The following is a 71,930-nucleotide window of genomic DNA, read 5'->3' as shown; positions in this document are numbered from 1 at the left end:
CAGAAGTTTTGATTCGTTTCTGCCCAACCTCTAAACGAAATCAGCAAAGGTAAGTAGTCCCATGCCTCCTTGTTCCTTTTTTTTTTTTTTTTTTAATATTTGGTCTAAAACAAATATTTATAAAATTAATTCCATAAATTTATATAAATTGATATAATGCGTTGAATTTTAATTTTTAAAATTTTTACTTTAAAAATCGATTATTTGATAAGAAAATTGACTAATTTTGAGAAAAAATAATATTTTTGTCGTAAATATCTAACAATACACAAGCGATTTTCTAATAGTGTTTATTGTGAAGTATATATCCAATCACGTCAATAAATAAATTAAGTTTTATGATACTTTTTTTTGTTGAAGCAACTCTTCTATTTTCTTTTTTGTATTTTTGTGTGTTTGTTTTGGTGTTAGTTGAAAACGTACGGTTCAATCTTGGACATGAGCTCGTTTGTTTTTAGAGTGGTCGTTTGTATTTGGGGGTGTTATAATCATATAATCTTTTTATAAAAATAAATTTATAAATCGACATAATTTTATATGATATATTAAATTTATTTTATAATAAAAATATTTTATAATTTAATATATTATATCGAATTACTTAAATTTATTTATTTAATTTTATAGAATCATGTTATGATGGCTAAAACATTTTTTATTTATTTATTTTAACTTTTGTTTGTACTTTTACCTTTAGAAATTTATAACTAACATAAAATATATCAAAATATTCATTTTTTTTAATAACTACGACGAAATATTATACAATAAATGATATATTTAGGTACGCACCATTTTTTAAACTCTATCTGACCTTTAGTTGGAGACTTGGAGTAGCTGCTAGCTGGGAAGTCATATATGCATGGCTGAGGTGATTGCAGAAGAGTCATGAGCTGATCAGGAATTGGTAGGTGTGGTTTTGGCAGATGCAGACGTGAAATAATATCAGAAATTCAGAATGATGGAGCTGCTGATTGCTCAGGGCCATGTTATTATTTGGGATCGATGGATCCTGACACTTAATGGAGACGACCATGATCTGCTTCTAGGCTGCTATTTTTGTTTGTTGTACAGTGTACCGCTGGTGTGTACCTTAGTGTATTGGAGAATTTTTTTAAAAATATAAATAATATTATATATAGTTATTTTTACGTATTTTATTAATAAATTAGTTACATTAATTTTTTTAATACATAACCAATCACATTAATAAAATGTATAAAATATTACACAAAAATAACTATACATAATATTTTTGTTTTCGTTTTATCTCTTACCGTCTCCACCAATTGAAAACGGCCAACTCACTTTCCCTGCTTAAAAATATAAAACCTAACCCTATCACCAGCTTTCCCATCCTTAATTAGAAAACAACACATCACTGTTAAATTTTGGAAACTTCAGTGTATTTTTGTTGTTTATCAATTGTGGGATCCAATCCCAACCAATTTTAACTTTTTATGTTTGCTTTGTTGAATTGAATTTTATGCAGTCGCTGATAAAGAAAAACACAAAAGGAATTCATGAACGACAAGGCACATAATCGATCACCCGAAAAAGGGTACCTACTCCATATGGAGAAAAGGCTAGGTCGGATATTGATAGTTACCTCAAGAATTTGATATTATCTCCGACACCCGGCCCCAAGCATAGTCCAAATTAATATCGATGGAATGGATAATGACAGTGTTGTTTGTTTTCATAAATGAGATGAGATGATATGAGTTGAGATAAATTGAGATTACAGTTAAAAATTGAATAAAATATTATTAGAATATATTGTTTTAATATTATTTTTATATTGAAATTTGAAAAAATTGAATTATTTATTTTATTTAATGTGAAAATTTAAAAATATTGTAATAATTAGATGAGATGGAATGAAAATTTTTATGAAAGTGAACGAGGTGGTAATGATTTGAGAAATTAGCTCTTAGTGTAAATATACGATTAACATATTTTTATTTAAAATTGCAATTGTTATTAGAAGAAAAGGTTGGATTAAAATTTGAAATGCTCATGGACATCTTTTCTTTTTGGTGTGGTTTGGAGAGTAAGTTGAGATGAAATGAGTTTATGATATAAAAGTTAAAAGTTAAATGAAATACTATTAGAATATTATTTTTTAATATTATTATTATTTTAAAATTTAAAAATATTGACTTATTTATTATATTTTGTATGAGAATGTAAAAAAATTATAATGATAAGATGAGATGAAACACTTCTATATATAAATAGGGCTATGCGCTATTCTACTTTTATGATAATAATATCTTATTAAGTTTTTTGGCAAAAGATAGTAAGCCTTGGCCATATTTTTCTTTTATGGGATTCGTATGTGGATCTAGTACTATTCTTTTTATATATTACTATGTTTTTCTTTGTTATGTTAATTTTCTACTTAAGATTGAAAAATGCCCAATATTTTGCCCAAAAACTTATGAGTCACATGCATCCCAATAGTAGCTATGCCTTTGATCTCCATCTCTATTTGAGAAGTGCAACTTGTTAAGAATATAATACAAATAATTAAATTTATTTCTTTCTATCAGTTTAAGCTTTTTAGACACTTGATAATTTTACATGATCACTGCATCAGAGCAAAGGTCCTAACTCTAAGTTTGAAACCTGACTATGCACTCTATCTCATTTAATCAAATATTTCACATGTTGAGTTATCTATTAAAGGAAAGTTTGACCCAAATGTAAGCGGGAGTGTTAAGAATTTAATACAAATAATTGAACTATTTGTTAGGTATTCAACCGGTCTCATATGCCTACGCATATTAATCATGCCACTTTGAAAGACTTTCAAGCCTCTCCTCTGTCAAACTTGCCTATCGCACTCTAACATCAACTACGCATATTTCTCCTGATCATTCGCTAGGCCGAAGGGAATGTGCCAAAACTAAATACTTATAATATATGTGTATATATATATACATGATACAAACACAAAAATTTTATAATTTTTCTACATTTTTTAATAAGATATTATTATTATTTTAATTAAAACCCATCAAATTCAAATAAATTAATTAAGAATAAAATTATTTTATTGAAGAGTAATATATATAACAAAAATTGTAAAATAGTTGTGTTTATGTGTAAAATAACAAGGTTTGTTCTGTTAACAGACTTATTAGTGATAGGGTGTACTAGAGTTGTTTTGTTTTTATTTGTGTTTAAAGGAATGTACATAGAAATATGAATATATTGGAATTGATCAACATATATATATACATATATAATATTTCCTCTCATATTACTCTGGCTGAAATGGAGATAAGTAGATTTAATGAAGTGTTTTGGATATATATATATATATAGTTTTGGCTGCTGCAAACAAATTTTCATTTGCAAATAATCATTTTCAGCAATTAAAATTGATGGCAAATGATCATTTCTAGCTATTAAAATTGGCCAAAAATGATTATTTGTGACCATTTTTATTTGGCACAAATTAAATAACCATTTGAAATTAGCTCACTCAACAAAGATTCGTTCAAATAGTATTAATTTTGGCGTTTGAATTACTGTAGAGATGAAATTGTCCCAAACAAATCTGTTCGAACATTATTTTTTAGTGTTCAAACGACTAATAGAGATGAAGTTTTTATCATCGCAAAATAGTCCGTTTGAACGCTATTTTTGGAATTCGAACGACTAATAGGGATGAAAATTTCCTCATCCAAAAAAAATATCCATTTGAACACTTTTAAATTTTGTCGTAAAAACAAAAAAAAGAAAAAAAAAACCATGTTTGGATGTACCCAAAAGCTTTTTGCAACAAATTTCTTGGAATGAACTTGTGATGAAAATATTTAATCTCAAAATGTTTTTTGAGATAAACTTGAAATCTTTTGGGATGAAGATTTTTGTCCCTAAAAAGTAATTTGTTATAGCGCCTTCTAGTGATCATCATGATCTCTGTATATATTCTCGTAATCTAAGATCAAGTTTATTTCGAACAGCATAATCTATTAATTTCATGAACATTTTCTCCTTTATTGATGATAGCTCGATCCAACTGAAAAGAAGAAGAAGAAAGATACGCATATATAATGGATCATGTATGATTCTTAATTAATGACAAGCTGATGATCAAAGACATGCAAGTGATTCTGCTGTTAAAAAAATAGAAAGGAAAGAAAGATAATGGATCGGCAAATAAATTATAAGGTGGAACATAGTACCAAAACCTGAGTGAATGATACCTAAAATTAATATTAAATATATATATATACACGTTCACTGCCCAAAGTCTTGACCTTCTTGAAGCTCACGCACAGATTTAGTCAATGAATCGATCAATATGATCGATTTAATTATCTTTATATTATAAGATGTTTTGGCCTATAATATTGAACTTTGAAACATGCATGGAATATCATATCATTTTCCAGCATATTATATATATATATATATATATAGTGCTGTACGTACGTACCACGAACATAAAGAATTTTGATTTATTTGGATATATTATTGATCACCATTGAATACCGCAGCAAGATCCCAAATTCAGAATATAGATTATTTTTTTTACATTGATCGAACAAAAATTAAAATAACATGGAAAATAATCATTTATTGCAACCAACCAAGAAGGAAAAGACAGAGAGAAGAAATAAAAGACAAGGAAGTTTTAGCTTTTTCACAGCAATATTTAAATTACATGCAGAGATAATCAAAGCTGAGCGAGAATATTACTCATTCCATGGCGTGGACTGCAAACGGCCTCCAAAGGCTTAGCCTTTGCCAAAACAAATCCTGGATCCAAGTTCATGTCCACCATGATCTCCTTCTCAACTCTTTCCCAGTTAAAGCACTGAATAAGTGCACCCATTGCCAATGAATTTATTCGGAGTGCCAAGCCTGCACCGGGGCATTGCCTCCTCCCTGTCCCAAACGGGATGAATTTGAAAGCGTGGTCTCTTTGATCTCCATTTATTTCATCAAATCTTCCTGGCTTGAACTTGTCGGGCTCCTCCCACAGTTTGGGATCCCTATGCACAGCCCATGCATTTGCTAACAGCATCGTCCCTCTCGGTATTTTATATCCCCCCACAGTGCAGTCTTCTGCAGAAAAATGGGGTGATAAAAGTGGCGTTGGGGGATAGAGTCTGAGTGTTTCGTTGATGACAGAACGAAGATAAGGAAGCTTGGATAGATCAGAATCATTTAGCAAGCGCTCATGTCCAACTTTCTCGTCAATCTCTGCTTTAAGCTTCTGCAATACCTCCGGATGATTCAGCAGAAGTGCCATTGCCCATTCCATAGTTGTTGCTGTTGTCTCCGTTCCCGCAGCAAACATCATCTGAAACATTAATAAATAATCCAGTGATGTTTGAAAGTAGATCGAGTACTTTAACGGTCGCACCACAAAGCTATGCTAACATCTTTAGTAAAGAAAATTCTTAACGATAAATCAGAGGAATAACGTGAATGAGAGCTTCAGATCATCAAGCTGCGCAGCTTCTTCTCCATATATAGGTCCATTTTAATTCAGGGTCAAAGAAGGATACGCGTACAATTCAGAGAAGAAGGGTAACTGTAACTACCGTACTTTGGTTGCAATTGACCATTTAATAGAGCATGGTTAGTTTGACCTATAATGTATATATCATCCCCAGTCACTTGCTGAAACATGTCATATCTATAACAGTTGCGACAGGGATAACGTAATCTAAGAACAAGAAAAACATTTCTCTTGCTAATAAGACTTGCTTGCCATATATGTACTTGCTAGGCACGTGTTATTGATTGAAATAATGCAACCCTTTCCTTAAATAGGATAATCCTTTTACTGAGTTTAAATTAATTATAAGAAAGACTTATACAGTCATAGGGATGCAACACTTTAAAAAATGTAGAGAAAATGTGTGACATGCATTAAAAATACTTTTTGGCAGACTATATTTCTAAAAAGACTGACGAGACTTGAACATTTTATAATTGTATGTAATATTAATTTTTATATATTATTTTCATTACTAAAACTTGCCGGGAATTTGTTTTGAAAAGCTAGTACGATTCAAAAGTACCCATCCTGAAGAGAAAATATATTAAAATGTTTTAGAATTTTATTCGAATTGACATAAACTTCAAAAGATCTGTTTTATTCACATCTATATCTTTTTCTATTCTGGGTCCAGCTTGGAAAGAAATTTAGGATCTAACTTATCGTGAATATATAACATTAGGCAATAATTAATGGAAAAGACTTATAGCACTATTCACTTACCAAAATGATGCTTTTCATGACATCATCTGAATAGAATTCAGGCTCTGATTTATGAAGAGATGATAGAGCTTCAATCAGAGTCCTCTTCTTTCCCATGTCCTTTACGGTAGCGGTATTCAAAGAATTGGTTTGATTCTTTCGCTTAATCTCTTCTATCAGAGGCCCGAAAAATCCCTCCCTCTTCCTGTGCAACTTCATCATTCTCTTCTCCAACCCTTTGAAACCAATCCACCTCAAAACTGGAATGAAATCACATATATTCATTCCCAAGTTTGCAAAGAAAGTTTCCTTCATATCTTTGAGATGTTTATTTCCCATATCCGTGCCAGCAGCCTCCTCTCCAACACATTGCTTGTCATTGACCATCCTCATGATTACATTGAACATCAGAAGTGAGAAAACATACCTGCAGTCGACTTTCTGGGGTTCCCTATTCGAGACCTTGAACAGTCTACGGACAAGGGAGTAAACTTCTTCTTGTCTGACGATGGAAGACTTTTGAAGGCTATTCTGAGAGAAAATCTCGATGCTCACAATCCGTCGGAGGTTTCGCCACAAGTGACCGTAGGGAGCCCAGGCTGGAGCATTTAAGTTGTAAGTCAAAATATCACCAGCCATGGTGTGGGGACGATTTGCAAATATGATATCGTTCTTGGTGAAGCATTCTTCGACAGCAGAAGAAGAAGAAATGACAATGCAAGACCGGGAACCAAATTTAAGAGAAAGGACAGGACCGTACTGCAAAGACAGGGTCTGTAACGTTTGGTAGAGGGGCGGTTTAAGGAGGTGCAGGTGGCCGATTACGGGCAGAGAAAATGGACTGGGTGGTGCATTTCGGTTGTGCTTGTACACAAGCTTGATGATAACAATGGAGATCAGGAAGAAAGCAATAAGGTAAGACATTAGGTTTTCCATGGCGAATTAGCAACAGTTCGATGATGATCAGTTGTAGTTCATGGCGCTGGGTTCTCCCTTGAACCCGTAGTACTCTACTTGTGAAATAAATATTGCTTCTTGTTACCCAAAAAGAACAGCTTAGCAAGAAATTGGTTTAAAAATCTGTCGCGTGTACTTGAGTCAGGATGGAGAAAGAGAGATGTTTGTTAGGTGATTGTGCAAATTTCCTATAATTAATTTGAAAAATTAATAAATATAAAATAAAATAAATTAATTTTTTAATAATAAACTCAACTCTTTTTCAAAACGACAGTAGAATGTTTACACACTCCACAATTCAAGTATGTAGCATTAATTTGGGAGAAATACAGGTTATTTTAACCAAAGTAAACAAAATGTGATTGTCACTTGTTTGATAGATGGATAGTGTGTTGTCATTCTTATTATAAATATGAAAAATCTAATTGTAAGTATAATTATGCATTAATAAGTGTATCAATTTATTGTGAATGGTCAAAAAGTAGATTTTATTGAAAATAATACTAATTTAAATTTTAAGTATAAATAAATCAGTATTAGTATGCAGATTAATACGGAACTTTGTTTATATATAGTAAAACTCTTATAAATAAGTTAGGTGATATTTCTTCTAATTTGATTTCAAAGAAAATTTTGCCCTCACCTGCGAGTCCCACGTACGCATTAATCTAAAAGAAACAAAAAATTAAAAAAAAAAAGATATTAGTTTTTATTTTATATCGTATTGTTCTCAGTCATGTTAATATTGTACTAAGATTAAGATATGTAGAAAATTATAACAATCATTTAAAATATGTGGTAATAAATATGATAAGATTAAACAAAAAAATATTACTCTTTATAAAAATAAATAAATTATATTATCCTCAGTGCTCAGCTTGAATGATTGAGATTTGTGCCTTTTCGTAGGTGAGATGTTTGGTGACCGGTGATTCAAAAGAAAAGTAGGTGCACGAGCTTACCCAACAAACTGTCTTGGTGTCGAAGTAGTACCGGCCAGTCTCTGCAAATTCGATTGATTACATAGATATAATGACATAAAAATTAAAAATTAAATAAAATATAATTTTTTATTTTGAAATTGAAGCAATTTTAACAAATTATAAAAAGATTGAAAGAAAGAGTCTTTGAATCTTTCCTATACGAAGTGAACTTTACAAGCAGAGGTGTACAATATTATTTATACAGAAAGAGTAACGTGAAATAAAAGTGCAGTAACTAACTAAAATGAGTAACTAAGTAACTAACTTGTTCTCTATCAATTACAATAAGCCAGCTCATATTAATATTTGTGATAGTCCCTCGGCCTCGAGATGATAGTATATGTTATCAACATTCATTTTAGACAACAAGGAGTGAAAAATAGTAGACCCAAGATGTTTAGCAAGTAAATCAGCAAGCTCATGACTTGAAGAAACATGTAATGTTCGAAGGACTCCATCTTAGATTTTTTCTCTAATCAAATGATAGTTCAATTCAATATGCTTAGTTCTCTCGTGAAATAAAGGGTTGGCTGCAATATGGATGAGAGCATACTTGATGCAGATCTGAAAGCAAAGATTGGAGCCACGTCAATTCACGAACAACATATGTCATGGACCTATATTCAGCCTCTGGAAAAGAACTTGATATTGTCTTTTGCCTTTTGGATTTCTAAGAGATGAGTCAATCACCAAGAAATATGTAAGAACCAGATGTGGATCTCCTTGTATCAAGGCAACTAGCCCAATTTGAATTAGCAAAGGCCTTGAGGTGGATTGAAGAAGAAGCTGAATAGAAAATACCATGCCCTGATGCCATTTTAATGTACTTTAGGATTCTGAGGGCTGCTTGCATATGTGGAACTCTAGGAGAATCAAGAAATTGACTCAAATGGTGTATTGAATATGTAATATGGTCTTGAGTTAGTGAGATAGAGTAATCTACCAATAAATCTCCTGTAAGAAGAAACATCTTCAAGTAACTCACCAGCATTCTTTGATAACTTGCAGTGAGTATCTATTGGAAAATTAACAGGCTTACGTTCTTTGATAACTCACCATCACAATGGGATCTATGTGTTTTTGGTGAGAAGTGCTTTATTCCCCCAGAGGAGCAGCCATCTACCACTGGGGGTCCTTCACACACTCTTGTAGCTGGCTCAACTGAGGAGTTCTCAGGCAGGTAGGTCGAGCGGCCACCTCCCGTGATTAGCCCAATGGAGCCATCCTCGTGTCCACCCACCTCGAAACTAGGGGAGCTCGGGTAGATGCCTCGGAATGGGTGGCTAAGTCCTTAAGGGGCTTCTTCTCCAAGGTTCCTCCTTTTCCTTTGACCTATCTTTTTCCTTTTTCCCATTTTTTTTTTCTTTCCCCTAACCATTTTGGGATTTATTGTGGTGGGCTGTAGGGAGCAAATCTGTTGGCCGACTTCATAGTGAGTAGCCAAGAGGCGACTGAATAGGAGAAATTGGGCCTCTATTCCTTGGCACAGGTGGTCCTCTACTACGTGCACTAAGAGAGGGAGGAGAGAGGGTGTTTGGAGGTGGAGCTGGCGAAAGTGAATGAGCAAGCCGAGTTGGCCCGAGATGAATCCTTGGCCACTTTGGTAGCGACCACCTTGCCCAAGAGTTGGTTGACAAGTTGACCGCTTTGGTAACGGCTCTCGAGGAGTCACTAGCTTAGCTTTAGGAGGAGAATGTGAAGCTGAGGGGCTGTCGGAACTCTGATGCACAATAGCTCAAGCTACTGGAGGAAGAGTGCAGTCCCTTTTGGCTACACTATAAGGGCTAGAGGACTCATTGTAGGTAGCCTAGGCCACAACCTATTAGGAGAGGAGGAGGGCTAAGGAGGAATCAAAGGAGTTGAAAGGAGCCCAACGAAGGGTAACCACCTAGGACGTGATTATTGCTAACTTGCAAAGTGACCTAACCCAGGTGCGGGATATCATTTCTTGCCTAAGTTGGCAGTTGGTATCGGCCTTCTTTGTCCTCGACCAAGCTTGGGGGGGGGGGGGATTATGTCATTTTGAGCCCTCAAGCGAGCTTGTGGCCGCTTGAGGCACATTTAAGAGCCCTCAACATTAGCTTCCTCCCGATTCCAATGCCCTTCAGCATGACTGTGAATTAGGCCAAGATATGATCCCTGATGCCTTCCCTCCTAATGTTAAGGCTCCCATGATGTTCTTGAGGCCGACCCCGCCATGCTTAAAGCTGACCATGATGCTCCAAAGGTCGGCCTCATCTAACCTGAGGAGGATCTTGATACCCTTCCTACCTGATTTTTTATGTCCTTTATTAACATCTTGATGTAATAATAATTTTTTGTTGTAGAAGCTCTGATTATTAATAAACAAGTGTTTTTTTTCACTGTTATGCTGCATGTTTTGCTTTATGGTTTTTCCTTTTTTACTTCTTCGTTGATTGGTTTGATGGAACAAAGACTGAGGCATTCCCATGGGGACATAGTACTTGCCATTCCTTGCCAGCCCCTTTATAAGCTAGTTCCCTTCATTTTCTTCGGCTTGTGCTTTGCTATATATATCCTTAGCAGAAGGAAGCGATAAGGGTACTAAGATTGAATGTTGGAGCAGGGATGCCACCAATATTTGCAGTACCAGGGGTGGCCGAGTCTCTTCTGCCCAATTCAACTTTCAAACTCCAAGTAGGTCCACTCAGCTGAATCCAATTCAATTTGCAACCAATAAGAGCAACATGTTATAATTTGCAAATATTAATGGTATAAGAGTAAGAACTAGAGTGTGTTTCTTTCCCCACTTATAGCAACGACTGAGTCTCTTGCAGCAACAGCTAAGATGTCAGCACAAGACACAACACCAGAGCACAGTTTCTCCACTTCAGATTTGATGCTGCCTATATTACTTCAAATCCCCTTAGTGAGTTAGCATTGGGACAGGCCAGCTACTTTCTCTCCTCCGGATCTGTCCAACAGAGCAGATGCATCACATCCCTGTTACAGAATTAATCATGTTAAATTCATTATTTTCCATATCGAGTTTATGCTTTTAAAATATGGATTTCTTTAATTTGTGCTAACACTTTTATCATTTTATATGTCTTATATATATAGAGCATGCATGTGAAAATGATAAAATTAATTAGCGAGGATCGAGCTTACTGGCACTACAAGAAAAATCATCTATTGCAACGATTTTTATATTGTTGGAAATAAAATCGCTGCAATAAGTCATTAATTTCAACAATTTTAATCTCATTGTGAAATTTTAACATCAAAGTTTTAAAGTTACTCTTTTACAGCGACTTTCTCACCTTTTAAGATGATTTTTTTCGTCGTAAACTTTAAAAACTTAAAAACAATCCTTTTGCAACACTTTTTTATTTTTTACGATGAATAAATTCACTGTAATAATTACAAAAATTATTGCAGCGTTACTAATACGATGAAATTGGTGTTTTATCACTCGGGCGCCTAAACGAAAATGCCTTCCCCTCCCAACTAAAATTCGATTTTAGCCTGTAATCCTCGATACATATTTCTTCCCCAACTTTTGCTTCTCTATTTTCATCAAACCTGCAAACTAAGCCACCCATTTCTAACCAGCATCCTACGAAGACCACTTCCTCCCTAACCCAGTGCCACCTCGCGTCGCCTCTCTCTGCCCAGTGCCACCCCGCCCCGGGCCGCCTTCCTTTGCCCAACGCCACCCTACAACACTGTCTCTCTGTGCAGTGCCACCCCATGACACTCCTTGGTCATGCCGCCCCTCCACGAAGCAAGTACATATCAGTGCAAATCTGTATATGCAGGATCTTCAAGGTCAGCTCCTTCTATTCAACTCCATTATTTTTGTGGTGTTAATTACTCTGTTGGATTCCTTTTTGTTATGTTAATTAAACCCTAACCTAGACCCTTCCTTTCTGTCCACTTCGCACTCTTCTTTTCCTTCCCCCTACTTTGCTCGCACAATAAGCTGTTTGGCTGAAGGTTTTCCAGGTTATTTCCTTTGGTTGGCATTATGCCTCCCAATCTTGCAATTTGCTGCTTGTTTTGGTTTTGTTTGAACTTCTTGTACATGGATATGTTCTGAATTTATAAAATAAGTGATGTTGTGTTGTTATATTTTTGGTCAGAAAATGGCATTGTGTTTTAAAAAAACTTCACCAAGAAGATTAAATTTGGATTATTTAGGTCTTCAAGCACTAGTTCAATTTCTATTTGAATATATGCTTGTGCAGGCTTTAGATGTTGAGTACATGCTGATTCTACAACTCTAGATGAAATTTGTGGTTTTGAAACTTTGACTATAAGTAGAAATTTATGTACAGAACTGAAAATGAATCTTTGGCCTTGCATTGAGTTTTTTTTTTTTTTTCAATTTTTTAATTTATTTTTTTATTATTGCATTTAAACTTAACTAATCAGTGTTCTTGACTTGTAATGTGAATGGATATTTGTGTATCAAGATTAGGGTTGGTTGGTTTTTTTTTTTTTTTTTTTTTTTTTTTTTTCCAAGTAGCTTGGTTGGCTATTTTTTAACTGAAAAGGGGGATCGTTGTACGTCCAAAATCCAAACCTAGATGTTTTTCCTTTGTAGGATGAGAAGCGTATTATATAAATGAAGGGTGAATACTTCTTCCTACCAAATTTTGATTGCCATCTCTCGGTCGGCTTGCTATTTTATACTTATACAATATGCATAACATGCTTGCTCCACTTTTGAAGCACTTGGTATCTCTAATTGAGCATTAGATAGGATACTGATTCGTTTTGAGGTTTGTCAAATTATAAATCCTATACAATATTCATTGCCAACTCTGTAGTAGATTCCAAACTCCCATGTTTCATTGATTAAGACTCTGTTTTGATATATACATGTTTCCCTCAAAATAATGGGATAGTATACTAAGTTTTATACATGCTTTGCAATTCATTCCATGGTGGGGCAATACCTGTCCCATACCATCTTTCTAGGCCTTGCTTACCCAGCTAGTTCGATCTCAAGATTGTTCAACCCAACTTCTTGACGACCTTTTAGATTATTATGTTACAGTACCATTTATGATTATTTTATAGGCATCATTAGCGACATTCGGTCCCACGAATTTTAATTTACATTAACGTGTCTACCTGAAACTGATCAAGGGCAACACGACCAAGTAAAAATCTTAACCAATGCATGATGACAAAAATAAATATGACCAATGTTGCATAGAAGTTATCCGAGGATAGTTGTGCCGAAACCATTCCCATAAGAAGTTAAAATAAAAGGCAGAATTTAGTGGCAGTAGGAATAATATTGGAGGTGGCCGCCGTAGAATGATTGAAAGCCATGAGTTGATGATCTAGTGATTTCGTCTGAAAAAAGAAGATCAATATCATGAGAGTAGAAGAAGCACTTAGGCTTTTCGTTGGAGTGAGACTAAAGGCACAAGAGCAGGGGCGGAACTACTAAGGGCTTTGCCCCCCAAAATTTTTAAAATCATAGGAAAATTACAATTTTGAAGGTGTTTTTATAGAGAAAACTATATGAAAATTAATATTTGACCCCCCAAAATTATTTTTTTGTAACTTGCCCCCCCAAACCAGATTTTCTGGTTCTGCCCCTGCACAAGAGGTATCATACGGGTGCTCTAACAAGACCATGAATGCAGTCTCCATTTTTCTCATGCACTGAGAGTCAACGTTTAGAACAAACAGAGTTAAAAATAGATATACACAATGAAGATGTCCATGTAATATATATATATATATATTAATTAAGATAGATGGAGGTGATCTCAGATGGAGGTGATCTCACTAGCTAGCGGTGCATTTTCGTGTCTGTTTAAGTTAGTTAATATGTGGAGATGTTTGTTAATTAATCGGCGTGTTGAAAGGTTAAAAACTTGCTGTATTTTGCCAGACACTGTTGAATAATCACTTTTAAGTTTTATAAGACCTTACCTGGAAGCTGCTGGCCGGGTTCATGTTCAGATCACTCCGTGGACGATTTGTCCATTTTTGCTAAAATATTTTAGGATGCGAGAAAAAGTAATAATAAATACCCATACAATATATAGTAGCCAAGGAAAAAAAAGAAAAGAAAAGAATACAATATGTAGCTAGTAACATTATATATGATCAAATTCTACAAGAAAACTTTAGACCACACACTTTCACCTAATGATCAACGTGTGATTGATCATTTTTTTCTATTTAAACACACACGTATTTAAGCATGCATTAAGATAGAAGGATAGAAGGATAGAAATAATAAATTATATATTAATTAGGCGAAGGTATATTTGAATATTTTTTTCCGTAGAAAGTCTACATGGATGGCGTTGCGCGTATAAGTAAAAGGAAACATTCTATCAACTTAATTATAAAACAAAATCTATATATTTAGTTACGGTTAAAAGTGACCTTAAAATGACTAAATATTGTATTATAAAACATATCCCATATATATATATATATATATATAATATTAAAGTTGGGAATTGGTGTAAGGGATGGGATCAAGGGTACGCCAATAGAATGAAACTGTAAAAATACTAATTATTGTTGGGCTTTGTGATTCGAGAATGTTAGACAGAAAGTTCGTTTAATGTTCGCATGACACTTAGTATTACTGAATCAAGATCCCCCCATCATAGCAAACTTTCACAATTTCAATAATCTCTATAATTTCAGCAATCCCACACATTTAGCTAGTTGACCGTTACACAATATATTTGTACAGCAATTTATTTTTCTTTCCATGTATAGATTACCCTAGTCAAGTTTTACATGTACGTGTATGACATCAATGAAAATTTGAGGAAATTATTTCCACAATTTGTTTCTTAACATGGTATCAGGCTAATATTAACCTTGATATACCTTTGCACAGCTTCCATGGCTTCTTTTTCTGATGATTCCTCCTCTCTTTCTTCTCCATACCTCCTTCATCCCTCCAACTCTCCCAACCTCATACTTGTTTCCGGTCATCTCACCAGAGATAATTTTCCAAAATGGCAACATGCTCTTCACCGATTACTCAATGCTAAAAACAAACTTTCTTTTGTTGATGGCACCCTTAAATCACGAGCCAACACCTCCCCTGAATATGGTCAATGGAATAGAAACAAAGAAATGGTCTTCACATGGATTCAAAACACCATAACCCCTTTCCTTGCAAACTCTCTGGACTACCATGATGACCCTTGAGATGTATGGCTCAATCTTGAGTCTCGATTTTGCCATGGCAATAATGCCTGTCTCTTCCATCTCAAATGAGAAATCTCATACATTCACCAAAATCAGCTTTGCATCCCAGATTACTACAATAGCATTAAACAATTATGGGATGAACTTGGCAACCTTCAATCCCCTACCAATGCAAACACCTTAGAGAAGAGGGCTAAAGACGAGCATGTGTTGCAGTTTCTATTGGGACTCAATGACTCATTCGCTACACTTCACACCCAAATGCTTGCCACCGACCCCTTTCCTCCTCTCAATAAAGTCTTCTCCATCCTCTTCCAAGAAGAAAAACAACGTCTCATTCATGTTACCCGTTTGCCCTCTAAAAGTCTTACTCTTGCTGCTCGGGCTTCTCATCCCGAAGGACCACCTCTCAAATGCACCGAGTGTGGCAAAGAAGGCCACACTTGTCCTGTTTGCTTGCTCATCATCGGGTATCCTCCTGGTCAAAAACCTTCTCTTCTTGGGAAGCCTCCTGCTGCTACTAATCTTGTAGGTGCTAGTTCAAGTGCTGTACCAAAGTGCAGTACCGGCCTCTCTCTAGAAAACTACCGGCATCTTATGACTCTCCTTTGACCTTCTTCTTCAGCTAAACAATTTGAGGGTAAATCCACCATGCTGAACTTCATCTTTGACCCACAACAACATTGGATTATCGATAGTGGTGCGACCTCTTTATCGCTCATCTCACTACTCACTTATCTTGTGTTACTATCTTTTCATCTTCTCATTGTTTTTTTAGGACCATCAGTTGAAGAGGTTGATTGGAGCGGGTGAAGCTTGCAATGGACTTTACTTCTTTCGGCCCAAAAAATGCACTGCTTTCTCTATTTCGAATATTGATAATAAGACCCTATGGCATTGTCTTCTAAGTCATCCTTCAACCTTTACTATTCCTACTATTTTTGATAGTCCATCTACTCTTTCTCATTGTGATACTTTTGCTCGTTCTAAGCACACCCGTTTTCAAGTTCATGTGAATAAAAGTTTACTTCCTTTTTATCAACTACTTTGTGATATTTGGGGTGGTTATCATACCGCCTCTATTTGTGGAGCTCATTATATTTTTACTATTATTGACGATATTTCTCACACCACATGGATTTATTTAATGCATTTTAAATCGAAAACTTTTAGTCATTTAATGCATTTCTTTGCTCTTGTAAAAAATCAATATCAATCCATAGTTAAAATTATTTGCACAAATAATGGCGAAGAATGTTTTTCAAAAAATCTTCAATTTTATTTTCATGCTCACGGCATCATTCATAAACGTACATGTGTTGAAACTCCTCAACAAAATGGTGTTATGAAGCATAAACATCAGCACCTACTAAATTTGCTTAGAGTCTTTGTTTTTAGGCACATTTATCCCTTAAATTTTTGAGAGAATGTGTTCTTACTGCTGCCTATCTCATCAATAGGACACCTTGTCAGTCTCTCCAAAATCAAACTCCCTTTCAAATTCTTCTAAATATTGCACCCACATACAACCATCTATGTGTATTTGATTATCTTTGTTATTCTGAAACTCTTACTATTCATCACAACAAATTTTCTCCTCGAGCATCCCGCTGCATCTTTATTGGTTATCGTAGCAACCATAAAGCTTACAAATTATACAACCTTGATACTAATACAATTTTTTATTCGCGTGATGTCACTTTCCATAAAGACCAATTTCCTTTCCAACAAATCGTCACTCCACCTCCTAACCATTCCACGCTTTCATCTTTACCCATTCCAGAACCTACTTTCTCTCCTACTCCCATAATGGCCATACATACAGATCCGACACCCACTTCCCCTTATACTTCCTCTCCTCCTCCTACTTCCCTTATCCCCTCTTGTCCCCACCATACTATCACTCGTCCTGCATAACTTCTAGATTATGTTTGTCCCACCATCCCCACATAGTTCACTGCTTCTTTAACCGCTGCATAATCCTCAGGTACTTCTCATCCTTTATATGCTTTTCTTTCTTACTCTCATTTTTCACATGCTCATCATTCATTCTTAACTGCCATTACTGCATCTATTGAGCCTATTTGTTACTCTGAAGCTAATTGCCATCCTCACTAGTGTGAAGCTATGCCCTCTGAACTCCGTGCCCTTGAGGAAAACTCTTATTAGAAATTCAAACCTCCCCCTCCCAAAAAAAAAAAAAAACTCATTAGTTGTAAATGGGTTTTCAAGACCAAACTCCATGCAGACGACACCATTGAGCACTACAAGGCATGACTTGTAGCTAAAGGCTACACTCAGGTGGAAGGTATAGACTATCATGAAACTTTTGCTCCAGTAGCCAAGATGACAATAGTCTACTGTGTTCTAACTGTTGCTGCCACCAAGAATTGGATCATTCACCAAATGGATGTTCACAATGCTTTCTTGCATGGTGAACTTGACGAGGAGGTTTACATGTAGCCCCTACCCGGCTACTATATCAAGGGGGAGACAGGCGTTTGTCATCCTCGGAAGTCACTCTATGGCCTCAAGCAAGCATCCCGGAATTGGTTTTTTAAACTAACATCTATTCTTCTTAATGCAGGTTTTGTTCAATCTCGAGCAGATCACTCTCTATTTACCTTGCTTATTACTACTAGTCTCACTATTATCCTGGTATATGTTAATGACATCTTGGTCATCGGTAATGATCTCTCTCAAGTCACTTTCTTCAAGACTATTATTTCTACTCACTTCAAAACTAAAGATCTTGGACCCCTCATATATTTCCTTGGTCTTGAAGTCACTCGATTACCTTTAGACATTTTTCTTAATTAGCAAAAATATGCCTATCCTTGCCGAATCCTTGCTGATGGTGGTCAGCTTGGTTCTTGCCCTACTTCTTTTCCCATGGAACAGAACCTAATGCTCAATGACATTGATGGTGATTTACTTCTTGATCTTGCTCTATACTGACGATTAGTTGGACGTCTTATTTATCTCACAATTACCCGACCTAATATAGTCTTTGCAGTAAATATCCTCAACCAATTCATGCATGCTCCAAGAATTCCTCACAAGATCGCTGCCACTCACGTCCTCCACTACATTAAAGGCATTCCCAACCCAAGGCATCTTTTTTTCCTCTTCAAATGACCTTCATGTTCGTGCTTACACAGATTCTGATTGGGCCAGCTACCCCACTTCTAGACGATCTACCACTAGGGGCTGTCAAATTATGTTAACGGGTCACATTCGTGTCATGTCAAAGCATGTATATTATACTATATAGCTCAACCATAACCCGACCTGTTAATCTTATCGTGTCAAAATCTCACACCCTAACACTACCCATTAACATAACGGGTCGGGTCGGGTCGTGTCAACCCGTTTTGACCTATTACTGAATATTATGAAATAAATTAACACGATACAATACAACTCATTTCAAACTGTTTATGTAAATGGTTTGAATAAGTTTGAAATTAACTAGTTTTACCTAATTAAATTTAGCATAATTTTATATAAATTTTAAAATCATAATATTTATAAAAACTATAAAGCTAACTACAAGTCCAAAATTACAATCCAAACAATAAAAAATCGAAATTGAAATTCTAAAAATTTTACTTTTAGGTATAAGGGTATAATTATAATTTTGACTTTTTTAACGTGTCATAATGGGTTATAACGTGTCATAACAGATTGACTCGTTATCAACCCGTTAATCAATCGTATTTTAACGGGTCAACCCGTTTTGACCCTAACCCATTACGACTAAACCCTAACCCGCTATTGTCGTGTCGTGTTTGTATTGGGTTAACGGGTCGTGTAACATATTGCCATCTCAGACTACCACTAGTTTTTTCATCACTCTTGGCTCTAGTCCTATTTCATGGCCCACCAAGAAACAGACTACAGTTGCCCACTCCTCCATAGAAACCGAATACCGTGCCATGGCTATCACCACTTGTGAACTCATATGGTTACAACAACTTCTTTGTGATCTCAAGATCTCACACAAAAGTCCCATGACTCTCTACTGTGACAAACCATCCACTCTCTACATTGCTCACAATCCTATTTTCCATGAACGCACCAAACATATAGAGATTAATTATCACATTGTAAGTGATAAACTTCGTTGTAGTCTTCTCCCCACCACTCACTTACCATCTTCCAAGCAACTCGCTGACATCTTCACCAAAGTGTTAGGTAATGATCTTTTTCACCATCTATCTCACAAGTTGGGCATTACGGATCTCCATGCACCAACTTGAGGGGGAGAATTACCCAATCAAGACCCCCGATCACAACAAGCTTCCACAATTTCAACAATCTCCACAATTTCAGCAATTCCACTCATTTAGCTAATTGACCGTTACACAATATATTTGTACAACAATTTTTTTTTGTTCCATTTATAGATTACCCTAGTCAAGTTCTATATGTACATGTAAGACATCAATGAAAATATGAGGCAATTGTTTCCACAATCTATTTCTTAACACTTAGCTCGAGCGAAGTTTAGATAGAGAGTTTGCTCGACAGGTCGCTTAAGCGAACATCGAATTGAGAGTTTGCTTCGACACTCCACTCAAATAAATAATGCATAAAAGTAAAAATTACGGTTTTCACCATATGACACTATAAATATGTACTTAATGAAAAATATAAAAGGTTCTGAATAGTGAATTTTGCGCCAAAGTGCTTTTTTGTGATTTCTCAGTACAATAAAATTATCTGTAACTATGTGGATGTAGGCACATTATTGAATCATGTTAATTTTGTGTCGTGCGATTGATTTACTTGCATTTTCTTTTGCTTTGTTTGTCGTCGTTTTCACAACAATTATTTCCAGTGATTTAAACGTATCTAGCTACTGAGTGACAATTATGTAGCCATGCACTTTTGTGATCTCTATATGCATATATGGTTCCCATTGCTTGTTGTGAAAACACCACATCCACACCCACATACAACAATAATGAGATAAATAGTGAAATAAATGCGAAAATACAAGAATCAAGCATGCACACGACACAATATTTAACATGGTTTGACAACGTGCCTACATCCATAGAGTTGCAGGAGATTTTATTTCATAAGAGATTACAATGAGTTAGAAGAGTTCCCTCTACTCACACTGTCTCAACTCTCTCTATCAAGAGCTTTTTCTCTCTCAAGAGTGCTCTATACCATTTGCATCTCATTGGTCTCTCAATCTAATGCACTTATGAGCATAAACATAACACACACACACACACATATATATATTAAAAACGGCACTAGAAACCCTAATTTGGCAAACCGGTGTTCTTCACACAAGTGGGTGTCGAGTGAGTTACTGGCAAACATTTTGTCCAAACTTCACACAAGCCAACCGTTGAGCACGCGTCAAGCGAACTCATTGCCTGAGCTTCTCTTGAGTGAACATGAGTGTGGTTGCTTCGATTGCATAAGGACATGGCCGGGATGGCCTTTCGGGCACTTAAGAGGTCGGGTGGTCCCTAACCTTTCCTGTCCATTAGCCTTGCCATAGGGCTAGGCTCGACATGAGTCTCTGGAAGAGGTTGAGCAGTGCCTTTTGGCCGAATCCTTAAATAGCATTGAATAGTCAAGGGACTAATCCCGTGCTTCGCTGTGAGTCAAGTTAGGCCACTTTAAGGCTGGACTGACCTGTTAGTTTTTAACGGAAAGGTGTGCGGGGGATGCTTGTCCATACTGCAAATAGTCAAATTAATTAGTGTGAACAACTCCTGAGATTTGCTGACTTGAGTAAAGCCACTATTGTGCGGCTTAGGCTCACAACATTTTAACGTGGGAGATGGCACCCTGTGGTTGTGTTGGGCGGTCAAAGGGTGGAACCCATACCCTGCCGAGGATGGGGTAGGGACGACTCAGGCCATGCCCTCCCCTTTTGTCCCCTCATGGAGGTACTCTATCAGGCAGCTAAAAAGCTAATTCACACTTTGTCATGACGGGGGGGCCGAGTAGCTCGTTTAAGTGGATTTCACCCTCTGTTATATCAAGCCATGAAGAGACCAAGCCTGCACTTTGTCATGAGGTAGGCGAGGCCACCCTAAGGCTGGACTGGTCTGTTGGGCCTCGATGAGGAGGTAGGTAGGAGTTGTGTGCTCGACCTATGGGAGTCAACTTGGTTAGTTTAAATAACTTATGGAATTTTGGATACTTGAGTTGCTTTGCTGAGGAGTAACGAAGATCGGGGGGCTTGTGTTGTTAGAGATAGCATTCTAGAGTTGTGTCAGATAGTCGATGGACTAAGTCGCACTCCATCGAGGGAGAGGTAGGGATACCTTAATCCATGCTCTCTCCTTTTGGCCCCCAGTAGGTAATCTATCAAACAACTGAAGCGGGTTCGCACTTCATCGCGATAGGGACGAGGTAAGCTGTTTGGGCAGCCAAGAGGCTGGACCCGCTCTTCTCTGTAAGGAGGTCAGGCCTTGCAGGTTGGTCCTACCTATTGACCCTTACGAGGAGGTAGGTTATTTGGGCATTTTATGACTGGACTTGCTCTCATTCATTGGCATCGCATGAAAAGTAAATGAGGGTCAAACTGGCGTTGATTTCACTCTTCATTGTGGCAGAGATCGGGGTAAGTTGTGGGCAGCCAAAGGGCCAAACCCGCTTTCCCTTGTGGAAGGGACAAGATGGCCTTTGGCTCATCTCACTCTTTGGAGCTCTGTGGAGAGGTAAGTTATTGGGCAGTTTGGGATAAGACCTACTCTTGCTCCTGCCTGTTGATGTTTATGAGGAAGGTAAGTTGTCGGGCAGTTGAGAACTGGCCTGCAATTCGCCACGAGAGGGATCAAGTAGCTTTAGGTCCCTTTTGTATCCCGCAGGGAAGGTAAACGTTAGATAGTTGAATACCTGGTTTGCACTTTGCTGTTATGGGGACGGGGTAATTCATTTGAACAGTTGAGAGGCCGGGCTCACTCTTCTCTGTGGGGGAGGCTGGGTCACTAGGGGGCTAAACGTGCCTGTTGACCCTCTTGGGGAGGTAGGTTGTTGGGGCAGTTTTATAACTGTTTCTACTCTCATCCATTGGCATCACAAGGAAGGTAAGTGAGGGATATGTCAGTGCTAATCCCACTCTTCATCGTGGCAAAGTTCAAGTAAGTTATCGGGTGGCTCAAGCGCCTAACCTGCTCTCCCTTTTGGGAGGGAGAAGATGGCCTTAAGACTCATCTAACCGTTTGGTGCCCAGTGGGGAGGTAAGTACTGGGCAGTTTGGGACTTGACCGGCTCCCGCCTTTTGACGCTCACGAGAAAAGTAAGTTGTTAGGCAATCGAAAGTTGACCCACACTCCTCTGCGGGAAGGACAGAGCAGTACTTAGGCGTAATCTATCCCCTTGGTGTCCCACATAGAGGTAAGTTGTTGTTGGGGATTTATGTCGAAGTAGACATACATTAATGGAGATATCGAATTTACACATTGTGTTTTCAAAAAGTTTGTGCTTTCATTAATAAAGTTTATACAACAAACAAAAATAAATTACAAATTTACAAGACTCTTGGGAGTGCAACGATCTGCTCTCTTTGTTCTTTACTATATGTGCCCTCCATTCCTCCCTCATCCTGGTAGGGGAAGTCGTCGATGAAGACTAGTCGTGGCTTCATGTGATGCACATATCTAACTTTTTTCTGCTGACCTCCTTACTCAAGGCTTAATGTTCTCAATGGGTTAGGGGGACATGCCATGTGTACCGTGTCAGGTCTTGCCTTTAACTCCTGCATGTAGCATTCCCGCGCCAAAACCTATTATTCCTGGATCTCCCCTACTCCCTAAAAGGTTGAAAATTTCATCTTCAAGTGGTAGGTGGAGGTGATCGCTTTCAAGCTGTTGAGGCTTGGTCAGCCAATTATGGCGTTGTAAGATGATGGGGCCATTACTACCAAGAAGTCGACCATGACAGAGGCCGTGCAGGGAGCAATGCTCAAGACACTCCGAGGAAAGAGGATGATGTTTGTTGGGGATTCCCTCAACCGGGGTCAATATGTTTCACTTGTACAATGTACAACGCGAATTCAAGAGCAAACCATCCTGAAAAATTCAATTAAATTTTATTTTGCATTGAAATTTTAGAAGTCAGAACAATAATTCAAGGGTTCCCTCCATTTCTCTCCAAAAAGAACCATCACAACAAATTTGCTAAATGAATTTATAATTTCCTAACAAGAGTTTGAAATGTAGCACCTGGTCAATTTTCCAAACAGAAATAGTATAGCTGCAATTTGACACCTTTGCATCAACAAAACTCTACAACTCTCTCCGCACAAACCTCAGCTTCCCCTTCAAATCTTGGGCAACCCAAGATTTCTCACCAACATTCTAAATTATACCGGGTGACAACACGGGTCGCAGAACCCCAAAAATCTAGAGAACATAATAGTGAAGGATGTGTTGGACCAACGACTTCCATTTCCAACAACTCAAGTTGAAAATGAACTTATAATAGTTATACAGCTTGCCATGAAATGCTTATATTTGTGTGATATTTAATTAAATGTCTATCCCCGATCAAGTTGGCCGACGATGCACATGAATTCTCAAGTGTTATCGATCGATGTTGCAAATTCCTAGAGTCGTCCAGATGTGCATTGCCAACATGGAAGCTGAGAATTGAAGGTTATAGACTATCCAGATAATAGTTAATGAGAATAAGTATTTCTAAAATCATGTGTTAGTCTAAGATAATTATTAGAGATTTTTTTCTCATCCCAAGTATTTATGTGTAACCTTAGTTGTCAGTTGTATGACTGTTAACGTATTTTTTTTTTTTAATCATCTCATGTCCTTCAATTTAATTCCAACTATATTAATTGACCGAAGTGTCTTTTGGGAGTATAAATAGTTTTTGCAACTTGAAGGTTTGTTTGTTCTCAGTAAATCTTTTTAATAGAAACCTATGTGATTTGAAACTTTTGGAGTTGACGACCTTAATTTTGCAAAAGTGGGGGCTTGAGACATCTAATATACATGATGGCACCCTTTTTGATGTATGCCATAGCCCAAGAAAAGACACCGACACACACATGGATCAAGTTTAGAGCGCTGGTTCTTGTGGAGGTGTCCATATGCTACACATCCAAAGACTGGAGGAGGAAGCATCAATACCGTCAGTAGTGACACATGCATTGAAAGATATTGGAGTGGAGTCTTAAAGGACAAAACCTTGTAGGGCATTTGGTTGAGAAGATGAACGATAGTGGATACAACATCAGTCCAAAAACGTTGAGGCATATGAACACCAAAAAGTAGAGCAAGTACAGTCTTAAGAATGTGTCTATTTTTTCTCTCTACGACACCATTCTGTTGGGGTGTCTGTGAACATGAAGTTTCATGAATTAAACCATGTTGATTAAGATAAGCTTTAAGGTGCTTATTGACATATTCACCACCATTGTTGGAACGGAGAACTTTCATGGTGGCTTCATACTAGGTGCAAACCATAGCATGGAATGTTTCAAAGATACTGAGAACCTTATCTTTATGTTTCATTAAGTAGAGCCACATCATACGAGTACAATCATCCACAAAAATAACAAATCAACAAAAGCCAGATCACATATTCCTACTAGGTGAGGGTCCCCATACATTAGAGTGTATTAAAGTAAATGGAGTGTCACTTTTATTCATGCTTAATGGATAAGTAGCGCGGTGGCTCTTAGCCAAAATACAAGTGTCACATTTCAAATCAGAATTCTGGAAATTTATTAATAAGTCAGGAAAAACATGCTTCAAATAGGGAAAAGATGGATGTCCCAAGCGACGATGCCATAACCAAATTTGTCTCTCTTTAGTAGTATGAAAATGGTGCATGTGATGTGCCTTGCCCATGTTGAGGTCATCACATAATATAGTCTCCCGCTCTTAATACCACACCCAATTATCTCCTAGTGAGAATTTCCTAAATAAGACAAAAATTTGGATAAATAAGTACGACACACCTTAGGTCGGTAGTAAGTTGGCTTACAGACAACAATTTATGTGATAGTGATGGAACAAGTAAAGTATTGGATAAATGCAAAGATGGAGATAAAGCCACAGAGCCCACTCCAGTGAATGGTGAAATAACACCATTTGCATTTGCGATGCTGGTGCGGCGTGGAAGAGATGTGATGCAGGGGGATCCGAGACAGATGATGCTGAGCTGTCAGATTGCACATTGATGGCACTGAGATACCATGAGTTGGCAGATCAGCACAAAGGCGGGAATTGATTGTGATATGTTCCTCATTGGGGCCGTTTTGAGTGCGTTTTAGTCTTTTGGCCATAACTTTGGCTACGGGTATCAGAATCGCACATAAGACCCCAATTCGGAAAGCTCTTTTCGACGCACACACTGTCCACATTGAGTATGGCTCTATATGCCTTTTTTTTTTTACCTCAAATTCTGCTATTTTTCCCTTCGAATCACTAGTTTTAGTTATTTTTTTCTATTTAAGGTAATATTTCGCTTGTCAATTAGGAAGTCATTTTAAACCCGATTTGGGCCAGATTTTTTGCAAATTGCTTATTTTATTTCGAATTTCAATTTGGAGTGATTTTTGAGATTTTTTTATTTTTGGCAAAATTCGGATAAACACGATTTTTGGCTATAATAGTCCGGCTTGTGGACTGATTTTGATCATTGCTTGATTTGATAATATTTAGTTAAACCCTAAAGACTTTTCTCTCTGGTTTTGGGCAATTTTTCTCTTGTGAATCATCTGTTGGAACTAGCCTGCAGGATAATCGCTATTCTGTTCGGCGTCAGTTGGCATCAGAGCTTCAACATCTTCCTGGAAAATTTCACCAGTTTCAATGGCTGGTGGTCATGGTGGTCATGGGCAGGTTCCGAATGAGGAAGCCCAACGCCGTGATTGTAGCATTCAGGATGCGATGATTGAGGATTTGCAGAGGCAAGTCGCAGAATTAACTTAGCGCCTGGCGGCGCAGGATTTCAAGGATTGTGAGGCCTCTGATCACGATTCTAATTCCACTTTCGAAAACCCATATCACAATCGTGCTCTATTCCAGGAGCACTGTGGTCGGGTGGAGCGTCATGGAGACCTCGGTTTTCGGGTCGATCTGCCCGAGTTTTCTGGTACATTACAGGCCGAGGGATTCGTGGATTGGATTAACGAAGTGGAGCGTATTTTTGATTATAAGGAAGTCCCCGACCATGTGAAAGTGAAATTAATCGCCATCAAACTCAAGGGCAGAGCATCTGCATGGTGGGAGCAGTTGTGACGTTCACGAGACAGGCAGAGCAAGGCCAAGATCACTGATTGGGAGAAGAAGAAGAAGAAGATGAAGGGTCACTTCCTTCCCTTCGGCTAAACGCAAACCTTGTTTCAGCGACTTCATGCATTGAGGCAAGGCGCGCGATCAGTCGATGATTACACGGAGGAGTTTTACCAATTGGTTGCCCGAAACGATTTATCTGAGACTGAGGAGCAGATGGTGGCGCGGTATTTGGGGGGTTTGTGCCAACCCTTGTAAGATGTCCTCAGCCTTCATTTACTGTGGAATGTTTCGGAGGCCTACTAGCGTGCACTTGCTGTTGAAAAATAGCAAAACAGGAGACCAATGATTAGGAGCGATCAAAATAGTTGGCCAATTCGCCCTCAGGATTCCCGTCCTGTCCAGCAGCCACCGCAGAGTAATTCTAACCCTACTATTAGATGTTTTCGTTGTGGTGAACAGGGGCATAGGGTGACTGATTGCAGGAAGCCTGCTAATCGAAAGGGCAAAAATTTTTTGATTGAGGAAAACGTGGTAGACGAGACTGAGGAGATTGGCGAGCCCGTGTATGATGATGATGAGATTGATGATGTGCTGTATGGAGATGGTCATGAGACTCTGGTCGTTTGCAAGAGTCTACTGACTCTCAAGGGCGAATCAGGAGACGATTGGTTGAGAACCAATATTTTTCACACGACCTGCACAGTTGCAGATAAAGTCTGCAAAATGATCATTGACAGCGGCAGTTGTGAGAATGTATTGTCCGAGGAGGTTGTCCAGAAATTGCAGTTGAAGACGGACCGCATCCTAAGCCATACAAGTTGTCATGGCTAAATAAAGGAAGTGAGGTAACAGTTGATAGGCGATGCCTCGTGTCTTTTTCAATTGGTAGAAAATATTTCGATAATGCTTGGTGTGATGTTGTGTCTATGGACGCGTGTCATGTATTGTTGGGTCGACCTTGGCAGTATGATCGCAGTGTCATTCATGATGGACGGAAGAATACTTATTCCCTTAACATCAAGGGAAAAAAGATTGTGTTGGTGCCCCGGCGGGAAGGACTCACTCCTACCCCTATAGCCAATAATACTAACCTGCTTTCTATGTCCAGGTTTTTAGATGAGATTGAGCATGAAGGCGTGGTCTATGCTTTACTACATTGCGAGAATAGTGCAGTAGACGTGGATACAGATTTACCAGTAGAGGTGCAGCGACTACTAGCAGAATTTTCTGACTTGATGCCAGAGGATCTTCCTCCTGGGCTATTGCCTATAAGGGATATTCAGCATCAAATTGACCTTATTCTTGGGTCAAATATTCCAAATCGACTAGCATATCGCCTCAGTCCCAAGGAGGCTGAAGAGTTGCAGCGACAAGTGGTAGAGTTGTTGGAGAGGGCTATATCCGAGAGAATATGAGCCCATGTGCAGTCCCTGCCTTGCTAGTGCCAAAGAAAGATGGTTCTTGGCGTGTGTGTGTTGACAGTCGAGCGATCAACAGAATTACAATGAAATACCGGTTTCCAATTCCCTGTCTGGATGACATGTTGGATCAGCTATCCGGTTCTAAGGTCTTCTCAAAAATTAACCTTAAAAGCAGATACCACCAGATCAGAATAAGGCCTGGAGATGAGTGGAAGACGGCGTTTAAGACCCCACAAGGGTTGTATGAGTGGATGGTCATGCCTTTTGGGCTATCCAATGCGCCCAGCACGTTCATGAGATTTATACATCAAGTCTTGCGGCCTTTTATAGGGAAATTCGTTGTAGTTTACTTCGATGATATCCTCATTTATAGTCCGACATGGGCTTTACACTTCGATCACCTTCGTACTATTTTTGAGATGCTGAAAACGAAGTGCCTGTTTGTCAATCAGAAGAAGTGTTCTTTCTTCACTACTTCTGTCACTTTTCTTGGTTTTGTTGTGTCTACTGATGGTGTTCATGCAGATCAGTCAAAGATAAATGCAGTCTTGGAGTGGCCCAGACCAAGGACTTTACATGACATCCGAAGTTTCCATGGATTTGCATCTTTCTACAACCGGTTCATTAGAAATTTCAGCACTCTGATTGCCCCTATCACAAAGTGCCTCAAGGGGTGTGATTTCCAGTGGTCTGAGGAGGCAGAGGCCAGTTTTCAACTGGTCAAGCAGAAGATGACCGAGGCTTTAGTTTTGGCACTCCCTGATTTTGACAAAGTGTTCGAGGTAAATTGTGATGCATTTGGCATTCGCATTGGTGGTGTTCTGAGTCAGGCAGCTCATCCGGTTGCTTTTTTTAGCTAGAAGCTATCGAGATCAAAGAAAAATTATTCCACTTATGACCTGGAGTTCTATGCCATAGTTTAGTCCGTGAAGCATTGGCGTCACTACCTAGTACAGAAGGAATTTATTCTATTTACCAATCTTGAGGCCCTGAAGTACATCAATGGGCAACACAAGCTGAGTAGACGGCATGCCAAGTGGGTGGCATACTTGCAAGAGTTCACCTTTACGCTGAGGCACCAAGCAGGGAGTCTGAACCGCGTTGCAGATGTCTTGAGCCATCGTACCTTACTCCTCACCACCATGAGTACCAACGTTGCAGGCTTTGAGACGTTCACATATATGTATGCAGCTGATCCTTCCTTTGGAAGGATATTTTCATGAGGTAACTGATGATCACCATCATGATTTTATTTTGCATAATGGGTATCTGTTTCGTGGATTACAGTTGTGCATTCCAGACTGTTCATTGAGGCAGCAAATTATAAGTGAGCTTCATAATGAGGGACACTTTGGCCGAGATAAGACCTTGGCCCTTATCTCTTCTGACTTTTATTGGCCCAAGTTGACTAGTGATGTGGCCCATTATGTGGACCGTTGTTATGTGTGCCAGCGGTCTAAGGGAGTCCTCACTAATGCGGGTTTGTACACTCCCTTACCTATTCCTGAAGCTCATTGGTTCGATGTCAGCATGGATTTTGTGTCGGGCTTACCCTGCACCCAAAGGGCCTCGGATTCTATCTTTGTTGTGGTTGATAGGTTTTCCAAGATGGCCCATTTTGTAGCTTGTAGGAAGACTATGTATACTGTTCGGATTGCCCATCTTTATTTCAGGGAGATTGTGCGTTTACATGGTGTTCCTCGATCCATCACTTCAGATCGTGATACCAAGTTCATCAATCATTTCTAGAAGAGCCTGTGAGGGAAACTGGGAACACAGTTGAATTTTAGCAGCGCCTACCACCCCCAGACGGATGGCCAGACCGAGCTGATGAACAGGAGTTTGGGCAACCTTTTGAGATGTTTGGTAGGAACTAAGCCGAAGCACTGGGATTTGGCATTGCCTCAAGCAGAATTTGCCTACAACAGATCGAAAAACAGAACCACAGGCTTAAGCCCATTTGAGATTGTCTATGGTCAATACCCATCCGGGGTACTGGACTTAGCCCCTATTCCACGTATAGGACGTTTCAGTCCTAAAGCAGATGAGATGGCAGAGCATCTTCGGGGTATCCATGAGCAGGTGAAACAGACCATTCATGAGAGCAATACCAAGTACAAGACTCGGGTTGACAGTCATCGTCGTCAGGTACTTTTTGATGTTGGTGATTTTGTTTGGGCTGCATTAACTCGTGATCGTTTTCCTATTGGTAAGTATAATAAGCTTAAGGATCGGAAGATTGGACCTTGTGAGGTCGTGCGGAAGATCATGATAATGCTTACAGGTTGCGCCTTCCCAGTCACTTGAAGACTTCTGATGTCTTTAATGTGAAGTACCTAAGTCCTTGTTTTGTGGATTCTAATGACACTACTCTAAACTCGAGGACGAGTTCTTTCCAACCCGAGCCGACTGATGCAGGGGGATCCGAGATAGATGATGTTGAGCTGTCAGATTGCACTTTGATGGTGCTGAGATACTATGAGTTGGCAGATCAGTGCAAAGGCAGGAATTGATTGTGATATGTTCCTCATTGTGGTCATTTTGAGTGCGTTTCAGTCTTTTGGCCATAACTTTGGCTACGGGTATCAGAATCGCATATAAGACCCCAATTCGGAAAGCTCTTTTCAGCACACACGCTGTCCACATTGAGTATGGCTCCATGTGCCTTTTTTTCAACCTCAAATTCTGCTGTTTTCTCCTTCGAATCGCTAGTTTTAGTTATTTTTTCTATTTATGGTAATATTTTGTTTGTCAGTTAGGAAGTCATTTTAAATTCGATTTGGGCCCCATTTTTTTACAGATTTCTTATTTTATTTTAAATTTCAATTTGGAGTGATTTTCGAGATTTTGCTATTTTTGGCAAAATTCGGATAAACATGATTTTTGGCTATAATAGTCCGGTTTGTGGACTGATTTTGATCATTGCTTGATTTGATAATATTCAATTAAATCCTAGAGACTTTTCTCTCTGGTTTTGAGCGATTTTTCTCTTGTGAATCATTTGTTGGAACTAGCCTGCAGGATAATCGCTATTCTGTTCGGCGTCAAGATGTTTGAGAAAAATTCGAGGTATCAAAGGTGATATGATTGGTGGCCATTGAGTCAAGAAGCCATGCACTGCAATGCGCATCACTGTGGGGGGTAAGGAGGGCAAGACTAGAAATACTTGAGTTCAAGTCGGAGGAGCATCGATGGATGTTAAGACTGGTTGTATGAGAGAGAGGTGAGGCTCAGCAGCAGCGACCGTGGCTTTGCCTAGACTGCCAGTCGTGCCAGTTCCATCACGATGTTTACAGGCTTGTAGATCATGCCACCAATCTGGGTATCCATGCAACTGAAAACAATTTTCATGTGTGTGTTTCTGGTTGCCACAATGAGAATATTTCTTTGCATCAGTTGGGGTTCAGGTCTTGGTTGATTTACCAGGGGCAAAGTTGGCTAACGTGAGACCTTTGGAGGCCAAGACAGCCCCTTGGATCCCATCAATGTCGTGGTTAATCATGACCTGCTGTCGTATAGCCTCCCGTCTAACATGCGCATATGCTTGCTCGATCAAAGGAAACGGTTTCATGTGTAAAAAATCGGCACGTATTTTGTCTAGCCGATCGTCAAGACCATCTAGAAACACATATACCCAATCTTCTTGGGTAATCCGATTATAATGTTGAATATCAGCAGAGCACTCCATGAGATTTGGCCAGCGAAAATCAATTTCACGCCATAACCCTTGCAACTCGGTGTAATATTTTTCAAGGGAGCCAGAGGCTTGCTTCAAGCGAGTTACACGACATCGAAGTTCATATACTTGTAATGCATCACTCCCATCAAAGAAGGTAGTTGCAATGGAGTCTCACACTACTTTTGCAGTAGGAAAGCGAATAAAATTGCCAATCAACAACCTGGGATCACAAGGCATAGTTGGAGCCTTCCAACTTGATGCCGATTGGAGTGGTAGAGGGTTCGATGGTGATGGTCGGGTCTGCATTCTGTTCAATGCCTCAGTCATCCTTGTTGTCAATTCAAGGATAGAGTCTGAGAGGTTGGACGTGTTGCAAGAGGTGTTCTGATCGTCGGAGTCCGCCATGAGCGGATGGAAAAAATCGTATTTTTAAGATGCAATACAGGAAGCCAGAATTCATATGGCTCGTGATACCATGTCAAAAACTCTGTAATCTCATATATTCATCATCTATGCTGCCGTAAGGGACTGTTCGGAATTGCGGTCGGAGGTTTAAAAAGTGCGGTAGAATGATATAAAATGCTTATATGATAAAATTTATCTGTTTGGTAGTTTTACATTAAAGTACTTCTAAATCAAGAAAAAGCAGAAAACTATGTTTCAACAAAAGTACCAAAGTGATGCTTTTTGTCAGAATACTTCAGAAAAAGTAATCCCTATTTTACCGTGCTATGTACATTACGAAATGACCCTCATCATTTTCGCACAATGACAACTTTGCCAATCTATATTTTTTATTATTCCCGTATAATTTACTCAAGACTTTGTCCATCAATATTTTTCATTCTTCTCCTATCACTTATGCATCGCTGAAGAAATTTTCTTTTTCATTATAATTATTAAAAAATCTATTAGACTATTTTTGTTATTATTTTATTATAATATTTTATTTTTATCAAGTATATGCTCTTTTATGTCATTTTTATGTCAAAAAGTGTTTTTTAAATTTATTTCCAAATAAATTAGTATGTTTAAAAGTGTTATAGACATACAGATCCCAAACAATAAATAGTTTTTTAATAATAGAGTTTATTGAGTTAAGCTCTAAACTATAAGTTTTTAAGTTAAAAATAATATTTTTTACCGCAATCTCTAACATGTACTAAGTTATATACATAAGAAGATGACGTAAAAGTAAAGACACTCCTCTTGGCTATCCAATTCCGTTTCCTAGACCCATGTTTATCTCCCTTATTCACGGGATTTTTACATATTTGAAATGCCTAAAATCTCTCCTAATTGATTACAATTACAGCTCACGCTAACATGTGGATGATTTTGATCCTTGAAGTGAAAATTTTCCTCTCTCTGGATAGAGTGGGGGTTTTTTCCTCTCGTCTCTCGTACAAGGCTTTCGACATGGCGGATGCCTTAGATGAACTTTATGCAAGTTTGTCGTTAACTGAGAAGGAGAATGAAGCAGTTTCGGTGGAGATTAACCGGCTGGAGGATGTTTTAGAGCGAGGGGCGAGCTGTTTGATTATGAAGCTTCTGATCAAGAAGCATTATAATCACGAGGCGTTTAAGCAAATGATGAGGAAAGTTTGGCGTCTGGTTAAGGGTGTTCGTTTTCGGGATCTCAATTCTGAGTTTACGTTGGTCGAGTTTGATGATATGAGAGACAAACTCAAGGTAATGCGTGAGGGTCCGTGGTCTTTCGATAAACATTTGGTTTTGTTGAAAGAATTTGATGGTAGGTTGCAGATTGGCAAGTTAGATCTGGTGCATGCCCCGTTTTGGGTCCGTTTACATGATTTACCGTTAATGGCCCGTAATGAGTACATCGGGAGATTAGTTGGGGGTGCATTGGGGGAGGTTTTAGAAGTCGATTTAGACAATGGGGAGATGGAGTGGGGAGAATTCATGAGAGTCCGGGTTCTCATAAATATTTCCAAACCGCTTTTACGTCGGAAGCGTATGATTCTGGAGGAGGGGGTGTCCTGTTGGGTACGGTTCTCTTATGAACGGCTACCGGATGTATGTTTTCACTGTGGTATTCTGGGTCATTCTCTAAAGGAGTGTGAGGATGTTGATGCAAATCAAGTCGACGCCCAAAGACTTCCTTATGGTCCATGGCTACGTGCGGGATTTCTTCCGTTCCGTAGGGGTGGAGGACGTGCGTCTACAATGGCGGCTACGGCTCAAACAGGGGCGGATAAGGGTGTTCCGGTTGAGGCTGATCCACGAATGGTTGCAAATGGAAAGGGCAGTGGTTTGCCCGTTACGGATTTAGAGGTGGCGAAAAATCCAGATTTTGAGGGGTCCGATATTTCCGCAAGCAAAGAATCTTCATCTGTCCCGACTGTTACGCCGTCTATGTTGAATGAGGAGGTTACGGTTTTGGATTCTCCAGTGAATGAAGCAGGCTCAACACAGACTGTGTTTAAAACGGCTGTTTTCAATGTCGTTCAAGCGTCTCAACTTGAAGATGGGCTCATGGACGTTTCAGTTTTGGAGGCCCCTAATATGTTTGTGGGTTTCGGATCCGGCCCATCGGGTAATGCAGACCCAAAAAGTTATGTTGTGTCTGGCTCTCGTAACAACACTCAAAAGAGAAGGGGAAAGCGACTCGATGTTAGGGCTTCTCCGAAGGTGCAATCTCAGGCGAATGAGGGTAGCTCGGTGCCGAGTGATGCGGCAGCTTCAGTTCTTCAGTCCGAACGGCTTCCAAACCATGGCAAGAAGAGGAAGGGGATCCCGATTGTGGAGATTGATGCTAAACGAGGTAAACCCTCTTCTATTTCATCTATTTCGGGGGAGATGTTTACAGAGAGAGCGGCGGTGGCTGATGATCAGCCCCGCTGAGCTCAATGAAAATCTTATCTTGGAATCTCCGTGGGCTTGGGAACCCACGGAGTATTCGTTCTCTTCGTGATTTACTCACGAGTGAAGTTCCCGAAATTTTGTTTCTTCAAGAAACGAAATTATCATCACGCCGGCTGGAGTTCTGTAAGTTAAGATTGGGCTTTCGGTGTTGTTTTGGTGTTGACAGTGTGGGTCGAAGTGGAGGTTTGGCTCTATTTTGGAAAGAAGATGTTAATCTGAGGATTATTAGTTTTTCTAGAAACCATATTCATGCCTCTATTAAAAACTGTGATGGGGTGGAGTGGTTGTTGACTGGGGTGTATGGTCATCCCAATAGTGGGCAGCGGTCTGAAGTTTGGAGGCTTTTGAAATTTTTGGGCCGTGGGGTTGATTTACCATGGATAGTTTTTGGGGATTTCAATGAAATTTTAGATCATTCTGAGAAACTGGGTGGAAACATAAGAAGTGATTTGCAGATGAGGGAGTTTCGAGAGGTCTTATCAGATTGTCACTTGAGGGATTTGGGTTATGTAGGGTCTCGTTTTACTTGGAGTAATCGTAGGGGTGAGGAGGATTTAGTGAAGGAAAGGTTAGATCGCTTTCTTGCTAATTCTTTGTGGTGTGATATGTTTCCAAATCTTCGAGTAACACATGGAGTTGCAGCCTATTCCGATCACATTCCATTATGGTTGGACACTGAAGGGGCTTTGTTTAGAAGGAGAAGTAGGAGGTTGTTTAGGTTTGAGGCTATGTGGGTGGGAGAATCTGAATGTTCTTCGATTATTGAGAGGGTTTGGGATCGGAGACATGGTCCTATTTCTTTGGATCAGATTATGGGAAGAATTTCAGTGTGTGCTACTGAATTAGGAAGATGGAATAAGGCTTCTTTTGGCCATGTGCAGAAAAATTTAGCTACTGCTAAAAGGAGGCTTCAATGCTTAGAAGAGAATGACTCTGGACCACATCGTCTAGAGGAACATAAACAAGCATGTATTGAGGTTCAAAAATGGCTTGAAAGGGATGAGTTAATGTGGAAGCAAAGATCTCGGGTAAAGTGGCTCAGAGAAGGGGATTGTAATTCCCGGTATTTTCATTCTAAGGCATCCACTAGACGAAGAAAGAATAGTATTATGCAGTTGCAAGATGAGTCTGGGATTTGGCAAAAAGGGGAACAGATGGATGTTTTAATTACTGAATATTTTCAGACTTTATTCACTGCTGCAGATCGTGTGGATATGGAGGATGTTCTTTCGGGTGTTGAGGCAAGAGTCACTGCTGAGATGAATGAGGAACTGTTAAAACCTTATGGTGCTGAGGAGGTGGAGGTAGCTTTAAAACAGATGCACCCTTCTAAGGCCCCTGGACCGGATGGTATGCCTCCTCTTTTTTTTCAGAAATATTGGGGTATGTTAGGCAACTCAATTACTAATGCTTTACTTTCAGCTTTGAATTCTGGGATGTTTCCTAGTGGCTTAAACCATACTTTCATTACTCTCAGCCCTAAAAAAGCTTCTCCTTCAAAGGTAGCAGATTTCCGTCCCATTAGTCTATGTAATGTGCTCTATAAGATTCTTTCTAAAGTCATTGCTAATAGACTTAAGAGAGTTTTGCCGGATATTATCTCTGATTCTCAAAGCGCATTTGTTCCTGGTAGACAGATTTCTGATAATGTTCTTATTGCCTATGAGTTGCTGCATTTCCTTCGTAATAAGAGAAAGGGTAGGAAGGGATTTATGTCTCTCAAACTTGATATGAGTAAAGCGTATGATAGGGTGGAATGACTGTTTTTAGAAAAAATTATGGAGTCCCTTGGTTTTGATAAAAAAACTGATTTCTTTAATTATGCAGTGTGTTAGAACAATTTCTTTCTCTGTTTTAGTCAATGGGAGTTCTAAAGGCCCTATTATTCCTTCTCGGGGCCTTAGGCAAGGAGATCCGTTATCACCATATTTATTTCTTTTGTGCACGGAAGGTCTTATTTCTTTGCTAAAAAGAAATGCTAGTAGGGAAGGGGTGGATGGAATAAGGATTTGTAGAGGTGCTCCTAGAATAAATCACCTGTTATTTGCGGATGATAGTGTCATATTTTGTAAAGCTGATGTGATTACAAATGTGAAGATCCAATCTTTGTTGAACAAGTATGAGAGAGCTTCGGGCCAATGTATTAATAAGGAAAAAACTTCTATGGTCTTTAGCAAAAATGTGAATGATGACCTGAAAAGAGATATTATGCAGTTGTGGGGTGGCAGCTATACACAGCAGTATGAGAAGTATTTAGGGTTGCCTCCCATGGTTGGGCGGTCAAAAAAACAAGCTTTTTATGATATAAGGAAGAGAATGTGGCAGAAGTTACAGGTATGGAAGGGGAATCTGTTATCTCAAGGGGGTAGGGAGGTGCTCATAAAAGCTGTAGCTATGTCTATTCCTACTTATGCCATGAGCTGTTTTTTGTTTCCTAAAACTTTGTGTCATGAGTTAGAGATGATGATGGCAAAATTTTGGTGGGGTGATCACTCTCGGGAAAAATAAAATTCATTGGTGTAGATGAGAGAAGTTGTGTGTTTCAAAATTCCAAGGTGGGATGGGCTTTAGAGACCTGCATCTATTTAATTTAGCTCTTCTGGCTAAACAAGGGTGGAGGCTTTTAAGGAATGTGGATTCTCTTTTTTACAAAGTTTATAAAGCCAAATATTTTCCGAATTCTTGCTTATTTGAAGCCAAGGCTGGTGCTAATTCATCTTATGTTTGGAAAGGAATTTGGGAAGCTCTTGACTGTTTGAGAAAAGGTTGTAGGTGGCGTGTGGGGAATGGGCAAACTGTGCGTATTTTTAAGGATCCATGGGTACCGGAGTGTCCAAATGTTTCAGCTCTAGTGGAGGTTGATGAAAACTTAAAGGTTAATTCTTTGATAGATGGCAGCACGGGTTGGTGGAATGTTCATATGGTGAGAGCTCTATTCAATCCAAATTTAGTTCAACAGATTTTAAAACTACAAGTTTCCATAGATGCTGAAGACTCCTTGTATTGGAGTAATGAAAAGAATGGAAATTTTTCTGTTAAGAGTGCTTATCGATATCTTCAGCATAATCAATATCTCTCAAATGGGCAGTCTTCTAACGGCAGATCTGAGGCTGTGTTTTGGAAGTCATTATGGCATCTGAAACTTCCTAAAAAGATGAAGGTTTTTGCATGGAGGGCATGTCAGGAGAAGCTTCCAGCTTTCCTGAATCTGAAGAAGAAACATGTATTGGATGATGCAACCTGTGGGCTATGTAATCAAGGTATGGAAGATGCTGCTCATGCTTTGTTTTTTTGTTCGGAAGTAAGGAGTGTGTGGGGTGTTTTCTATTCTCAAATGGATAATATGCAACCTGATCTGTCTTTCTGGGATCTGGCAAATTTAGCTCGTGTAAGAGGGTCTGATTCTCTGCTGGCCAGATTTATAGCTATAACATGGGGACTTTGGTATAGAAGGAATAAAAGGATTTATGAGGATATTTCTATGCATATTCATGTGTCTGTTAATAATACTCTTTCTTTGCAACAAGAATATGCACAGGTGCAATTGTTTGATGTTTCAAATCAGAAGATTACTAAGGTAGTACGATGGCATCCTCCTCCAAATGATTTTCTGAAACTGAATATTGATGGGGCCACCTTTCCTGAACATTCTGTTGCTGGGATTGGGGTGGTGTTGCGGGATCAGCATGGTGAGGTTGTCGTGGCCTGCTCTAAGGTAGAAAAAGAGGTTTCTTCTGCTGAGTTTATTGAGGCAGTTGCACTTCTCAGAGGGCTACAGCTGTGTACTCAATGGGGTGTCCCAAAGATTATGCTTGAAACCGATTGCTTGGTTTTGGTTAATGCTTTGAATGAAAATTCTGTATGTTTAACAGATTTTGATTTTATTCTTCAAGACATACGTCGGTTGATGGTGGGATTCCAAGAAGTTAAAGTTGTGCATGTCAACCGTTTAGGCAATTTGGTGGCTCATCGTTTGGCAAGACATGCTTGGTTGATTGATGATATTTGTATGTGGTGGGATTATTGTCCTTCTTTTGTTAGTCAAGCTTTATGGCTGGATAAAATTGCTATTTGTAAGGATAATTGATTTGAATGAAAGGTTATTCTGATTATCAAAAAAAAAAAAAAACATGTGGATGATTTTGATAGCCTTTTGTTTTTGTATGGGCCATGGGGGCTTGCTCTTCTAGTAGAATCAATCAAACTCTGCTAGTTGAATCAAATCGTGTTAGCAAACCCACAAACATTTTATCTTATTGACGTGGAAAGTATACAAATCTATATAATGAACAGAGTTTGATATTGATGTTTTCTTTTTAGAGTAGTGATGCTTTTCACATGGTCAGCAGGTCTGGTGCAATTATTATTGAATGTTCTGTTCCACAAAATATTTTCACTTGCACAAGCATCAATAATTTTCCGTCTGCACAGAATATTGTGATCGATCGTTTGAACTGAGTATATATAATTAAGGGAATAGGATTGAAATGATTTAGATTAGAATATGTTATTGAATTTTTGAGTATACGAGGGAAAAGAAAGGATTATTATAAAATTAAAAAATCATTTTCTAATATTATTTTTATTTAAAGTTTGTAAAAATTATATGGATTTTAAAATTTTTTTTATAAGTTTGTAAAAATTGTATTAATTTTAATGTTTGAATAATGATTAGGTAATAATTAGAGTTAACACTACAAGAAACAAAAATATATATGATGGATTATTTGCGATGATAATAACTATTTACGATAAAAATAGACTAATTTTAACAAGAAATAGTCATTTTCTTAAACATAATTGACCACAAATAAAGAGTTTATTGTAGTGTAATGGAGATGTTCCGACTAAGTGGATATTTTTTTATGTACTACTTTAAATAGGTGGACTACAAAATTTATGGAGTAGTTAAAAAAACAACAAATAGAAGGGAAACAACCAAATTCCAACCAAATTGATTGATACATGGTAGAATGTATCATGCAACTTCAGTCTAAAGCAAGATGGTTTAATTTATTACACGCAGATCAGGTTATCAAAGCTGTGAGAAGATCTTTATCATGGAATTGCAGGGACTACAGAGAGCCTCCAAAGGCTTAGCCTTTGCCAGAAGAAACCCTGCAGCAGGAGTCATGTCCACCATCTCTTTGTCTGGCCTTTCCCAGTCAAAGCATTGAATAAGTGCACCAAGGGCCAGTGAACTTAGGCGGTTGGCCATGCCAGCACCGGGGCATGACCTCCGCCCATTCCCAAATGGGAAGTACTTGAAAGCATCTCTGTCTCCGTTGAATCCATCAAATCTCTCTGGCTTGAAGCTTTTGGGATCCTCCCAGAGCTTGGGATCCCTATGCACAGTCCATGCATTGGCTAATAGCATTGTCCCTCCCGGTATCGTATAACCCCCAACAGTGCAATCTTCTGTAGAAAAATGAGGTAGTAAAAGTGGCGTTGGGGGATAGAGTCTCAGTGTCTCGTTGATGACACAACGAAGATAGGGAAGATTGGCAAGATCAGAGTCATTTAGCAAGCGCCCATGTCCAACTTGGTTGTCAATCTCTGCTTTAACCTTTTGCAATACCTCTGGATGATTTAGCAGAAGTGTCATTGCCCATTCCATCGTTGTTTCTGTTGTATCTGTTCCCGCAGCAAACATCATCTGAAGTAATAAATGCTCTGGTAACGTTAGGATTAATTTGCAGGTAAAACTCTAAGCCACGAATGTTTTGTTGATGTTAGAAGCGAGATCTAAGTACTAATTCGCCATATAACAAGAAAAATTGCTATTATGTGCGTGGTGGTTTGAATAATATTAATTGCATCTTCTCACAAAACACTATGGCATTAAATTACGTACTTACACAATCATTTGTTTAGAATAATATTAATTGCATTGTATGATAGGATGAAAGTACCATACATCTTCAATACGTGCTATAGCCACTAAGGTAAGAAAGAACATTCATAGATGAAAATCAAAGGAGTATTTGAAACTTGTTTAATTAGCTTACATATAATGCATCCTGTTTTACTAAAAAACTCACGGGAATTTTGTTTTCTGAAATAGCGATTTGAAAAGCAAATTGAAGACCAAAAAGTGATAATACAAAATGACATAAATCAAGAATAATTTGATAAATTTATATTATCACTTACCAAAACGATGCTTTTGATGATATCATCTGAATTAAATTCACTATCTGATTCATGAAGAGACAGCAGAGTTTCCATCAAAGTGCCCTTCTTAGTATTCAAAGGACTGTTTTTTATTTGCTCAATCTCTTCTATCATGTGGCACAAAAATTTATCCCTCTTCCATCGCAATCTTACCATGTTCTTCTCCAACCCTTTGTAACCAACCCACCTCAAAATTGGGATGTAATCACATATATTCATTCCCAAAAATGCAAAAAGAATCCCCTTCACGTCTTTGAGCTGTTGCTTTCCCAGATCTGTACTTGCAGCCTCTTCTCCAACACATGGCTCTCCAGTGAGCATCATCATAATTACATTGAAGGTCAGAAGTGAGAAGAAATACTTACACTGCACTTTTTGGGGTTCTGATCCATTTGAGACTTTGAACACTAGGCGAACAAGGGAGTAAACCTGTTGTTCTCGGATGTGGGAAAACTTTTGGAGGCTGTTCTTAGAGAAGACCTCGATGTTGAGGATGCGTCGGAGGTTCCTCCACAAGTTACCGTATGGAGCCCAGGCCGGAGAAGTTAAGTTGTAGGTCAAAATATCACCAGCCATGGATCGGGGACGATTTGCAAATATAATGTCGTTTTTGGTGAAGCATTCTTCGACAGCGGAAGGAGAAGATACGACGATGACAGGTCGAGAACCAAATTTAAGAGACAATATTGGACCGTACTGAAACGATAGGGTTTCAAGAGTTTCGTACAGAGGTTGTTTAAGGAGGTGAAAATGGCCGATTATTGGCAAAGAAAATGGACCAGGTGGTGAATTTGGGCTATGCTTGTATACAAGTTTGGTGAGGATGATGAAGATAATGGAGAGGAAGAAAGCACCGTAGTAGTGAAGGTTTTCCATGGCGAAGCAAGAATGATACTGTGTTTCCACATTAACTAACGAATGTGGAGGTTTTTGATAGCCTTTTGTTTTTGTACGGGGGCTTGCTCTTCTAGTAGAATCAATCAAACTCTGCTAGTAGAATCAAATCGTGCATGTTAGCAAACCGACAAACATTTTATCTTATTGACGTGGAAAGTATACAAATCTATATAATAAACAGAGTTTGATATTGATGTTTTCTCTTTAGAGTAGTGATGCTTTTCTCATGGTCAGCAGGTCTGGTGCAATCATTATTGAATGTTCTGTTCCACCAAACATTTTCACTTGCGCAAGCATCAATAAGTTTTCGTCTGCCCAGAGTATTGTGATCGTTTGAACTGAGTATATATAATTAAGGGAATAGTATTGAAACAAACCCAATTTGGCAATATGGCGGAGAAAAATAAGCCCACTTTGATTTTCATTATGAAAACTAAACTTAGTAATAGAAGGTGTGAAAGTTTTAAGAGGAGATTGAATTGTAAGGGTTGTTTTATGGTGGATTCAGCTAGAAAAGGGGAAGGAATGATCCTATTATGGAATGATAATGTGGGAATTGAGGTTGTAAGTTACTCTCAAAGGCATATTAATGCTTGGTTTAAAGATGCAGACGTGGAGGAAAAATGGCTGCTCACTTACTTCTATGGGCATCCTGAAACTGCAAAGAGGAAGGCCACTTGAGACTTGCTGAAATCTTTTAAGCCTAAGGAGCATGAAGGGTGGTGCATAGTGGGGGATTTCAATGAAATCCTTTTTAATGATGAGAGGTATGGAGGCAGAGCAAGACCTGAAGGACAAATGGAATTATTCAGGGAAGTTATACATGATGGGAATCTTTATGACTTGGTTTGGCAAGGAGACAAGTATACGTGGAGCAATTTGCATGGAGATAAAACTTACATTAAGGAAAGATTAGACAGGGTTGTTGTAAACCCTGTTTGAATAGAAGTATATAAGGAAGCAAGGGTGGAAGTGATGGTGACTAGTACATCTGACCATAAGCCTTTGCTAATTCATTTAAACAAAGACAAGTTCTTGGAAGGGGATATTCAAAAAGCTTTCAAATATGAAGCTAATTGGGCTTTGGCGGAGGAGTTTGAAATGATTTTAAAGAAAGCTTGGAAGCATGAAGTGCCGGGAAGGAATCAGTCTAGCAGAATGGTGGAGTTTTTAAATAGAAGCAAAGAACTTTTACAGAAATGGAGTAAGCAGCTGAGGAAGGTTGGAAGAAAGGAGATAGAAGAGAAAAAAAAGTATTTGCACAGATTGCAAGCTAAAGAAAACAGATATAATGTTCCTGAAGTCAAGAAAGTAAAAGAAGAGTTGAGTTTGATGTTGGAAAAAGAGGACCTGAAATTGAGACAGAGAGCTAAAACTAATTGGTACAAGCTTGGAGATAGAAATACAAAGTATTTCCGTACTTGTGCTAATCAAAGGCAAAAAAGAAATCAAATCACAGAAGTGGAAAATGAAAGCAATATAAGGGTCAGGGGTTTTAAAGAAATTGAGAAAACATTCAGAGCTTATTTTGCAAAAATGTTTTAGACAACAAGGTCATCTAAAGAAGATATGAATAAATGTGTGATGGGGATCAATACAAGGGTTACAAATGAAATGAATATGAGTATCTCAAGGGACTTTACTAGATTGGAGGTTGAAGAGGCTGTGAAGCAAATGGCACCCCTCAAATCACCTAGCCCAGACGGCTTTGGAGCATGCTTTTATCAAAATCATTGGAGTATTATAGTTGATGAAGTGTGCAAGACTGCATTATCAGTACTCAATGGTAATTTTACTCAACTATACATACCTTGCCATGATTCCTAAAATAAAAGAACCAAAAAAGGTTAGTGATTACAGACCTATAAGCCTTTGCAATGTAATCTATAAAATTGTGTAAAAAACCATCACAAACAAATTTAAAAGAGTGCTTGGTGCCATTATATCTCCTACCCAAAGTGCTTTCTTACCTGGGAGGATGATTAATGATAACATAATGATCGCATATGAAATGTTACATTCAATGAAGACAAGAAAGAGGGAGAGGGTGGGGAGCATGGCCATTAGACTTGATATGTCAAAAGCTTATGACCGTGTGGAGTGAGAGTTTTTAGAGACTGTAATGCAAAGGATGGGTTTTTGTGAAAAGTGGGTTAAACTCATTATGAAGTGTGTTAGGTCAGTATCTTATTCAATTTTGATAAATGGGAAGGCAGGTTCCAAAATTAATCCTACAAGGGGATTAAGACAGGGTGATCCTTTGTCACCCTATCTTTTCCTCATTTGTGGTGAAAGCCTTAGTAACATTTTAAATTCTTATGAGAAGCAGAGACTAACAAGGGGTGTGCAAGTGATAAGAGGGGGAACAAGTATAAATCATCTCCTATTCGCGGATGACTGCATATTGTTTGGTAGAGCAAAGCTGGAAGAGTGGGGTAGAATTCAAGAGTTGCTGAAAAAGTATGAAAGAGCTTCTGGCCAGTTCCTCAACAAGGAGAAGACATCAGTTTTTTTCAACAGCAATACCAAGGCAGAAGACAAGAGAAGAATATTAGAAGCCGGAGATTCGGTTCTGTGTGGAAGTTATGAGAAATACTTAGGTCTTCCTACTATTGTAGGGAGGTCCAAGTATCAGACTTTCAGCATTCTAAAAGAAAGAGTGTGGTAGAAGATAATTAGTTGGAAAAATAATTTCTTGTCCCTTGTTGGAAAAGAAGTGTTGATCAAGGCAGTGCTACAGTCTATCCCTACATATACCATGAACGTTTTTAAGATGCCCAAATGCCTGTGTGATGAAATCAATGGCATGTTTTCAAAATTCTAGTGGGGCAAGCAGCAAACAGAATGGGGAATACAATGGAGGAAGTGGGTTAAGATGGGACTTCAAAAAGGAAAGGGTAGACTGGGGTTCAGGGATTTGGAGAGCTTCAATCTAGCTCTCTTAGTTAAGCAAGGATGGAGGCTTATTAGGAATCCTAACTCACTTACAGTTGTGGTGTTCAAGAAAAAGTATTTCAGGCACTCAAATTTTATGGAGGCTAAGCTTGGGTCACAACCTTCCCTTATATGAAGAAGTATCTGGTGGGCTAGAGATTTGTTGCAAGAAGGCTTAAGATGGAAAGTGGGGGGTGGAAGCAAAATAAAGATCTAGGGTGACAAGTGGTTATCTACTCCTACATCATATGCTGTTCAGTCACCAATATCTAGTCTGCAGGGTGATTCTCGGGCTAAGGAGCTGATTGATAATCAAAAAAGGGAATGGGATGAAGAAAAGATTCGATCTATTTTCTCAGATGATGAGACTGAGCAGATCTTAAGCATACCTTTGAGCAAAGGCAAGGCACAAGATAAAATTATATGGGGTCCATCAAAGAAGGGTCTTTTTACAATCAACAGTGCCTATTATCTGCAATTGGAGAGATTAAAAAACAAAAAGGGTGGTTGCTCAGAGGAAGAAAAGGAAGATAAGAGATGGAGGTGTATATGGGAACTGGAAGTGCCAAGGGTAGTTAAGTTCTTCATATGGAGAGTTGGGAATGATCTACTACCTACTAAAAAGAATCTCTTCAAAAGGAAAATAGTAGTTGACCAAAGATGTCCTCTCTGTGGTGCAGAAATTGAAACTGTCATGCATGCTCTTTGGGAGTGTACAACTGCAAATGATGTGTGGTCTAATTCTCTAAGTCTGGTTAAAAAATGGAGTAGCACAGAACAAGATTTCCTACACTTGTGGGAAAAACTAATTGGAAGATTGAATAAAAACTAGTTGGAGGAGATGACAGTGTTATTTCGAAAGATATGGTTCAGAAGGAATGATTTTGTGTTTGAAAAAAGATTTTCATGCCTAACACGAGTGCTTAAAACAGCAAAAGAGTGCCTTGAGGAGTATCAGCATTCTCAAAGTTTTCAGAAGAAGGAAGGTCAGACATCAATTACTAGCATAGACAAGAAGATTTGGTAAAAACCAGCAAGTGGTTTTGTAAAGGTGAACTGGAATGCTTCACTGGATCTAAGGAAGAAAAGAATGGAAGTGGGAATCATGATCAGAGATGAAGAGGGGGAGGCTTTAGGGGCTATATGTGATCAAAGACAACATGTGCAAACTCCAGTAGTAGCAGAAGGTTATGCACTTTGGAAGGCTTTGGAGCTGTGTAATGACCTTAATATTCAGAAGGCCATTTTTGAAGGTGATGCAAAGGCTGTTATTCTAGCAGTCTTAAGTACTAGGGAAGATTTATCATTTGGTGGTTCTTTGATTGAAGATATACAGTCTGTTCTAGCAAACAGATCAGATTGGTCTATACAATTTGCTTATAGGGAAAAGAATAATGTGGCTCATAGTTTAGCAAAAGAAGCTTTAAGATTAGAAGAAAAAAAGGTTTGGATAGAAGAAGTCCCAGTTTGTATTGCAGCTTGTCTGAGCAAAGATAAACTTTGTATTGGTTAAAGTTTGTTAATGAAATATAGAGATATTACTTTCAAAAAAAAAAAAAAAGAAAGGGAATAGTATTGAAATGATTTAGATTAGGATATGTTATTGAATTTTTTAGTATAAGAGGGAAAAGAAAAGATTATTATAAAATTAAAAAACTATTTTCTAATATTATTTTTATTTAAAGTTTGTGAAAGTTATACGGATTTTTATATTTTTTTATAAGTTTGTAAAAATTATATTAATTTTAGTGTTTGAATAATGATTAGGTAATAATTATAGTTAACACTACAAGAAACAAAAATATATATGATGGATTATTTGCGACGATAATAACTATTTGTGATAAAAATAGACTAATTTTAACATGAAATAGTCATTTTCTTAAACAGAATTGACCACAAATAAAGAGTTTATTGTAGTGTAATGGAGATGTTCCGACTAAGTGGATATTTTTTTATGTACTACTCTAAATAGGTGGACTACAAAATTTATGGAGTAGTTAAAAAAACAACAAATAGAAGGGAAACAACCAAATTCCAACCAAATTGATTGATACATGGTAGAATGTATCATGGAACTTCAGTCTAAAGCAAGATAGTTTAATTTATTACACGCAGATCAGGTTATCAAAGCTGTGAGAGGATCTTTATCATGGAATTGCAGGGACTACAGAGAGCCTCCAAAGGCTTAGCCTTTGCCAGAAGAAACCCTGCAGCAGGAGTCATGTCCACCATCTCTTTGTCTGGCCTTTCCCAGTCAAAGCATTGAATAAGTGCACCAAGGGCCAGTGAACTTAGGCGGTTGGCCATGCCAGCACCGGGGCATGACCTCCGCCCATTCCCAAATGGGAAGTACTTGAAAGCATCTCTGTCTCCGTTGAATCCATCAAATCTCTCTGGCTTGAAGCTTTTGGGATCCTCCCAGAGCTTGGGATCCCTATGCACAGTCCATGCATTGGCTAATAGCATTGTCCCTTGCGGTATCGTATAACCCCCAACAGTGCAATCTTCTGTAGAAAAATGAGGTAGTAAAAGTGGCGTTGGGGGATAGAGTCTAAGTGTTTCGCTGATGACACAACGAAGATAGGGAAGATTGGCAAGATCAGAGTCATTTAGCAAGCGCCCATGTCCAACTTGGTTGTCAATCTCTGCTTTAACCTTTTGCAATACCTCTGGATGATTTAGCAGAAGTGTCATTGCCCATTCCATCGTTGTTACTGTTGTATCTGTTCCCGCGGCAAACATCATCTGAAGTAATAAATGCTCTGGTAACGTTAGGATTAATTTGCAGGTAAAACTCTAAGCCACGAATGTTTTGTTGATGTTAGAAGCTAGACCTAAGTACTAATTCGCCATTTAACAAGAAAAATTGCTATTATGTGCGTGGTGTTTTGAATAATATTAATTGCATCTTCTCACAAAACACTATGGCATTAAATTAATTACGTACTTACACAATCATTTGTTTTGAATAATATTAATTGCATTGTATGATAGGATGAAAGTACCATACATCTTCAATACGTGCTATAGCCACTAAGGTAAGAAAGAAAATTCATAGATGAAAATCAAAGGAGTATTTGAAACTTGTTTAATTAGCTTACATATAATGCATCCTGTTTTACTAAAAAACTCACGGAAATTTTGTTTTCTGAAATAGCGATTTGAAAAGCAAATTGAAGACCAAAAAGTGATAATACAAAATGACATAAATCAAGAATAATTTGATAAATTTATATTATCACTTACCAAAACGATGCTTTTGATGATATCATCTGAGTTAAATTCACTTTCTGATTCATGAAGAGACAGCAGAGTTTCTATCAAAGTCCCCTTCTTAGTATTCAAAGGACTGTTTTTTATTTGCTCAATCTCTTCTATCATGTGGCACAAAAATTTATCCCTCTTCCATCGCAATCTTACCATGTTCTTCTCCAACCCTTTGTAACCAACCCACCTCAAAATTGGGATGTAATCACATATATTCATTCCCAAAAATGCAAAAAGAATCCCCTTCACGTCTTTGAGCTGTTGCTTTCCCAGATCTGTACTTGCAGCCTCTTCTCCAACACATGGCTCTCCAGTGAGCATCATCATAATTACATTGAAGGTCAGAAGTGAGAAGAAATACTTACACTCCACTTTTTGGGGTTCTGATCCATTTGAGACTTTGAACACTAGGCGAACAAGGGAGTAAACCTGTTGTTCTCGGATGTGGGAAAACTTTTGGAGGCTGTTCTTAGAGAAGACCTCGATGTTCAGGATGCGTCGGAGGTTCCTCCACAATTGGCCGTATGGAGCCCAAGCCGGAGCAGTTAAATTGTAGGTCAAAATATCACCCTCCATGGAGCGTGGACGATTTGCAAATATAATGTCGTTCTTGGTGAAATATTCTTCGACAGCGGAAGGAGAAGATACGACAACCACAGGTTGAGAACCAAATTTAAGAGACAAGACAGGACCATACTGAAATGATAGGGTTTCTAGAGTTTGGTATAGAGGTTGTTTAAGGAGGTGGAAATGGCCGATTATTGGCAAAGAAAATGGACCAGGTGGTGAATTTGGGCTATGGCGCTTGTATACAAGTTTGGTGATGATGATGAAGATAATGGAGAGCAAGAAAGCACCGTAGTAGTGAAGGTTTTCCATGGCGAAGCTAGAATGATATTGTGCTTCCACATTAACTAACGAATGTGGAGGTTGTTGAGATCCTGGCCTTTTGTTATTGTATGAGAGTTTTCTCGGCTGGTAAAATCAGCACTATCGATAATCAAGAGTAATTTCAGAGGTTATGTGCAATAATTGAATGTTCTATTCCATCAAACATATTCACATCCACACTCTTAGTCATTTATTAATGCTATATATGCATGCATTATATGTTTCTATACACGTGTGCATGATATACAAGTGGGTTTTGTTTAATTTGCATTATCCATAAATGTGTGCACATGGTCATGTCAGGTGCAATTATTGAATATCCTGTTCCACCGCCTTAATGCAATATTGCTCCTTGGTGCAATCATTCAAGGCTTTTACTCCCCTACAATTTCTCTCAGCTTTGATTATCTGATTTGCGTGTAGTATCTTAAACTATGTTGCTTGGGACTGAAGTTCCTTTTCGTAAAGTAAGATCTCTGATCCTAAAAACGTTTACGTGCAGAATGTGTTAAAATCTGCATTTTAATTGAGCTTTGCTATATATAAGTATATTTTATACACTAATTTACGTATCGATAATTTTTTTATTTAAAGAAAAATATATAATTTTTTTTTTGAAAAAATAAGAAAATATTTTATCCCATGAAAATTATTTTAATCTTCAAATCATATCGTTTCGTTAAACATATGTCTTATATATTAATATTAGTGTACGAATTGATACACAAAATGTACTTACAAAAAGATTTTTCTATCTAAAAATAGCCGCCTTTATATAGTTAGCTAGCTTCGGCCTGGCCATTTGGGTGCCCTTTTTATTGTTTTTAGGTTTTTTCATCTTGAGGCAGGAAATTAGTCAAGATGTAACTATGTATAGTAATTCATCTTGAGCTTGAAAGGTCCCTATCTAATGGTACAGTAATTTCTAGAGAACCTTACCATTGTTTGGAGGGAAAAAGCTGATTTTAACTCTAGGTAATTTCTTAGTCCAAGACTCCAACGCGAGCTTCAGACTCCTTCATGTTGGAGAGATAATATCAAATCTTCCCATTGTTCCTTAATATTATTTCTCAGCATCACTTTTCGGTTATGATAATTTGGTTTTCAAATCAGTATTTCAGAAAGAATTCTTCCACTACATGCAAAACAGGTTGCAGTTTTTGTAAGCTGCTAATTAGGTGAAGCAAATATTAAAGCCCTCATATTAAATACTCTCTTGACTGATAGATTAAAAGATCTACACGTTTGGTAAAGAACTCAAAGGTTTTAATTAATGAGAAAAACGTCCACATGAATTAGATCATACATCATTTGTTCAAGCGTTTAATGCTACTCAAAAGAAAGAGAGGGTTTCAGATTCATCCCATTTGGGATTGGGAGGAAGGCATGCCCTGGTGCTGGAACGAGCCACCGGGTAATTTCACTGGCCCTTGGTGCACTCATTCAGTGCTTTGACTGGGAAAGGCTTGACAAGGAAATGGTGGACATGTCACGATCTCATTTGTCAAAGGCTAAGCCTTTGGAGGCTCTTTGTAGTCCCCGCCATTCCATGGAAAACCTTCTCTCTCAGCTTTGATTACTTCTGCGTGTAATTAGTTGTGCTTAAACTATTTTGTCTAGATTTCCTATTTTACAACCTTTTGTCACAGTTCGATCGTGCAGAAGTAGAGAGATGACGAAGCATCTGAACTGAAGTGTTTGGGAAGTACAATGCAGTGTACTGAAGCTTTACTCCAACCATATGGCCCATGGGCCTCACTTGTTTATTTCCGCTACATTTTAGCCTATTGTATTCAGTTAATGGACTCAGGCCCGTAGCTTACATTTTAATTGCAGTTTGCTATTTTAGTATTTCTCTTTAGGTCAGGCCCATATCAGGATAATTCAGTTAGAATATGACAGCTAAGTATCCAGAACGGAATTGAAACTTCTTTTTTCTATCTTCTTTTTCGATCTTGATCTTTGAGGCTAATACAGAATCACTTTTTAAGAGATCGTTACACCTTTTAACTTAAAATATAAAAAAAAAAAAAAAGTAGACTTGTCTTTAATGATGGCATATTGTATGGTCATGTCAAAATACCTTCAATGGTGACATTTTAGATTAGTTGATCAGATTAATGAGATTGATCAAACCATATATATATAGTAAATTATGTTAACAATGAAAACTCAGAGAGAGAGAGAGAGAGAGAGAGAGAGAGAGAGAGCTAGGCTTGCCTTTAATAAAAATATAATCACATTTGTATTTGTAACTCAAAAGAACTAGAATAAAATGTGGAACTTACCCTATAACACTTCATGAAATTTAGTGATCTCCACATCAATTAATAATCAATAGGGGACTTGACATTCATCCATTTAATTATCACACATAGAAGTAATTAAAAATACAATTAAGCAATAATGAAAAAGATTTACTTGTACGATCATATATCGATATCGCTTACCAAAATGATATTACTTTTGATGACACCATCTCATGAATAGAATTCTAGTTCATATTCATGAGCTTATATATTAAAGAACGATCACGAGGCATCCGAGGTTCCTCCACAAGTAGCCACACGGAGCCGAAACCCAAAACCCAAGCAGAACTTAAGTTGCTAGAGTTAAATTGCCACCATTTAGGCCCCATCCAAAAAAGAAGGGTGACGGGAGGGGAAAAAAATTAGCGACGCAACAAGATCATCAGAGAGACATCCAAAAAAAAAAAAAAAATACATGATCATCACAAGCAACCATGCATGGGGTGGTGACAATTTACAAATATCATTCCAATATTTTTAGTGCAGAGGGAGAATACAAAACAAGGATAAGCGGGAAGAATTAACCTAATTTAAGACGAAGGATTGCACCATGCTACTACTACAACAATATTAGGGTCTCTAGCTAGTGTTTAAGGTGGTGGAAATGGCTCATTTTTTATCTAGAAAATGGATTATCTAGGTAGTATGTTTTGTATAAACTCTAATTATACAAGTCTCACGTAGGCCATTTATGAAAAAATATATCTCATTATGAAAAAAAGAAAAACTCTTTTTTTTTTTTAGCCTATTCATTTTTTAAAGGGTCTATATGAACTTGCACGTCTAAAGCTAGCTAGCAACTTGTACCTAGCATTACTTTAATCACCCAGCAAATATTAAATTTCTTACTCCTATGAACTAGCATCGTTCTACATATATTTCTACATCTATCCAAGCAAAAACACTTATATTCCAAACTAGAAATTCCAAAAGAGGGAACCTGTATGTTCTCAATTAGTACTATAAACACATTTCCATTCTTTAGATAGTTTGCACTTATAATATTTGCCATCATCTGCATAGTTGTGAAACAGATTGTCTTGGGACAATGTTAAATGTCTAAATAAGCACTTAAAAATTTGTATGAACAAACACATGACCAATTTACGCGATACCCATGGCTGAAAGCAGAGTCAGATCATGTAATTATAATTATAATTATAATATATTATTAATTTATATTAAATATGGCGAGTGCAAGCTGGTGCTTGATGAAATCATTAAAGTTGCAGCGAGAGTCGTTCGAATCAATACTTACCTCTTTACTTTCCCGCCCCCTCTTGACAAAAACAGTCTTTTACCAATGTCCCTGGAATTTTAACGGGTACTATATGGTGCTCAAAGAATGGCCTCCCGACCTCAATCTCCAGGACATTGATCTGACACACTCTGCCTTTTGGATCCATATCTATGGGTTACCACTTGAACTGATGACTACAGAAAATGCAGAAAAAATAGGTTGAGTTATGGTTCATCTTCTGGAAGCTGACCAAGCTTATCTCCCTGAAACCTGTGCAAAACAATTTCTTAGAATCAGGGTTGAGATGAACACGGACAAACCCCTCTATGAAGGTTTCATTCTACCTAGGGTCAACTAGAGTCCATCAAAGGTTAGCTTTAAATATGAGTGTTTATTTGAGTTTTGTTATGAATGAGGGAGACTGGGTCACCTTTATCAAGCATACCCCATCTACATTAGCTCAGCTGAGGAGCCTTTCTTTGGTCATTGGATGAGAGCCAGCACATAAGAATACTGCAGACAAATGAGACCATAAGAACCACTAAGAGAGCAACAAATGTTAGCCCCCCAAGTTGTCCCCCAGTTAGAATAGATGGAAAAAATTCTCCCATCCCTCCCTCCTATGCACATTAGAGAACCAACACACTTGTCTTCCCAAAATGATCCAAGAACCAATGAGATCTTCAGAAAGAAAACCCAGGTAGAACATCTTGGAAAAGGGAAAGCCATCATCATCAACACCAACAAGGGCCACAAAGGAATTCTATATCAAAAAACTCTTCTCCGCAACCACCAGTACCAGAAGGGCAAAACTACAAGATGACACTTTTCATCTCAAAATGAAAGTAAACTTCTAAAAGCAGCAGCGTATATCTCATGCAAACTGAGTCAACCTACATGTGGCAATGATCGAAGTCTCTATACAAAAAGGACCTTTCCATTTATGGAGAGTAGCAGATCAGTAGCCATCAATAATAGGGTCTCTCTTTTCCCAACATTTTGACTCCAGATGATATTTCGTCTCTCCAAACATCACTTTTGGAATAGAAGGATGTAGACCAATCTTCTGAAACACTACTCAAGACTCCTTTGGGTCCACACATGTCTAACTCGAAACCCTCACTTCTGGATATTTCAACAAAGCCTTTTAATCCCTTACTAGCTGAGCCCAAGCCCAAAACCTCCTTCATCAAGCAATTTCTCGCCCAACCCAAAGAACAAGATGGGCCCACAAAATTTCACTAGCCCAACCACAATGTCTCCCTTCTAGTCAGCCCCTCAGGTAAGGCCTACATAGCCTTTAACACCAACCAGATAAGTCCGACCCAAATTATAACCCAAAACCATCCCCCCGACTAATCTTCAACCAGAATCACTAACCTTAACCAACAAAATGATGACCTCATCTCTCACCATTGCCAAACCTACACATAATCTTCCAAATGCGATGATGAAGAAAGGAAAAACCTGTCTTAAGAGAAGAGCAATACCTCCCATCCCAACAAAAAATGCCATTTTATTACTACAGTTCCAGTGGAAGCCAAGGATGAGGGAGAAGAAGGTTTTGGGTCTCTCAAGTCTAGGGGCGTGATTGCTAGCATGACAAACCCTTCCCCAAATTTCAAGACCTCGCAGCAGCCAAAAAAGAAGAGAATCCAAAGGAAAATCCAGAAGATCAACCACACCATGTCAAATATGTTCCATATTAGTACCAAGAATCGAAGGCTTTTGGTAACAAAGTCCATTCTCAAATTATGAATCTCTTCCCATGAATCAATGACTGAGGTGGAAGAGTCATCAATGCCACTTAAAGCTAAATGAGACTTCTAGCTTGGAATTGTCGAGGTATTGCCCGACCTCGAGTAATTCGATCTCTTAGGGCATATATCAAGGTCCATAACCCTGAGGTTATTTTCCTTTCTGAAAGCTTATTTTCTACCATTGACATTGCTAGTATTGTTAATATGTTGGGATTTTCTTATTTTGTGCATGCCACTCCTTTGGGAAAGTGGGGGGGCCTTTTGCTTTTATATCGACCTGGTGTCAACATGGAGAATGTTTATATTAATAATAATGTAATTTTTTTGTTGGTGTTTTCAGATCCCAGCCATATGCCACAGCTCCTTAATTTAGTTTACTGCCCAGCCTTTTTGTTTTTTTTTTTTTAGAAAGAGACGAGGTCACCTGTCCATGAGTGACTCCTTCCCAAATTTATTAAAAAACCCTCACTTATGGCGGAGGAAAACCGTGGTTACAACTCGATGCCTGGGGGTTACAAAAAAGCCTAAAACCCAGGAATCAAAAAACCAAAACCAACTAAAGAAACCAACAACTGACAAGACTAAAAAACAACCAAAATAAACCAACCTGCAAAACAGCTCACACATAAGAATCAAAAGGGAAAAAACAATTACAAGAGCATACCTCATTTCAAAAGCCTCAAATATGGTAAGCCAATTCTATCCATACGAAGGAGACTGCGTAACTGGCTAGGCAAGTCTTCCTTCTCATCAAACCAATCCCGAGTAAGGCCCCCAGCTCCCTGCTTAGCCAGAAAATCAGCCACAACATTACCTTCACGAAAAACATGAGTTAGTCTATAATCCAAGCATGCAAGGCACACACGAAGTTCATCCCAAAAATCCTCAAGATACCAAATATTACAGGCACCCTTAGTAACCCAGTTGACCAGAAGTTGAGAATCAACCTCGATATAAACCTGTAAAAAACCATACCGACAGCACCTCCTCACACCTTCCAGTAAGCCTTTCAATCCAACATAATTATTGGAACCCTAACCTAAATCCATGGAGTAAGCTATATACAAATGACCACTGGTATCTCGAATAACACCCCCAGCACCAGACTGACTCGGGTTACCCAAGCTACTACCATCAGTATTAAACTTCACCCAACCCTGCTGAGGCTTAATCCATTTCACCATAGTCACCTTCTCAGGTGGAGAAGGAGGGACCGGAATATCTAACCTCCGTAAAATATCACCATCTTGTTTAGTCAATCTCAACTGTATTATAGACCCTTTAATAAGATGACAAATCCAATATTTAATACTGCTCCAAACCGATTCAGAGGTATCGTCCTTCCCCTCAAGTCTAGCTTTGCAATGTCTAGCCCAGAGTTTCCAAGAAACTATAGACGGAATAAGGCCAAAAATAATACGAGTATAAGAAGAGTTACCAGCACGGCGAAACCAAAAATTGACCTGCTCCTGCCAAGTATTAAAAAAATCCATGTGCACACCCAAATGAATCATAGCCAAGCGCCAAATTTGCCTCGCAAACTCACTTGTACACAAAATATGATTAAGATCCTCAAGATGACCCACGGGACAACAATTGCATTTAGAGATTATGGGGATACCCGCCAACCTGATCTTCTCATCCACCGCCAAACAATTGTTAGTAGCTTTCCACATCATAATAGAAATTTTTTTTAGGGAGAATAGCATGCCAGATCCAATGAGCCCAAGGTAAAACAGGCGCCCTTACCCTTATACAATCCCAAGCAGACTTAGTATTAAAATTGCCAGCAATATCATTTTTCCAAACAAGGACATCCTGGTTTACTGCCCAGCCTTGTACATAAAAAAAAAAAAAAAAAAAAAAAAAAAAAAAAAAAAAAAAAACACTTTTAGGACGAGCTTACCAACATCTTAGATTCATTTCCAAGTCCTTCCCTAGCTTTAGGTGATTTCAACTCTATCATCTTCCAATATAAAAAAATCAGGAGTTAAACCATTTGCCCAAACCTCCAATCCAAGTGTATATGGATAAGTTTGGTTTTGTTGACTTAGGGTTCTTTGGCCTACATTCACCTCGACCAATAACAGATTCTGTTAGCATCACATTAAAGTGCGCCTTGATAGAGCAATAGCTAATCTTCCTTGGCTAGAACTCTTTCCCCAAGCTTCTCTTACCACCCTCACTTGTGTCTCTTCAGATTATGCTCTAATCCTCTTAGACACTTCCAACAAGAAAAGCTCTCCTAAGTCTTTCAAATTCAAAGAATTCTGGATTCGAGATCCTTCAATTTCAAAACAATCAAAGAGGCTTGGCAATCCTAGTTCACTGGAACCCCATCTTTCATTCTCACAAAAAAAATTCAAAGCCACAAAAAAAGCTCTTTGGTAATGGAATAAAAATTGTTTCAAGCATATCCAAACCCAACTCAGATCCTTGAACTCAGTGCTATCAACTCTCCAAGACCAAGATTCCCCCTCTTCCTCTAACACCCTGGAAGCCAATTTGCAGGAAAATATCAATGAGCTGCTCCTAAGAGAGGAATCTATTTGGAGACAAAAATCAAGAGTAACCTGGCTCACTTCTTCGGACCTCAACACCAAATTCTTTCATGCTTCCACTTCCATTCGACAAAGAAGAAACACAATTGAGAGTCTCAAACTTGATAGGAATAACTGGACGATAGATCAATCCACTATCATCTCGAAGATCCAAAACCACTTCCAAAGCATCTTCTCTACCTCTCACCCAGTCCCTCCTGTGGACATGGATAATTTGTTTCCTAACAAGATTACGGATTTGAAAAATGACTTCTTGTGTAAAATTTCAAGCTAAGAGGAAATCACTCTCATTGTGAAAAAACTCTCTCCCACAAAAGCTCCTAGTTCCGATGGCTTTACAAGCCTTTTCTATAAAATTTTCTGGGACATCATAAAAAAAGACATGATTGCTACAGTTAGGAGCTTTTTGATCCATGGTAAGCTTCTCAATGAGCTCAACCACACTAACCAGGTCCTGATTCTAAAAGTGGATAATCCTAACGATGTCAATCAATTCTGACCTATCAACCTGTCCAACGTTTGCAATAAAATCATAGCAAAAATTCTCACAAATAGACTCAAAGCCATCCTTGCCAGTCTTCTTTCATCCTTGGTCATCTTATCCAAGATAACACCACTTTGGCTCAAGAAATTTTTCACAATATGAAAAAAATGAAATGCAAGATTGGCCATATGGCCATCAAAATTAACATGGTAAAGGCCTTCAATTCCATGGAATGGTCCTTCCTTCTTACTGATCTTCACCGAGCAAGCTTCAAACATCCATGGATCAATTGGATTACAGAGTGTATATCGTTTATTTCCTACTCCATCATTGTCAATGGCACCCCTCATGGATACTTTCAACCCACAAGGGGTCTTAGGCAAGGGGACCCCCTATCCCCCTTTCTCTTCATCCTTGGCACAGAAATTCTTTCTAGACTTCTCACCAAAAAGAAACAACTAAACTGCATAAGGGGCATCAAACACTCTAGAAATGGTCCCTCTATCTCTCACTTACTTTTTGCGGATGACTTGTTCCTCTTTGGATCAACTACTGATCAAAATGCCCAACACCTCTTCGAATGCCTTGATGTTTACAACTCTTAGTCATGTCAATGTATTAACAAGTGTAAATGATCGCTCCACTTCAGCAGGAACACTACTCCCGCTTCTATCAGTGAAGTCAAAAACTCCTTTAATTTCAGAGTTCCCCTCCCCCCACCCCCAATTCCAAATATCTATGGTTACCTCTCACAAATGGTGTTGACAAAAAAATTCCTCTCTAAAATAATGGAAAAAATTTTGGAATAAGCTCCAAGGTTGGAAAACAAAACTTCTTTCTCAAGCTGCCAAAACTGTTCTGATTAGATCGATTGCTAGTACAATCTCTTCTTATATCATGTCCTCAACACTCATCCCCAAAGCAATGGCAAAAAATATGGACTCCCTCTTTCACAGATTTGGTGAAGTTTTGAGGATAATGGCAGAAAGAAATTCACTCACAAATCTTGAAAGGCCATATGTTTACCAAAGTCCATGGGAGGACTTGGTCTCAAACGTATGGCCACTTTCAACTCAGCTCTTGTCACTAAATATGCTTGGTTTCTCCTTAATGGGACTAATAACCTCTGGAAGGATATCATCATAAAAAAAAATACTTGCATTCCAAAACCTTCTTGTAAGTTCTTCCAAAGACCACCGACTCTTGGTTCTGGAAAAATCTAATCAAACAAAGAGATTTTCTAAAGTCTAGTATCTGTTTTCAAGTCAACAATGGGATGTCTACTAAGGTATGAAATGACCCTTGGATACCCACTATCTCTTACTCCATACCTCAGCCAAACCTAAATAATACTATTCTAGACCACAATATAAAAGTCTCTGAGCTAACTTTAGAGGAACCAAGGCGTTAGAAGATGTTTCTTCTCAACACCATTTTCTCAAAAACTTCCTCAAGGGAAATTCAAAAGATTCCCTTGGCCAACTATAATTTCCACAATGTCCAAGATAAGATCATATGGCTACACCATTCTTCTAGAAATGTTTATATTAAATTAGCCTATGCAGCTCTTGTTATTGAAAATAACATTTCAAATCACAGTAATCTTCCCATTAATTGGAAGTGTTTATGGAAATTCAAAATGCAAGACAGGCTGAAATTATTCCTCTGGAAAACAAGCCATAACATTATTCCTACTAAATCTCTAATCAACAATGTCATCCACCTAGATGAGGATCAGCTTGCCTGCCCTTTATGCAAAACTAAACCAGAAGACTTCTGTCACCTCTTCCTCAACTGTATTTACTCTAGAATAGTGTGGAAAAAATCCAAATGGCTAATAGGCACCACTACCTTTGCAAAGCAACCATTCCCAAATTGGATTAAAAACATTGTTAACCCTTATAAGATTCTCCAAATACCAAAAGAAGAACATCAGTCCTTTCAAATCTTTGCAACAATTGCTATGGACAATCTTTGGTTTTTTAGAAACAAAACCGAGCATAATCATACCACTCCCTCTCCTTCTTTCTTTGTTGATTCAGTGAAAAAGGCTTCCAGGATCACTTAAATGCCTTGGAAACCAAAAACCAGCAAGTAGATACTAATGAAGAAATACATCCAGAAGGGTACCATCTCATCAGGTTTGACGTTGCAATTAGAAATCAAGATAGCACACTAGCATCTTTACGCTAGAAAGACTCCAGGGAAATCATATATGCAAAAACAGGTCTCATCAATAGTGTGAACCCAAATCTTGGGAAAGCAAATGCAGCTTTGATGGCCATAGAAGAAGCAAAAAGACAAGGCCTTGAAAAAATAATTGTAAAAGGGGACTCAAGCCCTACGATCCAAGCAATATCGAACCTCTTTCCTGTTTAGGATTGAACCGTGTGCTCTATCATCAACAAAATCAAACATCATCTACATCCCTTCAAAGAATGGAAGGTAAAAAAAATTCATTGATTGAAAAATCGATGTGCACACAACCTGAAGCAATGGGTAGCAATGATGCAGGCCTTTAGCAACATCCCCTTAATCCAAATCCCTTCTTATTTGCTGAATTTTCACAATACAAAAGACCCACCCTTTCAATATGTATAATTAATTACTCCTAACTTTGTATCTCTTCCTTTGGTTTTAATATATCAATGCAAAACTTGCTCAAAAAAAAAAAAAAAAAAAAAAAATTACAGCGAGAGTCCCAAGTAATGAGAATCATCATCTTCTTGATATTTATATGGCATCTTATATGGTAAGGGAAATGATATTCCATCGAAAAATCTTATCGAGGTTTTGTATTGATTGGTTTTTTTTGTTTTTATTTAATAATTAAAGAAAAAAATACAAGTGAGATACTAAATACTAAACTATCTTATCTCATCTAATTATTATAACATTTTCAAATTCTTATATAAAAAATAATAGACAATTAAACTTTTTCAAATTTTAAAATAAAATTAATATTAAAAAATTATATTATAATAACATTTTATTTAACTTTTAATAAAATATTTCATCCTATCTAAACTGTTTGATTGGCTAATCTTGACTACTTAACGCAGGTGGTAACGCGCTCACGATAGGAGGTTTTCATCCATGGAGCTGACCAATCAGCAATATATCTTTTGAGCAACCAACAATATATCCGAAAATGGGCTTTGCTAGATGCAGTCGGCAAATGCAGTCGGGATGCAAGCGTACAAACTCAAGAGGGGGGGTGAATTGAGTTGTATTAAAAAAATAACAATTATAAATCAAATATATAATATAAAATATAAACAAAATATGAAATAACAATAAATATAAAGAGTAAGGGTAAGAGAGAAGCAAACTCAGTATGTTAACGAGGTTTGGCCCCTTGAGGATTCCCAAATTCACTATTCAACCTCCTTCAGGTGGAGATAGAAACCTATTACACCTTTGAACAACACCGCTACAAAGGATCCGTGTAGAACACCATCTACACTTGCAATCACCTTACACGTGGTGATTCAACTATTCCCCGTGTAGAATACTTTCTACACACACAAGGGTTATACACACCCTTTTTCTGATACAAGAGCTGATAGTGGGTAGGTTATCAGAAAACACTCCTCAATGAGTGAAATAAGAACAATACAGCGTAAACTATATCTCTCAAAATGAACAAGGATTAAGGCTCAATGCTTAGAGAAGAGAGAATGAAAGCTTTGAATGAATGTTGTATGCTCTTGGTGTTGTGAATGTGAAGCTCTCAAATGATCTATTTATAGGTATATGAGACTTCATATTCAAATTTAAAAAGATTCACATGTCAAAGACAACATCATTCATTTTTTTCAAAAAATTCAAATAAAAGGTTCTTCTTTTTCAATTATCAAAGACAACATCATTTACTTTTTCAAAAAAATCAAACCTAATCTTTTACTTTTGGCATATGACAAAATGAGCACACTTTCCTTTTCAAAAAATTCAAACCTAATCTTTTACTTTTTGCATATGACAAAAGGAGCACACTTTCCTTTTCAAAAAATTCAAACCTAATCTTTTACTTTTTGTATAAGTCTAAAAGAGTATCAATCACTTTTGAAAATATTCAAATAAAACATGCACATGTGAAAGATGACAATCAATCATCTTTAATATTTTCAAAGTTCAACCCTTTAATCAAGGCATGCACATGAAAAAGATGACAATCAATCATCTTTCAAAATTTTCAAATTTAATTTTCAAAAATATTCATACACATGTGGAAAATGTATTTTAATGCTTTATGATAAAATATTAATTTTGAGCATTAATCCTAATTTCGAATTTTGAAGAGATTTACAACATTACTCTATAATTTTAATGTGAACTTGTTCCCTTCTTGCTCATGCTTGTTTCCTTGATGTTCTTGACTCCATTGTGTAGACAACTTGAGCTTGAGACTTCTTTATTCTTTGAATTCATTTGTTATCATCAAAATCCATGTGTAAATATATAATTACACAAAACTTGAAATCTTGGGTTCAACACACATAAACAACTACTCTTCCTTTCCTTGCTTCTAGAAACGACTTGGACTCTTGGGATTGAAGAAGATCTCAAGCTGAGAAGTGAGGTATCCCCAAGCTTCAACCTACTCATCAATAAGAAAACCATAGACTATGAAACCTAGCAGCAACAGCGGCGGCAGCACCCAAGCCTCTCGATTCAGCCCCCAAAACACTTTAAAATGAAGGTGTCTAGATTTGTAAGCCTCTTGGATAGAAAATACCCTCTTCTTTGCATAGAAAACTCCCCCAGCTCTGATCTTGCATTTTCCTTTTTTGCATTTTGCTTTTTTTCTTTTTCCTTTTTTTGCATTTTCCTCTTCTCTGCATAGCGAACCCAAATATTTTTTCACTATTTTCTATCTCATTGCATTTTCCTTTTTGTGAATTTCTTCTCTGCATATCGTTGGCGTCCATGTTGGCCAGAAAGACGTGAAGCTGTCACCAAAGGGCTTGAGGCTAAGTGGGCAGCTACTGGCTAGGGTTTGAGGACTGCATTATTTAGTCGGACAGGTTGACACCAATTAACAAACCCGTTATTTAGTCAGGTTGGAGGCCAGCTCAAGAAATAGCCCGATAAAAGTCGGGTCGATTCAGGTCATTCTAATCAGATTCATCAGGTGTTCGGGTCGCATACACACCCCTAGCCCTTGGCATCCTAAACTTAATTTTCCATAGTAAACCTATTCTCTACTGAAGTAGGTTTACTATCGCAAATTTAAGAAACATCCTCTTCATATTCTTATCGTTAATGTGATATCCCGTTTTTACGTGTATTTTTATTGAATGAGTGTTTTAATTTAATTAAAATATTGGTTCCTTCATTTAAATTATCGAATTTTAATTGAATTTATTTGGTTTTGAAATTTCTTTTCTAGAGCTTTCTTAATATTAATTATTGTTTTGAGTTTAAATTACTGTTTAATTTATTTTAGTTTTTTTTATTTAAAATTATGTTGTTAGTATTTACTAGTTATTTATTATATTTTAGTTAGATGTGGTGTTTAAATTATTTTATTCGATTTATAGCCTTTAAAGTTGTTTTCGTCGGATCAGTTTCTGGACTCCAGATGTGAGGATTGGACCTCATTTCTTTTCCCTATCTTTTCTTTTTCTCTCTTTCTTTTTCTCCTTTCTCTTTCTTTTCTCTTTTTCTTTCTTTTTTCTTCTCTTTTTCCTTCGGCTTTCTTCTCCCCATGCGCGCATCTCTCTCTCCTCCATTTTCGCTGTTTTCTTCAGCCGCCATTCGTTGGCACCATGACCTACACCACCCACCCAAATTTCTTCCCCTTCGACCGGTGATCATCCCCAACAAATTTCACCTCCATCCATGTCGCCAAGAGCCCCACCAATCCTCACGGTTTTTGAGCCGTTCCGCCGTCGTCGTTCCACCTTCAACCACCATCTCTTCACAGCTTTATCACTGACCTCTTATCATTCCAAACCACCCATTTCCAGCTCCGATTCGTCACCGGAGTAGCCTCCACGACCTCATTTTCTGTTTTGGGGTTTTTGGTCTTCTTCTGCCGTTTTCGCCGCCACCCACAGCCAACCCTCACTTCCACTAACTTCATAAACACCTCTAACCCATTTCCTATCAATCTCAAGCCTTGGTTCGTCCCCATTCAAAAGTGGGTATTTTACAACCCACGACCAGTGTTTTTACACTGTTACATTACTTTTTTATCGCCCTTTTTCAGCTCATTGATCATTCCAAAATTGTTATATAGCGCTGTAAGTATTTTTCAAACTTTATTTTAGATTTAAATATATTATTACTTTTACAATAATTTGTGACTGGTTGATTATTTCGGACTGAGTTCTAGAATTTGGGGGTCAGTTGGATTTGAGGATGGAGTTGTTTGGTTATTGTTGATGTTGAGTTTTGTTGGTTAATTTGTATCTTGATGTGTTTTGCAATTTGCATTGCATGGGGCATACATGTACATGTGTTAAATTGAGAAAACTGGATTTTCAGCTGTAAATGGATTTTCGGGTGCGTGTGTATCACGACCCCAAGCCGGGATGGGGCATTATCTCAATGGAGCTCTTCTGGTACTCGGGAGTGGATAATACTAAGTGACATCTTCTGGGTTGTCACTAAGCGACGACCGGATAGCACGATACGGTAATGCTGTCGTGTCGACTCTGTAGTCCCTCGGCTGGTGGGGACTAGAGGATGTTTGGTCTAAGTACGCGCTGGGCGTGAGACTGGGTATCGCTCGTTTAGATGTCACATGCAACGTCGTTACCTGCGGTGTGGCATATGAGCCAGAGTGTGCGGATGATCCCTAAGGGAGATCATGGTGCATGCATTAAATTGGAACTGGTTTTGGATATTGGATATGGGCCATTTTCTGAAAAAATAGTGAGATTTTGTAAGAGGATATTGTGATCCATTTCCTAGAAAAATTGTAGTTTTCTTGGTTTGGGTCATTATCTGAGATAATGGCAAGAACTTGTTTTAAAGGATATATTTTGGGCCAAAATGAGATTTTGGCATGTGTGGAAAAATGTAGATTTTGAGACATGTGCATTTGGCATCCTTTCATGCATATTGTTGAGTGTAATATTTTTTTATCTCGTGGTGTTTAGATTATTATTTACCTGCGGCACCATTTTGGCACCGTAGATTTTGATGCAGAGATTGAGGAAGAGGAGGTTGAGCCCGAGGAGTCGGCTCCGCCAAAGTATTGACTTGGAGTTGTTTTATATTAAAAATTATCTCTACTGGTTTTTATGTTATGTAATTTGGAATTGAAACAATGTTGAGACTTATAATATTTTATTATGTGTAATTTAAACGAGTTTGTATTTAAACAAAAATCCTGGTACCTATTTGTAGGACTTTTATTATCCACTGCATGGTTTTATTATATACTTGTTGCATGTACACACACTTGGTACTTGGCGATGGGATGCGTGACCCGTGTTGCCATTATTCCGACGCCTCGATTTCCACGTATCTGTACGTGGGAGTTGGGTGCGATACCCAGTCTGATAGAACACTGATATTAGACTTACGTATTTTCTTTAAAGTATTCTCCTAAGAATAGGATTGACTTAGGCATCGAAAGCTCCTCAGGCTACCGAGAGCCACTCATCTCCCTGTTGCAGGACACTGATCTAGCAAAAGCCCAAACTGCTAAGCAACTCAGCCCTTACGCGTACAAAACACGATGTTAACAAATACATTTTCATATATTGTTTTAGAATAATCGTGATATAGATATTTATATATATATATATATATATATATATATATATATCTAAATTATATTTCAAGTTACTTCAAAAACAAATTAATAATTTAGATTTTTCAGTAATAATTCTCAATCCCAAATCTTAAAATATATGTTTGAAACTAAAATAATAAAAAGTTACGATTCTTCATTAAGATGATTTGATGCGATTAGGAATTTGGAGAAAAGGATTATATTGATTATAAAATTAGAAATAATTTGCTTTCATCGTAGCCTATGTTGGTACGTGAAAAACAAATAAAAAATTACAATAACGTCCCAAATATTTGGTTTCGTCGGATTTGGGACATGATCTTTACGATATCTTGCATATCATGGCCCCTTTTTTTTTTTATTTGAAAAAGAAAAGCAGTTTTTTTGCACGTTAAAAATTTTATATATAATCATTTTTATATAATTTTTATATATTTTATTGATGTAATTAGTTATATTATTTTTTTTAATATTTAATTAATTACATTAGTGAAGTGATGTGAATATCATTGAAGTGTATAAAAAAATACGTAAAAGTAACTGTATATAAAATTTTTTATCAAGAAAAAAATTGTTTTTCTTTTACAAATAAAAAAAATAAAAAATAAAAAATAAAAAAAGAACATTATTTGCAAGATATCGAAAAGATCAAACGACAAGCGTGTCGCTAGTGTATCATTTGCAAGATCTTTCAACTACTTTTCTTTTGGATAACTACCAGTCGTCCATCAAATGGGGGCACAACCAACGAGTAGTTGACATTTTCCCAAGAGGATATCCCTCATGACTTATGAGGGTTATAAAACGATAATTTCTTGGCAACCTAAACCGTGAGGTACTACTGCTAGTACTGATCAATCTGTCTCTTAATTCGCCATGGAAAACCTGTTCTCTTACCTTGCTTTCTTCTTCTTCATTATTCTTATAATCAAACTTCTATACCACCGCAACCCTAATTTACCTCCAAGTCCATTTTCTCTCCCAATAATTGGCCACTTCCACCTCCTTAAACAACCTGTATTCAAAAGCCTAGAGACCCTATCCTTGAAATACGGTCCTGTCCTATTTCTTAAATTTGGTTCTCGGCCTGTACTCGTCGTATCTTCTCCTTCGGCTGTGGAAGAATGCTTAAGCAAGAACGACATCATATTTGCAAATCGTCCCCGCACCATGGCCGGTGATATTTTGACTTACAACTCAATTGTTCTAGCTTGGACTCCATATGGCCACTTGTGGAGGAACCTCCGACGCATCGTCAACCTCCAGATCTTCTCTAAGAAAAGCCTCCAAAACGTTTTCAACATCAGGGAAGAAGAAGTTTACTCCCTTCTTCGCATGGTGTTCAAAGTCTCGAAAGGAGATCCAAAAAAAGTAGAGTTCAGGTATTTTTCTTCACTTCTAATGTTCAATGTTATCATGAGAATGGTCACTGGAAAGCCATGTGTTGGAGAGGAAGCTGCAAGCACTGATCTGGGGAAGCAACAGCTCAAAGATATGAAGAGTATTATTTTTGCATTTTTGTCAATGAATATATGTGATCACTTTCCAATTTTGAGGTGGGTTGGTTATAAAGGGTTGGAAAAGAGTATGGTAGGGTTGCAATGGAAGAGGGATAGATTTTTGACCAACTTGATCGAAGAGATAAAGCAAATGAACACCAGTCATTCAGAAAATGAGAAGAGGACTCTCATTGAATCTCTATTGTCTCTTCATGAATCAGAAAGTGAATTTTATTCCGATGTTTTCGTCAAAAGCATCATTCTGGTGAGTGATAATATAAAATGAGATACCCTTACAATTTCTTTATGACTAGTGCGATCATGTCACTCCATTAAAAATAAATCTTAATATTACAAAATTATCCTTTATTTTATATAGAGTTGTAGAGAAGTTGTAAAATAGTTATAAGTGAGTATTTTTCATTTCTGAAGTAAATCTTCGACCACATAACATGTTGCATTTTCTATAAGCTAATTATGTAAAGAAAATATTAAAGCCCTCATATTAAAAACTCCTCTAACTGATAGACTAAAATATCTACAAGTTTGGTAAAGAACACGTAGTTTTTTAGTGAGAAACATATACGCATCAATTAGATCATGTATATTAATAAATTTTCTTGTGATAGGGCCTTTAAAGCACTACTTAGATCTGGTTTCTAACTTTGCTAGAACATTTAATGCTTCAGGTGATGTTCACCGCAGGAACAGATACAACAGCTACAACCATGGAGTGGGCAATGTCACTTTTGCTAAATCATCCAGAGGTATTGCAAAAGGTTAAAGCGGAGATTGTAAACCAAGTTGGGCATGGGCGCTTGCTGAAAGACTCTGATCTTGACAAGCTTCCCTATCTTCGTTCTGTGGTCAACGAGACACTTAGACTCTATCCTCCAACGCCACTTTTATTACCTCATTGTTCTGCAGAAGATTGCACCGTTGGGGGTTATACAGTACCAAAAGGGACAACACTATTGGTGAATGCATGGGCTGTGCATCGGGATCCCAAGCAATGGGAGGAGCCCAACAGCTTTAAGCCAGAGAGATTTGAAGGATTTAGCGGAGAAAGAGAGGGTTTCAGATTCTTTCCATTTGGGATTGGGAGGAGGGCATGTCCCGGTGCTGGTTTGGGCCAACGGGTAATTTTACTTGCCCTTGGTGCACTCATTCAGTGCTTTGACTGGGAAAGGCTTGACAAGGAGATGGTGGACATGAACCTAGCTTCAGGATATCTTGTGTCAAAGGCAAAGCCTTTAGAGGCTCTTTGTAGTCCCCTCCATTCCATGGAAAACCTTCTCTTTCACCATTGATTACTTCTGCGTGTAATTACTTGTGCTTAAACTATTTAGCTTTTGTGTAGAGTTCCTTCGTTACAACCTCCCAACTCAAAAAATAAAACTTGGGTGTTTGGGGAATGAAATGAAATAAGAAATTTGTGAATAGTAGTAAAATGGTTTATGAATATTAGTAATAATATTTGAGTTACGATATTTTATGAGATTTTGAAAAGAGTCATGCTACATCACCCAAGGGATATAGCCCAAATTGCCACCGAACAAGGCAAAAAGAAAAATTATTCATTTTTTTTATATTCTTAAGTTTAAAAAAAAAAATTCACAACATCACTAAAAAGCACTTTCTTAATCATTAAAGAAAAAAAAGGTTTCGGGACACGTTTTGGATCCCAAATTCGGGACCTAAAGTATTTCTCTTTTGAAAAAAATAAAGAGAAAGTTGAATAAAGTTATTATAAAATTAAAATATTATAATGATTTTATGAGAGTTTATTATTATTTTTGTTTTGAAATTTAAAAAAATTGAATTATTTTTTATGTTTTATTTAAAATTTTGAGAAAAATGTACCCCATCAATTCTTCCGTGTCATATGGTACGTTTGATAGAGATATGTGTTTGGTTTTTAGAATTTTGAAGTTTCATTGTCTGCAACAGGAGGTGTTTCTTTGCACTTTGGGGTAGTATCAGAATTTCAATAATTAATGGCTGCCATTTGTGGGTTTTTTTGTCTGGGAATCGAAGTGGGTTAGGGGTGCTACCCGCACCATACGGTGCGGGGTAGCCCCCCCCCCCCCCCCCCCACCCCCGCATGGGGCGGATGGGGAAAATCCACCCCGTCCCCCGCCTCCGGTGTGCGGGGGCGGGGTACCCCGTCCCGCATGACGGGGTACGGGGTGGGGGGCCAGTCCGTCCGGCCCCCCGCACCCCCCTTCTGGGCCTTGGGCCCAGAGGCAATTTCTGGGCCATTTTGGGCCCAGAAATCTCAGCAATGGGCCATTTTGGGCCCATAAAATTATAAGTAAAAAAGAAAAAAAAAATTTCCGAAATTTAAAAGAAAAAAAAAAGTGTTATGTCTAAGAGTCTAATACGTAATAAACTAATAATAATAACTAAACTATTACAAAATTGAAAGGCTAAACAATTACAAAATTACAAACATAAAAGTGTCCAAAGGACATTGTATCAATATTACAAATTATTGAATACAAAATTTTTACAAATCATTAAAAATTGATCGTTCTAAAGAGGCTTGTCAGCTGTGGCTTGTCTTTGAGTCAAGAGGTGTGACAGTTGGGGCGGCCCGGGCTTGAACACATTTTTATGTTGCAGAGGTGTTAGACGTCTCATGTGTTACTACAAAAATTAATATTAAAATTAATAACGATGAAATGGAAATGAATATAAAAAAATTAAAATAATAAAATAAAAAATAATTACCAGGTGGTCCAAATCCAGACTGATCACCACCCTCATCGGTCTCCTTAAAATCTAAAATATCCGGAACATGAATATCTTTTCCTATCGTCCAACTCTGTGTGCATATCAATGCCTCTACAGTTGTAGGAGACAATGAACTACGGAAAGGATCCAATATACGACCTCCGGTACTAAAGGCTGACTCTGAGGCAACGGTGCTAATAGGGATGGCCAAAATACAGCGGGCAATCTCAGAAATGATGGGATATTTCTTTGAGGCATTCTTCCACCATCCTAATATATCGAAATGATCATCATCATCTTGGACCATATCCGCTGACAAATAGTTGTCTAACTCAGAAACGACCTCCGTAGATTGATGGACTAGTGTGGGATTCTGTGCGAGGGTCTTAGTCCACGGCATTCTGCGCTTCTTTGTAGGAGGCCCGGTCACGATGTCTGTAGAAGGAGTTGGGGTCGGTGTATGTGTCTTCGATGTAGTACCACCCTTAATTGCCATAAACTCGTCATACAATTTTTTCAGGGTATCTCGGGCCAATTCACCAATAATGTCAGTCCATACCTGATCGTGAACAAGTCCCAACCCATATAACAAGCCTGAAACTTTCAGACGGGGATCAAGAATAACAGCCACATATAAGAAAATATTCATTCTAGTCAAATCTCCCCAATACTTGTCATATTTTAGCATCATGGAACTTGCCATCCCCCTCATCCTTTCATTGGAACCCCTACGCATATCTTCTAATTCTTCTTTTACCCTACATATTTGTTGACAAAACCCATGGGATGTAGGGTACAAAGAACCAGATATATTCAACGTGACATCATAAAATAATCCAAGAAAATCAACGAAAGTAGAAACTACCACCCAATCATTATCATTAGGCTTTCGTGATCCTCCGTGCTCATCAAAGTATTTGACATATTGGATGTCTTCATCACCCAATAATTGAAAGGCTGCCTTATATTCCTGGGCCGCCTCCAACATCAAGAAGGTTGAGTTCCATCTAGTAGGAACGTCAGTACAAAGACCCTTCTTCGATGTTATGCCCGCAGCCTTTGCAGCAACTTTGAATTTCTCCAATCTTGAAGGAGAAGACCTCACCCATTTCACAGCCATTCTAACTCGGGCAACCGAGTCATCAACATCTTTCAACCCCTCAGTCACAATTAAATTCAAAATATGTTCAGCACATCTAACATGCAAGTATTCACCACCCAAGAATGTCTTATTTGCATCTTTAAGATAATTCTTTAGATATCCCAATGCGACATCATTAGATGACGCATTATCAACTGACATAGACAAAACATTTTCCAACCCCCACTCCTTTATTGCGGCCTCCAATGCCTTCCCAATCGTCTCACCCTTATGATCAGTTATTTGACAAAATTTAATAATCTTTTTGTGCAGAACCCAATCAGCATCAACAAAATGCACAGTCAACGACATGTAATTCATATTTTGGATAGAAGTCCAAGTATTGGTAGTGAGGCAAACTACCAAACCCGCGAGTTGGCCCCTCAAAACATCTTTATCACGAAGGTACATCTTCTTAATATCCTTTGCCACGGTGTGACGAGAAGGAAGTACAAATCTGGGTTCCAACTCTTGGACAAATTCTTGGAACCCTTTACCCTCCACAAACTGAAAAGGCAGCTCGTCCATGATAATCATACGAGCTAACTTCCTTCTATACTCATCGGGGTTATACTTCGTATACCCCTTCAATGTTGGCCCCCCGGCCCCACTACTCCCATCAGCCATTTTAATATCTAGTCTAGATTGGCCCTTCTCTACTAAGGATTTTAATATTGGACTCTTCTTGCATTGTTCCTCTAGATGGACCTTCAGCTGGGATGTACCATGTTTCCTATAGTGACATCCATACATTTTCCCACAGTGATTACATTTAGCTTGTGGGTTGTTGGGGTCCCCACCCTCTAGTTTGGTAAAGTGTTGCCAAACTATAGATACAGGTTTCTTGCCCTGTGTGGGCTTCGGAGCAGGGCAAGGTGTACTCGTTATAGGGGTAGGAGTAGGGTTAGTTTCTGGGGTAGGGGTGTTGGCTGGAGAAGGCGAGCTATCACTGAAATCCGAAGACATTCCTGATTTTCCAACAAAAAAAAAAAAAAAAATTCAAAGTACAATCCAACACAATCAGCAAAAACTACATTCATAACTATTATTGATGTATTAAGTACTTTTTATATATAATGATGATAATATGAATGGCTACACTATAATAAGTTTTTACACCTCATATAAGCAATTCCAAATAATTTGATTAGGAAGAGTCGAAGAGAGATGCTTCATATTTTTAATAGGCATTATTTTAATAGGCCACTTTAATAGGCATTATTTTAATAGGCCACTTTAAAATAGGCATTATTTTAATAGGCCACTTTAAAATACATTTTTTAATAGGCATTATATTCTTCTCTCTTTTCTCTTTTTGATTTTATATAATTTTCAAATTGATTTTTTTTAAACAATTTTAATTATCTAATAGTTATAATTATTTAAAACTTTTAAATAAAACAAAAAGTGCTTGATAATATGCTTCATAGTTTTGTTCTCTCATTTTTACTTTTCATATATTTAATTTTCTAAAATTCATTTCTTAATAGTTACTGACATTAATATTAGTATATTGGTATATTTTTTAATTTTTTAAAATCTTGAAAGATGTTTAAAAAATATGAAAATGAGATATATGTTAAAAAAAATAGTTTATTTACCACATGACAAAAGAAATAATAATTTATGACAGAAAAATATATATTTTTCCGAAATTTACTATCTTACTAAAAAAACTATCTTATTAAATTTTCACTTTAATAAGAAAATTTATTTTAAATATTA

At 37.8% G+C, this 71,930-nt stretch overlaps 7 protein-coding genes across 7 annotated transcripts; 4 read left to right on the top strand and 3 right to left on the bottom strand.

Annotated features, from left to right (window-relative positions):
- Positions 1-4,568: 4,568 nt before the first annotated feature.
- Positions 4,569-7,318, bottom strand: LOC122295852 (cytochrome P450 81C13-like). Its single transcript, XM_043105105.1, has 2 exons — positions 6,251-7,318; positions 4,569-5,323 (listed from the first exon to the last, which is right to left on the bottom strand). Exons 1-2 carry the CDS (start codon positions 7,163-7,165, stop codon positions 4,694-4,696), a joined length of 1,545 nt encoding a protein of 514 aa, XP_042961039.1. The 5' UTR covers positions 7,166-7,318; the 3' UTR covers positions 4,569-4,693.
- Positions 7,319-27,499: 20,181 nt separating this feature from the next.
- LOC122296620 lies at positions 27,500-27,988 on the top strand. Its single transcript, XM_043106423.1, has one exon. It carries the CDS (start codon positions 27,500-27,502, stop codon positions 27,986-27,988), a length of 489 nt encoding a protein of 162 aa, XP_042962357.1.
- Positions 27,989-39,359: 11,371 nt separating this feature from the next.
- LOC122297643 (cytochrome P450 81C13-like) lies at positions 39,360-41,721 on the bottom strand. The gene is made up of 2 exons (XM_043107755.1): positions 40,713-41,721; positions 39,360-40,215 (listed from the first exon to the last, which is right to left on the bottom strand). Exons 1-2 carry the CDS (start codon positions 41,607-41,609, stop codon positions 39,595-39,597), a joined length of 1,518 nt encoding a protein of 505 aa, XP_042963689.1. The 5' UTR covers positions 41,610-41,721; the 3' UTR covers positions 39,360-39,594.
- An 884-nt stretch (positions 41,722-42,605) lies between these two features.
- Positions 42,606-43,175, top strand: LOC122296619. Its single transcript, XM_043106421.1, has one exon. It carries the CDS (start codon positions 42,606-42,608, stop codon positions 43,173-43,175), a length of 570 nt encoding a protein of 189 aa, XP_042962355.1.
- Positions 43,176-43,214: 39 nt separating this feature from the next.
- LOC122296618 lies at positions 43,215-46,077 on the top strand. The gene is made up of 5 exons (XM_043106420.1): positions 43,215-43,416; positions 43,847-44,289; positions 44,455-44,625; positions 44,824-45,135; positions 45,616-46,077. The coding sequence occupies exons 1-5, from the start codon at positions 43,215-43,217 to the stop codon at positions 46,075-46,077; spliced, it is 1,590 nt and encodes a 529-aa protein (XP_042962354.1).
- A 379-nt stretch (positions 46,078-46,456) lies between these two features.
- On the bottom strand, positions 46,457-48,868 carry LOC122297641 (cytochrome P450 81C13-like). Its single transcript, XM_043107754.1, has 2 exons — positions 47,814-48,868; positions 46,457-47,312 (listed from the first exon to the last, which is right to left on the bottom strand). Exons 1-2 carry the CDS (start codon positions 48,711-48,713, stop codon positions 46,692-46,694), a joined length of 1,521 nt encoding a protein of 506 aa, XP_042963688.1. The 5' UTR covers positions 48,714-48,868; the 3' UTR covers positions 46,457-46,691.
- Positions 48,869-65,637: 16,769 nt separating this feature from the next.
- LOC122295439 (cytochrome P450 81C13-like) lies at positions 65,638-67,768 on the top strand. Its single transcript, XM_043104457.1, has 2 exons — positions 65,638-66,593; positions 67,018-67,768. The coding sequence occupies exons 1-2, from the start codon at positions 65,706-65,708 to the stop codon at positions 67,636-67,638; spliced, it is 1,509 nt and encodes a 502-aa protein (XP_042960391.1). The 5' UTR covers positions 65,638-65,705; the 3' UTR covers positions 67,639-67,768.
- Positions 67,769-71,930: the final 4,162 nt, after the last annotated feature.

This window comes from Carya illinoinensis, chromosome 15, assembly GCF_018687715.1.
Source record: "Carya illinoinensis cultivar Pawnee chromosome 15, C.illinoinensisPawnee_v1, whole genome shotgun sequence".
Classification (NCBI taxonomy): Eukaryota; Viridiplantae; Streptophyta; class Magnoliopsida; order Fagales; family Juglandaceae; genus Carya; species Carya illinoinensis.
This window is presented reverse-complemented; position numbering and strand designations above follow the sequence as displayed.

Coding starts and splice junctions, on each gene's coding strand:
- LOC122296618 (XM_043106420.1), top strand. CDS start 43,215: ATGGGGATCAATACAAGGGTTACAAATGAAATGAATATGAGTATCTCA. Junction 43,417..43,846: donor TGCATTATCAGTACTCAATG/GTAATTTTACTC, acceptor ATGGGAAGGCAG/GTTCCAAAATTAATCCTACA. Junction 45,136..45,615: donor GGGAACTGGAAGTGCCAAGG/GTAGTTAAGTTC, acceptor GGTTTTGTAAAG/GTGAACTGGAATGCTTCACT.
- LOC122296619 (XM_043106421.1), top strand. CDS start 42,606: ATGGTGACTAGTACATCTGACCATAAGCCTTTGCTAATTCATTTAAAC.
- LOC122297643 (XM_043107755.1), bottom strand. CDS start 41,609: ATGGAAAACCTTCACTACTACGGTGCTTTCTTCCTCTCCATTATCTTC. Junction 40,216..40,712: donor TCATCAAAAGCATCGTTTTG/GTAAGTGATAAT, acceptor TTATTACTTCAG/ATGATGTTTGCTGCGGGAAC.
- LOC122295852 (XM_043105105.1), bottom strand. CDS start 7,165: ATGGAAAACCTAATGTCTTACCTTATTGCTTTCTTCCTGATCTCCATT. Junction 5,324..6,250: donor TCATGAAAAGCATCATTTTG/GTAAGTGAATAG, acceptor TTAATGTTTCAG/ATGATGTTTGCTGCGGGAAC.
- LOC122297641 (XM_043107754.1), bottom strand. CDS start 48,713: ATGGAAAACCTTCACTACTACGGTGCTTTCTTGCTCTCCATTATCTTC. Junction 47,313..47,813: donor TCATCAAAAGCATCGTTTTG/GTAAGTGATAAT, acceptor TTATTACTTCAG/ATGATGTTTGCCGCGGGAAC.
- LOC122296620 (XM_043106423.1), top strand. CDS start 27,500: ATGGACGCGTGTCATGTATTGTTGGGTCGACCTTGGCAGTATGATCGC.
- LOC122295439 (XM_043104457.1), top strand. CDS start 65,706: ATGGAAAACCTGTTCTCTTACCTTGCTTTCTTCTTCTTCATTATTCTT. Junction 66,594..67,017: donor TCGTCAAAAGCATCATTCTG/GTGAGTGATAAT, acceptor TTAATGCTTCAG/GTGATGTTCACCGCAGGAAC.